Source organism: Homarus americanus, unplaced genomic scaffold (assembly GCF_018991925.1).
Source record: "Homarus americanus isolate GMGI-L3 unplaced genomic scaffold, GMGI_Hamer_2.0 scaffold54347, whole genome shotgun sequence".
In the NCBI taxonomy this organism is placed as follows: domain Eukaryota; kingdom Metazoa; phylum Arthropoda; class Malacostraca; order Decapoda; family Nephropidae; genus Homarus; species Homarus americanus.
In genome coordinates this window covers 15,879-87,967 of record NW_024715291.1, presented here as the reverse complement: position 1 = coordinate 87,967, position 72,089 = coordinate 15,879, and the positions used below count along the sequence as shown (strand labels likewise).

The window sequence follows — 72,089 nt, the reverse complement described above, 5'->3', positions numbered from 1 at the left end:
GTGCGTGTGCAATTGTGTGCAAGTGAGCCCTGAGTTCTCCGAAATATATCACAAGTGGACGTGAGGCAACTACAGCCACCACACGCTGACGATAGAAACAAGTGGTGATAAGAAGGTTACATGATATATCTGCAGAGTCTATAAACACATGAAATGATAAATACGTAAAAAACAAAAATACGATTGAAAACTGGCATCTAACTTTAGCTGGGAGGTGTCTGTCTACAAGCTCTTACTATTTTCCTTCCCTTCAGTTATTATCTCATCGTATCAAAACATTGCACAAAGTTTAATGACATAAAAACACGCACCCGAGATTTACTTGTGATTTAAAGCGAAAATTCACCGGAAAAATACAACTATTTGATGACAAACTCCCACCAAATGGCAACAATTCTTGCTTTATGTCTGGGAAAAAAATCTCAATTACTTTTTGTTTCATTCATTCGTTCCTTTCACGATACATTACAGCCGGAAATATTTTTTAATGGGGATATTTGATATACGTTGGTGATAGTTATCCATTATGCCGGGTTTATATTTTTGTTTTCTGTTATCCTTGTGTGTTCTCTGGCACGCACGAAACAACACACACACACACACACACACACACAGACACACAGACAGACACACACACACACACATCACACACACACACACACACACACACAGACACACAGACAGACACACACACACACACATCACACAGTCGATTGGTAGCAAAGGCCTCGAGAAATATAAAAAAAAAAACAGTTTAAAATACAACCATCCGGCCATTACAGTGAACACGTAAACGAGGGCGTGCAACAAGACGTGACCTGACCACCTTCTATAGACTAAATGGCCGCCGTACCTCCATGACCTGTGCTGTACCTCCATGACCTGTGCTGTACTTCCATGAATCTGTGCCACCTCCATGATCCGTGCTGTACCTTCATGGATCCGTGCTGTACCTTCATGACCGTGCTGTACCTCCATGACCTGTGTGCTGTACCTTCATGACCCGTGCTGTACCTCCATGACCTGTGCTGTACCTCCATGACCTGTGCTGTACCCTCCGACCGTGCTGTAAATTCTTCACACCTGTGCTGTACCTCCATGATCCGTGCTGTACCTTCATGACCTGTGCTGTACCCTCCATGACCTGGTGCTGTACCCTCCATGACCCGCCAGTACCCTCCATGATCCGTGCTGTACCTTCATGACCCGTAAAGGTACCTCCATGATCCGTGCTGTACCTTCATGACCTGTGCTGTACCTCCATGACCTGTGCTGTACCTTCATGACCTGTGCTGTACCCCCTCCATGACCTGTGCTGTACCTTCATGACCCTGTGCTGTACCCTCCATGATCCGTGCTGTACCTTCATGATCCAGTTGCACCTTCATGACCCGTGCTGTACCTCCATGACCTGTGCTGTACCTCCATGATCCGTGCTGTACCTTCATGACCTGTGCTGGTACCTCCATGACCTGTGCTGTACCTCCATGACTGTGCTGTACCTTTCACACCTGTGCTGTACCTCCATGATCTGTGCCGTACCCTCCATGACCTGTGCTGTACCTTCTGCTGATCCGTGCTGTACCTTCATGACCCGTGCTGCACCCTCCATGACTCCGTGCTGTACCTCCATGACCTGTGCTGTACCTTCATGACCCGTGCTGTACTCTTCATGATCCGTGCTGTACCTTCACATGACCTGTGCTGTACCTCCATGACCTGTGCTGTACCCTCCATGACCTGTGCTGTACCTCCATGACCTGTGCTGTACCTCCATGACCTGTGCTGTACCCTCCATGACCTGTGCTGTACCTTCATGACCTGTGCTGCACTCTCCATGACCTGTGCTGTACCTCCATGACCCAAAGGTACCTCCATGACCTGTGCTGTACCTCCATGACCTGTGCTGTACCCTCCATGACCTGTGCTGTACCTTTCATGACCTGTGCTGTACCTTCCATGACCTGTGCTGTACCTCCATGATCCGTGCTGTACCCTCCATGACCTGTGCTGTACCTCCATGACCTGTGCTGTACCCTCCATGATCCGTGCTGTACCTCCATGACCCGTGCTGTAAATTCCTCCATGACCTGTGCTGTACCCTCCATGACCCGTGCTGTACCTTCATGACCTGTGCTGTACCTCCATGATCCGTGCTGTACCTTCATGATCCGTGCTGTACCTCCATGATCCAGTTGTACCTTCATGATCCGTGCTGTACCTCCATGACCTGTGCTGTACCTTCCATGATCCGTGCTGTACCTCCATGACCCAAAGGTAATTCTCCATGACCTCAAAAGGTACCTCCATGATCCGTGCTGTACCTTCATGACCCGTGCTGTACCTTCATGACCTGTGCTGTACCTCCATGACCTGTGCTGTACCTCCATGATCCGTGCTGTACCTCCATGACCTGTGCTGTACCTCCATGACCTGTGCCGTACCTCCATGACCCGTGCTGTACCTCCATGACCCGTGCTGTACCTTCATGATCCGTGCTGTACCTTCATGGTCTGTGCTGTACCTCCATGACCTGTGCTGTACCTCCATGACCTGTGCTGTACCTCCATGACCTGTGCTGTACCTCCATGACCTGTGCTGTACCTCCATGACCTGTGCTGTACTTCCATGACGCTGTTTTGGGGGGTTAGGTTAAATTAAATTAGATTTGAATAGGTAAGCGTTAGGTTAGTTGATCGTATGGTGAAAATAAGCTGGGGGGCTAATCTTCAGGTGATCCATTACGTCGAAATCGTTATTTTGGACACGGGCTGCCTAGTGAAGTGGCTCTAGTCTTGTTTCTATTAAAAGATACAGTAAATATATATCCACCTGTGATAAGAAATTTACGAACGAGAAGTATTTTTTTTTTTTTTTAGCTTTAAATCTATTTGCAATGATTTAATTTTCCGAATTCAAATCAAAATCAAGATTGAATTTAAGGTAAAGGTATTTTGTTTTTCTTATAATGAGCCATCAGGCCTATCTGACCCATTTTCACTTGTTAGGTTAGGTTAGGTTTAATTAGTTCAAATCAAATGTCAAGAGACTGAGAGAGAGAGAGAGAGAGAGAGAGAGAGAGAGAGAGAGAGAGAGAGAGGCCCCTCAGAGTGACTTAACGTTATAATCCCGGTTTCTAAAAAAAAAATTCACCGTTCTTTAAACACCAACTTAAAGCTTCTTAATACCAGATTATGTCATTAACTCCGGATCACACACTAGGAGGAGTCAGCTCACGCGAGGCTCGTCGATCAACACGAACGTGACTGGCGCGTGCAGGTGTGACCTCAGGGAATGGCTGTAGCCTGCGGATGTAGCCCCAGGATGATGATTGACACGTCCTAATGAAACTTTGATGTGATATCTAGGTGACTGACATGTGTAGGTGTGGCCCACGGGTGATGACTAGATGACAACTTGTTACACAGACGTTCAATAGATATTTCTCTTCACAAGAAAGAGGTCAAACTGAAGTACAAACCTGTCGATGGGTGTTTTTTTGAGCTGTCCGTACACTCGTTTGTCAGTTCCTCCATCAATCCATCACGTTAACTTTACAGCCATTAATCAGCTACAGCCGCTGGAACCGCTCTAGAGGTCGTGCACAAAAGTTGCAAAATATAATAATCTGTTTTGTCTTTGATATTTACGGGTCCGAGACATGAATTTCACCTTGAACCGAGTCACTCATAAGTAAAGAAGTTAGGTTAGGTTAGGTTAGGTTTACCGAGACGTCTCCACACCTGTTGTTTTCTGTGTGTCATCTCAGGGGTCACACGTATGCCATCTCCTGTCTCTCCTACCTAAACAGTTACCTACAGTCACCTCCAGTTCTTCATACGTACATACAACTACCTCCAGTCCTTCTTACGTACACACAGTCACCTTCAGTCTTTCCTACGTACACATAGTTACCTCCAGTCCTCCCAACGTACACACAGTCACCTTCAGTCTTTCCTACATACACACAGTCACCTTCAGTCTTTCCTACATACACACAGTCACCTTCAGTCTTACCTACATACACACAGTCACCTTCAGTCTTTCCTACATACACACAGTCACCTTCAGTCTTTCCTACGTACACACAGTCACCTTCAGTCTTTCCTACATACACACAGTCACCTTCAGTCTTTCCTACATACACACAGTCACCTCTCTTAAGTCTTCCTACATACACACAGTCACCTTCAGTCTTCTCTTCCTACATACACAGTCACCTCTGTCTTTCCCACACACACACAGCTACAGTCTTTCCTACATACACACAGTCACCTTCAGTCTTTCCTACATACACACAGTCACCTTCAGTCTTTCCTACGTACACACAGTCACCTTCAGTCTTTCCTACATACACACAGTCACCTTCAGTCTTTCCTACATACACACAGTCACCTTCAGTCTTTCCTACGTACACACAGTCACCTTCAGTCTTTCCTACATACACACAGTCACCTTCAGTCTTTCCTACATACACACAGTCACCTTCAGTCTTTCCTACATACACACAGTCACCTTCAGTCTTACCTACGTACACACAGTCACCTTCAGTCTTTCCTACGTACACATAGTTACCTCCAGTCCTCCCAACGTACACACAGTCACCTTCAGTCTTTCCTACATACACACAGTCACCTTCAGTCTTTCCTACATACACACAGTCATCTCCAGCTTAGTAGTTAGTGCACCATACTCGTCCATCAACCACACAGACAAACAAACACTTCTTAATACCTGATAGCTTGGTGGTGATCGTTGTGACTTTCTCAGAGTGGGATAATAACGGGTGCTGTGGTTGTGGTGGTTGTTGTGGCGTTGTGGAGTTCTCGTGGTCTTATTGTGGTGGTGGTTGTTGTGGTGTTGGTACGGTGGTATTGTGGTGGTTGGAGTACGGGTGTTGTGGTGGTTGTTGTTGTTGTCGTTGTTGTGTGGTAATGTTGTGTTGGTGGTTGTTGTTGTAGTTGTTGTGTGGTAATGTTGTGGTGGTGGTGGTTAATATGGGTAGGGCTTCTTGACACCTCTTGATCAGGTTGATATAGGTGGGCCAGCTGACGCCTCCTCGTCCTGGGTGACGCTGGAGGTTAAAGGGAAGTATTGAATTTCTCACATGGGTCAGGATCCCGGGGAAAACAGCGATAATCCTCATCCTTCTAGACAGGCACCAAAGACAGTGACAGGATGGAGGGTGCTCGTACAATGGTATATATATAAAGAAAATAAAATAAGCAACAAGAGTATTTATTTTTTTTTAAGTCCTGTAGAAGCTTGAGATAATAGAACGTTGGAAATATATTATACATCATAGGTCTACCCAAAGACTATTAATCCTTTGGGTCTACCTCCGTTTTGTTTTGGTCGCTTCTGGTGGTGGGAGTATTGAGGTCGCCCGGGGTGACAAACGACGATCATGCTTCAGTAACGATCGGGTGTCCCTTTGAACAGGTAGTCATATTCTTCTACACATAAGATCTGTTTATACTAAGCCACGTTGTTCACCAGAGGATTTTTTCGTAGTAGTGTAATTTATTATATAATTTGCTGTTCAAGAATTGTTACATACGAGTACAAAATATATTGATTTGTCAAATTTTCTATAGTCCCTGAACGAGAGAATAATTTCTACAAAGTAAATTTCAATGTTGTGTATTGTGGAGTAAATAGCGGAGGGCAAGGATAAAGACAAGAGTGTGTAGAGGGAGCAGGGAGAGGAACAGGATGGCGGCAGTTGTGGTCAGTGACGACTACACACAACCGTCACGCCCGACCTTGGTGCTACACTGCCGGAGCTGGGGCGTGAGGTGGTGCTCCTCACGCCCCAGCACGCGCGACGCTCCTTGACGCCACCTCTGCCGCGCCCTGCCACACCACAGCCTTCGTCTTCACTCTTCATCGTGACCACAGGAAAACTTGTACACTCGTATCCTGCAGAGAGACTATCGAGGGAATGACCGATCAACACTTCCTTTATTTGCAAAGTCAGTTGTTCTTAAAAGCTTTAGGGACAAATTTTTGGTTATGATTAACAACTCATCAAGTAAGTCATCGGTAAAGGGGCACAGCTAAACTAGTAGCTTTCGAAAATTTATTCATAGACATTTGTTACTCGAATGTACTTGTAACTTGTACTTAATAATCTGCTGTCAGAAGTGAAAAAAAGCCTTTGAATTTACTTTAAGTGACTAAAATCAGTTTCAGCGAAGGCGTAGAGGTAACGGCCTACTTGCTGCCACCAAAGTTACACATGCACCAAGACTGCCACCAGTGTTACGCATGCACCAGGACTGCCCACCAGTGTTACACATGCACCAAGACTGCCACCAGTGCGCGCAGGCGCACCATGACCGCACCAGTGCTGGCGCATGCACCAAGATTGCCACCAGTGTTACGTGGCGCACCAGATCGCCCACCAGTGTTACACATGCACCAAGACTGCCACCAGCAGTTACGGCGCACCAGACTGCCTACCGTGTTACGGCGCACCAGGATCACATTGCGTGTTCATGCATGCACCAAGACCGCCACCAGCAGCGCATGCACCAAGACTGCCACCAGTACATGCACAAGATCGTTACCGCGTTACACATGCACCGTGATCGCCATCACCAGTGTTACGCATGCACCAAGACTGCTACCAGTGTTACACATGCACCAAGACTGCCACCAGTGTTACACATGCACCAAGACTGCCACCAGTGTTACGCATGCACCAAGACTGCCACCAGTGTTACACATGCACCAAGACTGCCACCAGTGTTACACATGCACCAAGACTGCCACCAGTGTTACGCATGCACCAAGACTGCCACCAGTGTTACACATGCACCAAGACTGCCACCAGTGTTACACATGCACCAAGACTGCCACCAGTGTTACGCATGCACCAAGACTGCCACCAGTGTTACGCATGCAGAACTGTCTCTGGAGACTATTTTATTCTGCAGGAGCAAACAGCGTCCCTCAACACGAAGACTCAATCATTCCTCAATACTAACCTGTTCTCTTGGCCGTCTGACGAGCATCAATGCACCAGTAAATATATCTCAGTACTGTACAAAAAGTCACTGGGGTCTGTGGGGGTCACGTCTTACTCTATACACCAATAATACCTTAGATTTCCCGAATAAAACACTAACTGCCACTACAAGGTGTACCTCACAGACGAACCATCGACACATAAGCAAACGAAACAAGAAAATCAATAAAAGAATCTCTTCGTTATGACTGACTCGTTAGTCGTATCACAATGCATTTTGAACACCGATAATAAATGTATTACCACGCTTCAGATTGAGGTTTAAATGGTAGAGTAATTTTTAGATAAGAGTAGAGGCAATTGGGGCAAAATAAATTATCGAGAGGTACGAGTTATGTAATTAAAGAACAAATGCATTACAGGCTGAAGTATGAATGAATTTAACTCTTAGAGATGTTTTTTTCCCTTAAGCATTTCCAGACACTGAAGAGGAACTGGGAAAATGGAGTTGTTACCTGAATATTAGTTGATGAAGGAAATGGTACTGGCTTCACCTGGAGACGACGCGCACCGTAATTACCTGTACTGGGGGTGAAGTCAACGAGCCGCGGGGCAGGACCCATACAGACGTCAGGTTAAATTAATAAGCGATGCTGACGGATAAGGACATTTGTATTTTAAAGCTAATTATGGGGAGTAGAGGGGAATTCTGCTGCCACGGGACAGATTCTCTGTATCTCGCCCACTCCAACAGCACTGGATTGGTGTGGTAAGTGGTGGTGGTGGTTGTGGTGGTTGTGGTGGTAGTAAGTAATGGTGGTTGTGTTGGTGGTTATAAATTATATGGTTGTGGTGGTGAGTTTTAAGTCTTCCAATCATCTCACTTTCTTTATGACTCTTACGTGAGTGTGTGTACATGTACGTGCTGGCATCTGCGTCTGTGTTTGCATACATACCTGTGTGTCTATGAAAACACTATGCTCGTGATCACGTATGGAAGTCTTCATGTTAGATTCACTCTCAAAGTCAGATACATAAATAAGTGAGGAATGCTGCTTTTGAATAATTAGGTAACTAGAGAGGTCGCCTCCCTGGAGCCAAGTAGAGTCAACCATCCATACGTAATTGTTCATTACCTTGAGCAGGGGCTACCGCGGGCCACTATCCCCTGAGCCGCCACTATCCTACCTCACAACCCTTCCTGTCCTCACCGAGATGTGAACAAAGTTGGACTAATCATAGAATTGGACGTAAATGAGATGGAGAAAATATTGCTCCATGATACATACTGTATATATCTTAAGATAGAATTTGACTAGACTTATATTAGGTACGGTTAGTTTGACTGGGCTTCGTTAAGGATACGTTAAATTCAAGTTATATATGTTTGGTTAGGTTAGGATGCCTCTAAAATGTACATTATTGTCCCTACTGCAGTATTACTACGTGGGTACCTGACTACATACACCCCATCCTTGTGACGTCTCGGAGGAAATGGGTGGAGGGGGATTTACTATACTTATGATACGAAATGCCATAGGTCTTAAGCTTTGAGAAAAGATTGGACCAGTAGTGAGAGGTCAAGATGTTATTTTTGAGTACTTTAAAGAAGCACTCGTCCGCCCGCTAAGGTGTCGAATACTGCAAGAGAAACAGAAGAGATGGATATACCGGTAGGCCTACAGAACCTTCGTCGAAGATACAAACACGTAAACTAAGACAATAGATGGCATATATTTTTGTTTTTTTAAGCACGAGCCAAGAGCCTTTTGAGACAGCACGCTGGAGGCATCACCATTAAAACCGCTTTAGACTTCCTGTAAGGATGTGGGTTCCTCCCGGGATGTCCTCAAGCCATGGCCATCCTCCACCAACCAGGACGAGGTGACCATAATGGATGTGGCCCCCAGGTTGTACTGTCCGTATTATCCTGGACATCCTGCGACGGAACGGAAATATCCTGCTGCACATCCCGAGATTATGAGAGTACTGTGTGTCAGGGTGCGGTGGCGGGGTGGGGATGACGGTGAAAAGGAGCACCTGCAACAAATTCGGTCTCTTATGAGTTTAAAGTCGAGTCTATACGTATATATGCATACATGTACAGTATACGTGCATTTGTAAGTATATGTTTTCTTGTAAATTATTTATTAAAGAACCTCGTAGATGTGGTTATTTATTTTATTAGACATAACACGAGAATGACTTATTACCCTTGAACAACGTGACATTACTGACAGCTGGGATAGGGTCAAGGTCAAAACGTCTGCACTACAGTAATAACTTTCTAAGCTCAGTTTTGACTTTACAGACTGACAGTAATGGACTAATTCTGACAAAGTAATTGATAATAGTACGTTTCCTAAGGTATTACAAGGCTCACAGTTGACGCTAACTGTGTATGTCAAGCGATGGCGTATAAATTTACAGCGACTCTCTAGTGTGGATATATCAACGTTCTTTGATTTCCTATAAGCAAATTTTTTTTCTATAAATTGTCAATTGGAAAAAATTAAGTATTGCCTATTGTGATATAATCATAACCTTTCCTCTCAACGGGTAGTTATGGTGATTTACCCTGTATATCATTAATAATAATACCTGTAATATATTATTTCCGATTTTTTCCATAACTCATGAATACATTTTAGTAAAGTCAACTTCCATAATGTTAAAAATCACGGAAATAGACAGAACATTCACTTTAGACAGACTTGGTAACACGGGCGAAACTAAACAAACTTGCAAGATCACTTTAATGTCAAATCCGGAGGAAGTGACTTACTGACCTCCACGTGTCCGGCGTGCGGCCACAACACAGCCTTGAAGGGCACAAGCTCACGTGTCGCTATGGGTGAGAATATATACAGACAGTTGGGACTATGAACCCAATGTAACACACCCTGGAAACTAAAGTCTGATACACGAGGCGGGTGGGCGGGGGATGTGGGGAAGAGCCCTGAGGCAGCCCCTAAGGAGGTGGAAGGGGGAGGAAGCACAGGCAGACAACATCCTGTCACTGACCCCTCACCCCCTCCTACCTTCCCCCTTTGGTATTATTGCATTGAGTTGAGACCCGCCGAATATCGAGATTTTTATCTTTGCAATCAATAGTTCAGACAATTCTGACACCTTTCTTCTATGACGTTTCCCTCACAAATGATTTACATGTGCCGATGGGTGGCAACTTTTACCCCCCTTATCTTTCATTTCTGGACACCGATTTTTTATTCTCTTAAAGTAGATTTCTTCTAAAAAGTTTTGTGTCTTATTTTTAAATACTTTTGTTTTTACATTTTAATATCATGTACTGTATACAATTAGGATGAGTTTCTTTTAGTGCAGTATTTGTAAGTTGATGTGATGGGAAGCTAGTATAAGGAAACCTCTCCTCGACCCCTGGGGTAAGGAGTGCACCAATGTCAGCCAGCGAATGAGCGTGAGCCTTAAGTCTCCAAGGACAAGACTAAGTTTACCGCCCCCCCAACAGTCGTCCCTCGTGAATGGAGGCAATAAAAGGAGAAAAATGGGATACACATATGAAATATTAACGATGTAAATGAAGGAAAAACGAAGAGGGAAGTATTTAAAAATTTCTTAGATAGTAGACTAAAGATACCAAATATCGGTCTTGGACATCCATACTCTAGGATTTTTGCTCGAGACCAAATATCTATTAATTTTCAGGTCTGTTGGGAGGCAGTTGTCAAATAGCTAGGTTCGGGTTAGTGTTAACTCACCTCATGGTACCACTACCCAGACCAGGTATCCAACTCCTCATATACTTTATACTACCGAGAACTAATTATCACAATATAGTAAATTTGTGACTGTTTTATTACCATTGTGATAACAAGTACTTCATTATCATTTTTTGCATGCATGCATGCACGCATGCGCGCGCGCGTGCACGCACGCACACACACACCATTGATTTAATCTCTCTTATGACCCAGCGATACAAAACATTAAATCTTGTTATATACACTACTATTATTAGCACTGTTACCCTAATCTAACATAACCTAATTTGACCTTACTCAACCTAGCCTTGCCCAATCGACCTTAACTAACTCATTCCAACATTAAACCAGCTTAATTGAATCTAACCAAACCTAACCTAACCTAAGGAAACACTTCTTGACACAGAGGGTCGTAGATCTATGGAACAGTTTACCAGTTCAAGCTATGGAATGGTCAACAGTACCGGGAGTGAAAATTAGAGACCAAAACAAAACAATGGTGGGATCCTACACAGGGCATTGGTTTCTTCCTTCAGCATGGCCATCTCTACTGGGTGGGCAATAGGTAAATAAAGTAAACTAATGTTAATTTAACTTAACCTAAAGCTAACCTAACCTAATGTTAATCTATTCTAAACCATACCTAATTTGACATAATGCTAACCTATTTAAATTTAACCGAACCTAACCAAATTTAACCTTCAGGTAAATGACCCCACTTTAAACTAACCTAACCTATCCTAACTAAATCTAATCTAAACAAACCAAACCTAAAGATAATTTTCAGATGAACAGATGAATGAATGGATGAATGTTGAACTAATGGATGAATAAACAAACAAGTGGATGAATAGACGAACAAACATATGAACAGATGAGTAAATTCACCAGCAAAAGTGTTCTCAGTGACGGAAATTGAATAGAGGATGATTTGATATAAGTGAAAGTGGGTCCCATAATCCTGACTACCTATTTGGATCAGTGTTGATAAAAAACATTTTGAATAATCTTAATTTTCTGTACATAGGGAGTTAACATGGCTGGCACTGCACTCGACAGCTATCACTTTCCCATTTATAAAGTTAAGGGTTCACCTGAAAATAAGACACCCCAGCTTATTTCACCTATAGATTATCCACCATACTGCTAAACTAACCAAACCAAACGTCACAGATACCATTAAAATGTTCATTCACAAAGTGAAATAAGCTAAAGAGCTAATCTACAGCTAATTCTCAGTTGGGTGTACTGGGGATTGCCCATAATGTGAACCAGCAACTCTGAAGGACAGGAGGCTTGAGCTGTATTCACTTAACCACTGCCCTATCCACGCATAAAGTTACATGGTAGGTAAGGTTAAGTTAAGTTAACATGTGACAGAAATTCCGGAATAATCCCACACATATTATACTGTACAACTGGAAGGTTTGGTGATGGCACCAATAAACTAGGACACCTCATAGTCACTTCTTGACTTGTTCATGGATCTCAGATAGGCCTCCTTCATAACCTTCTTAACAGCAAACAATATATCTATGAAGCTTATTATAAGCAAAATTACTGTAAACCTTTTTTTTCACCACTAGCATTAGTTTCTTTTAAGATATTAATGTTCCACGTAAGAATTGGTTGTGGTAGCAGATTGAAATCACTGGCATATACCTAACATTATGTAACATATAATGTTGATGCAGTGTTGCCAACCATAGGGTAATCACCCTATGCATTGGCAACACTGTGTTGATGCTTCTAATTATACATTGTTGTGAAGTTCAAATTTATATACTGCATTATTAGAGGTAAATTACAAGATATACACGACCAAATTTGAGTCATTGACTCGGCAACTTCTAAAAGTGAATGGAGGAAACTACTGTATCTCAACTATCAATATGATTGTTAGATACTGTTCACGCAATCACATAACACGCCACAGTAATACTCTTTTCATTGGCTAATGTATGACTTACTCCACTCACCTTGCAGTTTCATGAGGAAGGCTGGGGACCCGGTGTTCAGTTCTGCTGGCTCACCCTACCTGCCTGGTACTTGGTCATCTGCACAACTGCCTTCAAAGCCTTTCTTGGGAGTCCATGGAGAGTTGCTCAAATGTGTCATTGATGCTGTGGGGATGACTATAGAGACGAGCCTACAAGTGTGTTATCTGATGGCTCGGTCTACAGAGTGAATGACTTGTGAGATGCACCAGGAGGAATCCAGAGGAGCAATGAAGGTGTGGCTTGTTGGAGCCAGAACATAATTGCAATGATTATGTTAAGTGAACAGTGCACCAGGAGCTGTGAGCTACCTGGGAGATACTCCAGCTGAGTAGTGGTGTGGCAGACAAGTACTCAAGGAGGGTATCAGCAGAAACCCCATTTATATGTAGTGTCAAGTCCTTGCTATAAATAGCTTCTCTTTATATAGCTGCTGTCATGGTTCCTATAACTAGTGAATAAGGGTAAGTTTATTTATTAATTATTTACAATTATAACTTTATACATTATTTGTATAAAATTGACTTTTGTGTATATTTACCCCATTCTTGGTCTGTACTTACTGTGTTGATTATGATGAGACCCTTACTCAACTGGGCAGTAACATTAACTGTGCACCGAATCTGGTCACATTCTGAGAAGGAATCAGCTTTTATACAAATAAAACAAGTAACACAGCTGAATGATCTTAATGATGTCAATCCTCTGATGCAGGGAACCCTTGAAACCTCCATGAAGCAATCACAGACCAAATTCAGGAGTTAAGAAGTCATTTGCTGTACAGTACATTTGTAACCATTTCTGTATAAGATATTGAAAACATTCAATATTTTTTTCCACAGTAAATGACTTCCAACTTGTAATGCCATAACTAAAAATAAACTATGATAATGAGCAATGAGAATTACAAAGATTATTTTCTACTTTATTCAAAGTGGAGTGAATGAGCTTTTGAAATAAAAAAGGGTGATTGGTGTCAGAAAAGTTGTGAAGTACTGATCTACACTACATCAATTACAGCATCACGTACACCCACTAAAAAATTATTCGGCACTCGTGTCATATTGTATCACGCTGTAAGGGTGCCGAATAATATTTTAGTTAGTATACAGTACAGTACAGACTGGCCAAAGAGGCCATCCCAATGTGTGCCAATAAGTTGTACACCCAATAAAAAATTATTCGGCACCCTTACGGCATGTTACAATATGACAAGGGTGCCGAATAATTTTTTAGTGGGTGTACACTATATCAACTGAACCAGGGGTCCATGGACCTCCAGGGTGTACAGTACGTGAAGCCTTATGAGGGGGTACATGAGATACATTTTCAGGTATATTGGGTGTACAGTATACAGTATATACCATATGTGCCATTTTTTATGGTACTCATACAGTTGTTTATAAAAGTAATACAAATAAAAATGATCGAGTCACCATTGAGAAAGGTTACGTTACACCTCACACCGAGACCAAGGGGAACGCCAACCAAAGTAGGTTCAGTTTCACTGTACTGTACTACACTATTATCTATATTACATCAACTATACTGTACTACCATCTACATTACATCAACTACACTATATCTATACTACAACAACTACACTATCATCCCCACTATACATTAACTATACTATCATCCATACTACATCAACTACACTATCAATTTTATGTGGGACTTGACCCCAGCCAGGCAGGTACGGGATGTTGACAGAGAGGGAAATGTTATTGTACATATGGCTCCTGTCACTCTTCCCTGCCACAACCTGCTTTAGCCAAATCTAAAAAGTAACAGCCAAATGCACACCCCTTGGGCCCCTTTAGTACCCAATGCATGCAAAGTTTCATGGTCTTGGAGTTATGGCATGAACTGACACACACACACACACACACACACACGGTCTTTGTTAGAACAGATTGTCTTTATGATGAATAAAACAAATATATATCACTGCTATAATTTTTCATTTCCAAGGCAGCAAATACAAAGAGGGTGTAGCTAAAACAAGCCATGTGGAGAGCTGTTGAGTCATCACTAGCATCACATGCACCTGCTCCCATTGGCACACATTCTCAAATAGCAGATTGTCATTACTGAGATTATATAACCTTCTCCAGGCATAAGTGGTCAAAAATGACATGTTAGATATTGTGTCTCAAAGGATGTTCATCCACCACTGAGACACTCTTTAGAATGCTGTCTCAGAATATGAGCCTATTACTTTGAGAAGCTAACAGCACATGTTTGCAGGTCCCATCATGTAAAGCAATGTTCCCATTTGCAGTGTTATCATAAAGGATAATATTACAGCAAATATTCCTTGATGAAATACCTGGAACTGCCTTACCGCAAGTGATACACTTGGTAAATTTTTTTGTAGCATTAGGGACATGATAATCTTTGTGACATGGTCCTCATCATGAAGATTAGTCAGTTTGACACTAGTAGTGCATTCAAGTAAGATCTTTTAGCATTGTGCCAACAGAGCACATAGTATGAGTCTCTGTTCATTGTATTGTAGTGAATGTGTCCTTCAGTTTTCTATATAAGAGTACCATACATAAGTCTTCTGCAGCAGTGAATGCCTAAAAAGTTCTACTGATATGTTTGCAATATACTGTACATGCTAAAAGGAGTCTCTAGTATCTGCCTCTTCAGTTATCAAATATTGGTGACATTGTTGTACAGAATGCATGAAACCTGAACAAATTTTCAACTTCGCAAAAGCAGTTCCATGCTTTCTGGTGTAAGTCATGTAATATGTTATAAAAATGGAAATAACATAGTCCTTTTTTTTTTAGCTATACAAGGTTATTCATGAAAATTTTATCAGTATGTAAAAGAAAGGTAAAGTTTATTTAATCTACCACAGATGTTCAATTTGCTCACCATCATTAGCAACATATTTCAAAACAGTGAAAGGCGTGTTTCATTCATCACCCTGGATACTGAAAATTGAGTTTGTTAATTTTTCAGAGTCCTTTAACATCCTGTACCTCCTTATAATATGACCACTGGTAGCAGTTTTATGAATAACCCTGTATAATACCCCTTTGCTGCCTGTACTGCTACCCTTCTACAGTAAAAGGGTATGTCTTGTCTGGGAGATTAAACTTTAACAAGCCAGTAACAAGCCCTGTTTACAACACTTCAACAGTATCTAGTATATCCAAACTATCAATAAAACAAGTAATATCCAGACCCAACAATAAATGACCTAAAGAGAACTAGGTCAACGAAATTATGAATATTCACTTTAACAATTCACATGTTAAATACTTTGTTGAAACTGTAGTATTGTACAGTACTACATCAATATCAGAAATCTTACACTTGTTCTCTTGTATCATGAATCATCACAAAGATCATTTCTTAGCAAATATGATATATATCATGCCATATATTCATGTGTCCTGTCAATGAAAGTACACTAGTTACTGTGGCATACTGTCATCCATAAGAATTGTTGATAAAGGTTACCATATACGTTAGTCCACTGGTGATAACCCTACAGTACATCACTTGCCTATTTTTAGCAGCACATATCAAAGAACACAGCATCCACTGCATACATCACCAAGATATTATTATGCTTCATATGAAACCAACATGCAGATTAGAAATGGTACTTCAGTGCACAATTCAAAGATCTTATACACACCAGTTCCTTCTGAAAAGTTCTCTATCAAGCAAAAAGAGCCAGCATGTCGTGCACGATAATATCATATACTGCTCTGGCTGTACAGAGCTAAGGAATTTGGGCAAAGCTATAATTATTATTCTTGAAGAAAAATCTAAAATCCAATAACTGATATCAACCTAACATAAACATCTACAAAACTTAAATTCTTTCTGAAATGTTTAATGTGTTCAATTATAAACACAAATCTACTACAGGCAGACCCACATTTACAAGAGGTTAAATTCCTGAAAACTCTTTAAAATATTTTTTTTTAAATCAATGCAAATTTTAGAAGACTCCCATTATAAAAACCAAGACATTTTTAAGAAAAAACTTCCCCACGACATCTTGAAATGCCACAAAATGTGACCAAACATATTTCAATGAAAATTTTTGGTGTACAAAATTATTAAATGGCAATAATAATCATATGTGAAATACTGTACATTCAGTAGAGTACAGTAAAAATTTTCAACCTGTACTTAAAGAGACTGCATGAGACTTGAAACAAAGTGAACTGCATGAAATGCTAAGTAAACATCTACAGTATAATACAGTAAAACAAAAAACAAAATCCCACATTCAACCCTTCATCTGTCATTGCGTCATTCTAAATTTCCCCTTCGTTTACATGGTACTAACGCTGCTGTCAGATGCCTTGAACGATAACCAACAATGATTCAAGCATCAGGCCGCATGTGCTCTGTATTCTAAGTGTAATACAGTACAGTATTCATTTTATTTTGCTTTCATCTTGCCCTCAAACAAATACCAAAGTCTCAGAACTAAGTTTAACAGCACTATAAGGAATCGTAGGGATATCCTGTACATAAAAAAAAATGGAAATTCTATGAAAACTGTGCCTATGAAGATCTGAAAATTCCATAGCACAGTGATTTCACTGTGGACTGGTTTTAAATATTTAAGAAGTGGTGCCTTAAAGCCACTGGAGAAAAAATTTCAGCACATAAAGAGATGCAACATATTTATGGTACACACCAGCTACCAGCTAGTCCTACTAGCCCCAGCCAGCCAGCATCTCAACTGAGTCACCTGACTCTCCACTCACCCTGCCTCATGTGTTCTTGGCAATAAAAACGCCTCTAAGCATTTCTTCATTTGCAAATCCCACACTTTCTATTACAACTTTACACCTTTATTGTAAATAATTAGCATATGAATTCCAAGAATACAGATTAATTTTCTATTCAAATTTCCACTGTTACTTGAGACTAAGTGAGGAAAACTGGACAATCAGGCAACTGGCACAATGATCATGTGTATGACGAGTCACTTGTCGTCACTTGAGTTTGAAGATTAATTTATATGGCGACTGTCCGAGAATGACAACACACCGAACGCTTATTTATAGACTTAATAAGAGTATTAGTGGTAGAGATTAATTAAATAAATTAAAGAAACAAATTGGGTTTTCTCACATAAATTCGGGTTACGCTCATCAATCAAAACATGGGACCAAATCAAAATTCTCATAAATACAAATTTTCGTGAATGAAATCCTGGTAAATCGTGGTCTGCCCGTGTTTTATATCAACAGGAGATAGAGAGATGACACAGCAAATGGTGAACAACAATAACTATAGCTTTACCACTTATGGTCAGTTGAGCCACCTGTGAGAGGCCAGTGTGCATCACAAGTCTTCACTGTGTTGGATATGTCCTTTATCAATGGGATTGGCCACATTAAGAGCAGTGACCATCTTCATACTTGGTATAACCAGACAAAGAAATGTGCTTTGTAATATCATCAAACTAATTTCAAATTGAGTAACCACATGCAGTATGGACTTCAGACAAACACAAATGAAACTAAAATAAAGCAATGATGCCTACAAAGGACAAAAATTAGCCAAAAGATACAAGCCATTCTACACCTATTAGAGCCCAGTCATATTTGCTGTGATATAAATCTCACAAAATTTAATTAACTAAACTCAAGTTATTTTTCTAAAAAAAAAAAAAGATTTCCTTATTTAAGCCTATTTAAGTTAAAGTACTTTAAATTAGTTATATCCTCAATTGCTAAATATCAATAACTGTTAACTCCTTGAAACTGTAGGTAATCATTAAACCATTAATGATGAAAATTGGTTTAACAGATGGAAAAAAATTGCAGCATAATGGAACAACAAATATTTTTTTTTTGGCAAATATCTCTGTGTTCCAAATCCAAGCCATGAGTCTTTAATGTTAGTCACAAGATACAAGAAATGCATTCAAAGAATATTTCACAAGGATTTGAAGTTACTAATTTGGCCAATTGATTAAGAAAAAAAAAGAAAAAAAAAGAAGGTACTTGGACACGTAGAGTTTTAACACTCGTTTGCTATTCCAAAACCAATATATATTACAGTAAGCCACCAAATGATCATATTTCTTTTGTTCAGTTTTGTTCAATTAATTTTCATATTATGCCAAGCTTCTGTACTGGCTGTCAATATGCATTGAGGTTGTTATCTCTAGTCCTATCCTTATGATTGTGTAGTTCATCTCAATAAGTTTTCACAATGGGGAGGTCCACTTCAATGTCCTTTTAAAACAGAACAAGAAAGGCAACAATTTATATATCAGTTTGTCATTATCAATATGAGTGGTGGATTACTTCAGGAAGGACCTTATTCTTCTTCACCAGCAGTGGTTCAGCCTCATTATACTGTATAAATACAATCGGAGTGCCAGGCGTGGAACTGCCTAGTCTGCCTAATTGTAAATATCACAAGATGGGGAGGGAGGCCATCCCTTCAGCTCTGAAATTACCCCATATCCTAGTTGCCATTTACAGCTGATGGTGGAGGTTTACGGGGCTGTGGTGGAGGGCGTCTTCCTGGAGACTGCCGAGCTGGAGTACCCTCATGACGTGGGGGGCGCCTGCGAGATAGTGTTCCCTCCCTACTTGGAGGCCCATCTGGCATACCTCGTCCTCTACCTCGACGCCCACCTTGTTCAAATCCTGGAGTACGTTCCTTGGAAGCCCTTCCAGGTGCTGACAGTGCATCCCAACTTTCACCTGCAGCAAGCCAATTATCATCACCAGCCCAGCCCTCGTTAGCAGAGGTGGTCCAGCCATCTTCAGCCGAAGTTCCCCAACTCTCCAAGTCACCTGCTTCACTACCGCCCCCGCGGCGGCGGTATTTGCGATGTCGACGTCTACGTCTCTTTCCTTCACTGGTAACTGATTCTGTAAAAAATTAAGTAAGTTAATTTCAGTTCTAACTTTCAATGTATAGTAAAGAAATTACATAAAATGGATATGAAGTAGAAATAGAAAAACAATATACAATAAATGAAAGTAAAAATTAAGTCATCAGGTAAATAAAATACAGTGCAGTACTGTAAATTTCAAGTTTAACCCCGTTCGTATCGGCGGGCGCTCTTAAGTCAGGGACGTCCTGTACGGTATATGATATTGAATATTTATGTACATATGCACATATTCGAATAATATTTATTGACCCATATGTGTGTACATGAAATTACGAAATGTAATAAAGTAACACATGCCAACACTGCAGGCGAAGAATGAAGCATCATAGTAGGTGACACAGATGCATGGTAGGTGACACAAAGGTATGGTGGGTGACGATGGAGGCACTTATGTACTGTACTACTGTACAGTAATTTGTTCACTTATATAAAATAAAGAATTTTACATGTACAAAGTATTTTCATTAAAACACTAGTATTGTACTGTACTGTAATGTCCACGCCATATACGTTGACACCTGTGGCAAGTTCCTGCTTGTACCACTTGTACACAGGTTGATCTAAATCAATAAATTTTGCTGGTTCAATTCTTTTCTGCACTTTTTTTGAGTCCTCTAGACTTAGAAAGTGCTTTTGAATCTTGTCCCGATTCTTTTTTATATCGTAACATGTGCTGGACTTGATCCCTAACTCCTCACATACCATACGCATGTATGCACCAGCATCCACTTGGTCCAACCCTTTATTTTTCTCCTGAAGACTCAGGGGCTTGAGCTTCATGCCCTTCCTATAGCTCCTTGAGGGTGTAGATGCCATATCAGTGATATTTGAAGAGGAAGAACACAAGCAGAGAACAAAGTGTGAAGAGACAAGCCGCACACACCCGACTGCAACAATAACAAGCACCAGACTGACCCACGCTTGGAGCACGGCCCGGCGTCCCGAATGGCGTTACTCTTACCCTCGCGGCCAGATATGCCGAGATTTTCCCAGATAATTTTATATATCTCAGCATTTCCCGAGTTACCCTATAATACATTCCGAGACCACGTGATAGTGCTGACTCTAGTGCTGTAGTGATAAGGGTGTCTGTTCGCTTCCTTCGAGAGGAATATGGTGTTGGAAATACGTGAGGAAATCTTGTCTTTTATATTGAGAGTGAAACTAATAAGGGAATGGCAAAGTGAAAGTCACTTTATCCCCAACAATAAATTAATTGGAAAAACTGGCTAGAGTTTGCCCAGTGACTGCTGCCTCCATCGTGTTTATTGGCTCCCTCCACACTTGTGTGTGGATATGAAAGATCATGTAAATAAACAATGAGCAGTAAATGCTTATATTCGAACACATTACATACCTGTATACAGTACAATGTTTTTCTTCTATTCAAGCATTACTATTCATAGTTCTTTTTCTTATCAAGCATTACCATTCATAAAATCAGTTACACCAAGCATATCATTTGCCTGGCAGTGCAGGAACTTATTCTATAACTCCTTCATCCCAGTTTTTATTTCATAGCACTGATTGTAGTAATGAATGTTTGTGCATTTTAATAAAATTTTATTCAACAATATGTTAATACAACATTATTTTTTTTTTCAAGTACGTATATGCCGATACCTGAATAAACATAGAGTTTGTGTATAAACAGTACAACAGTAACTGCTGCTTGCCATGGGTCAGTGATGTGAGCGATCAGCTGAGTGCTGATGAGTGAACGTTTCCCTCTTAGTCTCACAAGATGGCGTCACAGGCATCACTCATGATTATTTTTAGATTGTTTCAATGTGATGTCCTGCTGTTTTTGTAAATATTTTATGATTTTTTAATGTACTGTACAGTACTGCTACTGTATTGCTGCTTTTGTAAATACATATTACATATACAGTGATCCCTCGGTTAACGAGCACAATCCGTTCTAGAAGGTTGCTCGTTAACCAAAAAACTCATTAACCGAAACCATTGTTTCAATGGGTTTTTGGGTAATTGGTTCCAGCTCACCGAAAATTGCCTAAATTCAACAAAAAAGGTAGAAAAGTACACTTACTTTGAGGTGTGTATGTAGAAGGCTCCTGGATGATGATGATGGGAATTAGAATGGGGGTGTGGAGAAGGGAGAAGAGAAGGCATTGGGGTGGAAGAGAAGTCACCCCATGGCGCCATTTCACCCATAAAATTTTAGTTCTCTTGGTGCAATTCAAGATTATTTTCTTTAAATCAACACTGCACTGCATTATATATTGTCAATATGTAAAATAAATTTCAAAATGACCAATAATTTGCTTGCAAAAACAGAAAAAAAGCATTTAGTTGAAGAGAGTCTCAAGCAAGATGTTACCTCCACTGAAAAGATACAAAGACTGACGCCTGTATGGTGTGTTGAGAGGCTGGATGGCACGCATAAAACTAGTTTCATTACCTTCAATTATGTTCAATAATTGTTAAAATGAGTAAAAAATTTAATATTAAACTTTTAAAATTATTGAATAGTATAAACTTCTTGATATTTGCTAAAATGGTAAGGAATTTAAGCCCTAGAACCGATTACTGTATTGGCGGACAAATACTACAGCTGGTGGACCGCCAAATGCAAGCGAAATCATGTTCAGGTTGGCTCGTAAGAAACTCGTTAATCGAGGGATTGCTCGTTAACCGAAGTTAAGAATCTTATGGAAGGTAACTAGTTAACCGAAATCTCGTTAACCGTTAGCTGTAATCCCTCAAATCCGGAACTCTCCGATAGCTGGAATTGAAATTTTCTCGTAAAATCGCTCCCAAAACCGGAATTTTCCAGAAAATTACAGTTTTTGGAGCGATTTTACGAGAAAATTTAAATTCCGGAAAATTATGGCCTTGGGAACGATTTTTCGAGTGGCATATTTTTCAAAAAATTCTGACCTTGGAAACGATTTTCCGAGGGGCACATTTTCCGAACAATTCCGAGAATATTTTCCCAATACCCGTAAAATTCCGGGATGAGCGGAGTTTTTTCCGGGTTTGAGAGATGAAAATCAGGTGCATTTTCTGGAAATTCGGAAAAAAAATTTCCATTACCCGGAAAATTCCGAGGATAAGGGATATTTTTCCGGGTTCAAGAGGTGATGTAATGGGCAATTTCTGGAACTTCCGAGAACATTTTTCCATTACCCGGAAAATTCTGGAGATGAGGGACTTTTTCCAGATTTGAGAGAGTCGTCTCGTTACCCAGAAATCTCTCATTCCCAGAAATGCTCTGCACCAATTGTTCCGGCTAATGGGATATCACTGCTATGAAGTTTTAAAAGCAAACAATGACTTACTTTCCACAGTATTTAAGGATTAAGAAAATATTATGATTTGGGGCAATTTGTGCATAATTATTACACTTAAATTGTGAATAAAAAAAAAGATGTTAGGTATCCAAAGTTCAAATTTTTCCAGAATTTGAACAGGGCTTGGTCCCAAACAATTTGGATTAAGGAAGTTTGACTATACTGTACAGTACTAAAATTTGTAACTGATAGTAAGCCACATCCTCCACTTTTATTTTTTATCTAGAAACAAAACAAAAGTTTGGCTATTATTTGTCAAAATACAGTACAGTACCTGCTATTCTATACATATATTACAATGGAGCCTTTGTTCACTTTTTTAATTCATTCCTCAAAAAATCTTATTAGAAATGTGTGTTTGTGAAACACTCATGCTTGCCTCCTGGTTGCATGTGAAATTGTGTACAGTACATCAAAGAAATAATTTCTGTGCATGTAAAGAATTAATATAGGTAAGCATTTTGTTGGGTGTTGATGATATTGACCTTTTCAGAAATTATGATAAGACAAAGTTTGATCAAGAATTACTTGTACAAGAATGAATTATTGTGCAAGAACTTGTGTGAAGGAATGATGGAAAGATAGGGCAAACATATAATGCCCTCAATTTTTTTCATCACTGAGTAAAAATCAATAGAAGTACAGTAATGTTATATGATGGAACTAACCTCGATCAAGACTGCCAACACTACCAGTTTCAGCAGCATCTAAAACAGTTTCTTCTTCATCAGCTACACGACGTCGGTCATCATTGTGGCGACGTGATGTTCTTGGTGGTAAAGATGCATCCCCTTCATCCCACTCTGGAGTTCCCTGTCGTGACCAGTGACCTGAAATTATTCACAATTTAGTATTTTACAAACAAACTGTTGGTTGAATGATCAAAGAATCTTTCAAAATATAACAACGGCTCATCAGCTTCATCATTGTTTTATGGCCATTGTCCATGCTTGTGTGGGTTAACTGTGGATAACTACAGTAATGGCAGCTCTCCATACTACACAGTCTCTTGCAGTCTCTCTTGTCAGGTTCCTAACTCTAATGTCAATTCTTACAACCTCTTCTTGTGTCATTCTTGGCCTAGCCCTGGTTCTCCTCCCCTCCAAATTTAGACACATACACCTCTTGACCCAATTGTCTCACTTATTCTCTCCACATCCCCAAACCATCTCAGCCTGTCTCTATGCAGACCTTCAAGAATACTGTATACTCTCAATAACCAGCCACCCTCTTAACTCTGAAAAATGTGTCTAATTTAAGGGACAGCAACACCTATGAACAAACACCATTACATTATCACCCTTAAATGTTTACTTAATATTACACCACCACCCACATTAAGGCATCACTTCCTATGACTTAAAAGACACTGCACTTCCCATAACTTTACTAGTGCCAACCTCCACCCATGTCTTCAGGATCCTCATAACTTCACAACACTACTTCCCACAGTACACCCTAAATACAGAAAATCAACAACCATGCTTGAATTACTCTCATGTATTTACTACTGTCCTCCCCATGACTTTTGTTACTTTAACCTGCCTGACCCTATGACTTATTGGTTCATCTCCACAACCCCATGATGCCACTACAACCACTGAATTTATTGCCTCATTGACTGAACCCACCACGACACTACTTCTTGCAACTATATTGCCTTATTCACAGGCCCCCACAGTGCCACTACAGTATTCCCCATGACTTCACCATCTGTAAAATGAGAAGCAAGAAAATTCCACCATGATATCTGCTAATATACAAAGGTACCAAAGGCCAGAGTCAAACCAATTTATCCTAAATGAAATTGATTAAGTGGTAAGTATACGTAAAAATAGGAAATTTGAATACGCTGTATAATAAAAATATGATAAACAAAGATGTTAAGAATAGTATGTATAAAACACAATGAGATGAATGAGAATATGTTTGGAGACTGTTCAGTGTATAGTTGAAGAGTACCAAGTGTCAGATAGAACAATAAACAAGATGGTTTTGTAAAAAAAAAAAGTGTTGCTAATAGTTCAGTACTTTCAGCACAATTGTACAAAATGTGAGAAGAAAAAACAGAGGTTAACAGTTCATTTGTCTTTGGCAATTCTGAGCCATGACAAGTGACTAAATAGGTACCATATTAGATCAATGTAAGCTTGAGTGGTGGTCTCTCAAATCATATGACAACAATATGTATATTAATAGAATAACTGTACTCAAGAAGTACACAGAATAAGAATAGGTGAGAAAAAGTACAAAGCTTAAATGCTGATAAATAAAGGAATGAAAGTACAAGGTATAGCATTTGTACGGTAAGAATTAAACCGCAAATATAAGCTGGCACAAGTAACTGTTACAAGGTTCATTCACTGACAAGAAACAAAGAAGCATCCCCTTTTACATCTATCCAACACAAGACAAATGGCCACTGAAATGTCATCTTGTATCTGATCATATATCTGTGATAGGTACAAGTGGTATGGTATTTCAACCAAAACTAAACATGAATGAAATATGTACAGTGGTTTACATGCCGACTCCAAGAAAATAAAGTGCTAAAAATAATACAGAAATCTAAATTGTAAAACCCTGAGGTATACCCAATAAGGGAATGTCTAATAAAAACCATGAAAATGAGTAAATACAATGGGATACTATGCCGATTAATACATATATGAATAGTTGACATATTCAACTTTAGAAGGCAGCTCAAACTCCTCAGTACTGTACCTGTAAATGGTCAGCAACTATTATACCCTGTAATTGTATATTAGTAGGAAATTCTGTATAAAACTTTCTTCTAAAAGCAAAAACAGATTTACCTTATGTAGACAAGGAGATAAAACAGTACTTCAGTGTTTAAAATCCAAATTATTACCAATACCCTATATAAAAAAATACTTAAAAAACAGACTATTCTGCTCTGAGAGTGATAAAAGGTCCACATTTTTAACATCATCTCCCATATGCTTTCATTCTTCCTCACTCAATCTAAACAGATATATACTTGCATTTCACAGACAAATAACATGGTATTCAATCAGCTAAAATTTTGTAACAAACAGAAATCATATTAAAATATCCACACTTCTCACTAAATTCTCAAGTTGCCCAGGTGTCCAGCTTAAAAAGTCAGGGTCCATCACAAAGCATGACACATAATAAGAACACTACAATAAATCAGGTCAACTGGTAATCTGTAGTCCACCTCCCCACCACATACGATCTGTTCCCTTTGTGCTCCCCAACTTGTTAGTATTCCAGACTTGAAATATCACCCACCTACTGTATGTAGTAATGGGGAATTTACAAAATTGAATGAATTTGCCTTCTCCTCAGCTGCAAGGTCCACCAAGACATTTACAAACTTCCCTCAGCAAAATTTTCACATGCCCCATCAAATACAGTAGGTCTTAGTGTCACGCATTTCAATTTAATACAGTACGCTGTAGTATAGTGGATCAAGGACAGAGGGTTCTAATTTAAATCATGTACACTTAACACACTACACTTGTGTACATTTTTAAGAGAACTATAAACCAAAAAGAAAACAGAAATGCATGTTACACTGAGGACACTACCTTGGGGAACACCTTCCAAACATTCTATTGGTGTAGAAAAGATTTCACCTTCCCGAACATGAAATGTACTTGAGATTATAAATTTTGGATTAACTATAGGCGAGATCCACAAAGTCCAAGCATATATATATATATATTTTTAAGCATGTCATATCTCGTCTGTATCATATGTTTTTTCAAGGTCAAAGAAAATACAGGAAGACCTCTTATAATAGACAAGCTGTTTCTGAGGCACCTCTGCTAAGTAAGGTCATTATAGTGGCTTTAGAGAAGTGTTCCTAACAGTGTAATTCTTATCCAGTAAATGCTACAAGATGGCTTCCTTGGGTAAAGGTAATGGCTCTTCAGATGTTATTATGATTTTTCGTAGATAAAATGAAGACAATGTTAACACTCACCAGTTAATTTTGTCAGAGTATTATTTTAATGGCAGAGTAAGCTCAGCCAAGTGATCAAGCCACGTCTGCCTGGCACCCACCTGCCTCAACCCTTTGTATAGCTTGCATTTTCACATTCATACTAATGATTTTCCAAGTCACTTTGGCTGCTTTACCAACACACTCACTCGCAGGCAGTTTTCCAGACATAATGGATGTAAAATATTCACTCAAAACTCACAGAAGGTTGTGAAATAGAAAAGAGCCACAGAAACAGAATTGGCACAAGTTTTGGCGAGCTTTACACATTGACGACCGCCGACTGACAGAGGCTCTAAACAAAGATGGGAACAGACACGTTCATTCCTTCTTTTACCGTTGATGCAATTTTTTTTTAATGCTATGTATTATATTTACTACTGTATATAGATATTTCTATCGTGTCCATTAAGCAAAAATACGTTTGACGAGGGTGTTATAAAAGATCTGCCTGTACCGTATATTGATAATTCACGTTAATGGCAGATTTCACTTCCAAAAAAGGGAGAAACATATGTACTGTAACTTCATATCAAAGAACCAAAATTGTCTGAAAGTATGGCCAGGCAAATACAGTACAATAATAATATAGAGCTGGAAAGAATGCTGTACTTTGAATTTGTAGAGTTTGAAAAGGCATTTGACAAGCACCACTTGAGGTTATACAATGGGCAATGAGAAACTAAGGAGTTGAGGAGTGTTTTATATGAGTGGTTATAGCATTACAAAAGGACTAAAGAAAACACTAAGTAAATGGCTTGGAAAGTGACATATTTGAGGTGAAGGTAGGGGGGTTCATCAAGGGTCTGTCTTGAGCCCTCTTCTGTTTGTCATAAAGCTGGAGGCACTATCATGGGACTTCATGACTGGTATGCCCTAGTTGTTGTATGCTGATGACTTAAAGCTGATAGCAGTTAGTATTGAAGAGGCACTGGAGAAATTAAAAAAAAAAAAAATAGAAGGATGGAATGGAGTCGAACGGCTTGAGAGTGAATGTGGCCAAAACAAAAGTAATGGCTATTGGTGTGGGTGAGAAACCCATGGTGGAAAGTGGGAAAATGGCCTTGTGCAGTCTGCTAGAATGGTGTTGCTGGTAGCAACTCAATATGTGCAGGGAGTGTGGAAGGTGGATACAAAATAGGTGCAGTTGTGTAAATGGTACGGTGAGATGGTTTAGACATGTGGAGAGAATAAAGGAAAGCAACTGGTGGAATGAGTCAAGTGTAGAGGGGAGGAGAGTCAGGGGATGGGCAAGAATGACTTAGGAAAGGTTCTAAGAAATAACATCACATTACAAACCTGACTAGAGGCTGCAAGCAACCACACAGCATAGAGAGCTGCCATCAGTTAATCATGGCAAGCTCAAGTAAGATTGGAAAATGGCTATAAAATGTCGATGATGATTATGATTGTGCATGTGCAAATTGCCTCTTCTCAAAACCCAAATTTTTCAGGGTAATATTTTCTTGATTTTTCAAATCTCTTATAAGTGTAAAGGTATTTCCACTCTAAATATTGTGAAACATACATGAAGGGTACTTGAGGCTTGGACTGGTTGTTGAGCATGTTGCCCTTATCTGAACCCTATCGTGCACACAAGAAGTTTCTAAGTTTCCGCTACCACAACAAAAGTCATATGGGACCATTTATGCGAAGTCGGTCATCTTCATTCTATAGTTTTGGCTTTAAACATAAGCTTTCCCACAAACCTATCGAGTGTATCATAGAAATAGAAGCAGAATTTTATGATCTTTCCAACAGTGGCTTTGGAATTTTTATATGACTAAGAATGGGGAGGGTGGAAGGGGAGACAAATGGAAAAAATGCGACCTACCAGCATGGCTGATGGGAGGAAACTGATGGACAAGGGAGCTCCATCCACACTTGGGTAACTTCTGGAAGCTTTCCTTACAAGAACATGCAGTCATCTATGACAAAAATTTTAATCAAATATCTTGAAAACTTTTTTGGGGTGAATCTTCAAAGTTTAATGACAAGATTTGCGCGTCCATTGCAAATAGTGCTACCCAATTATTTGACACATTTTGCATCATGATGTGCAAGAGGGTTACTGAGAGGAATGAATATGGTGCAGTTTTTATTAAGTAACAACTTAGATAATTCTGTCCAAACAGAACTGATATTACCAGTGGAAAAAAAAGCTATTTACTATATTGTACTAACTTTTTCCAAATGTTTACCTTTACTGAGAAAAAGCTTGTGCAGACTACTACCGTATATATTTTATCCACAGGACCTATTAAAGTTCCATTTAGATGCGAGACATAATTCTCTACCATTAGCAATCTAAGTCTCCACTGTATTCCATTAGAAGATAAAGTGGTGTGTAACCTCCTGTTAATTTAGCAAAAGAGGCACCCATGCACTTACAATTCCACTGATGTGGAAGACATCATTTCAAGGGTTGAGTCATCTTTGTTGATTGGACTTTCTCAGAAAAGAAAGGATATTAGCAGTACATTAGTTAGTAAAGTCTGTCCTTTATTGCACTGAGGTTAGGAATTCCTTAACCTCTGTTTAAAGGGAATTTCCTTCTTTTAACAGGATGAGTGCCACCCCTGAGGTGAAATGCCCATTGACAGTTATCTGTAACAGATATCATTTTGGGATATGATGGGATAGAGATAAAGAATTTGAAGTATTAGGAGTGAGAGATGTGTTTGTAGAAAAGGTGGGGGTGAGAAGTGAAATTGAAGATGTAGTAGTATCAAGACTGGTAACTGAAGATGATTAAGAGATACTAATATCTGCAAGCCTCTTTCCCAAAAGACTGTACATTATACAATTCTGGTAATTGTTCAAGTACAGCTCTGGTAATCCAGGATTAAGGACGTGGATTTATGAGACCTTATTTCTGTTGGGTGAATTACACTTCTTGATAGTTTACAGGATTTTAGTTACTCCCCAAAGACCTTTCTCATTTATAAAAATATTTAACATTAATACAGTACCTGTACTGTATTGACCTCATATTTATATCAATGCTGTAAACTTGTTTGATATAAGAACTGTAGTGAAACTGATATTATTTGATGTGCCTCAAGCTAGTTTGAAAGATGATCTGTTTAATTGTACCTTAACATTAAAAAATACCTACTACTATACTGTAGTTATTGTAAAGTGATATTATTTACTGATGATTTCAAATTCAAAGACGAATCTGTTGGTTTTGAGACAGTAAACTTCTAGGTGTTATGTTACCAGTGAAGTACAATAAATTACTTCTCCACTACTGTTTGGTCGACAAACAAATTTGGGGAGTCCCCAATATTTGCATTGGCCTTCAACTAATAATTGAGGCAGCGTCAATTGTTTTTCTGACTCACTGAACCTGGCATTTGGCTTTTTTTAAAGACACCAGAAAACAGAATACTGTACTTGTTTTTGGTGGAAAAAGTTTGGAAATAAAGGAATTGATGCTGGATGCTGGGAATAGAACCATGACATATACTGTACTGTATTGTTCATTTTTTTTTTTTTTTTACATTTGTTAACAGTGTGTCTGAAATCTTTAAGTTATCATCATCATCATCTTTACCATTTTACATAGCTGCATAGGTTAGCCATCATTACCAGGTGGCATGATGTTCCAGTTGCCATCATGGAAATTTACAGCAAATCTTACAGCTTTATTCTAAGCTACATTTTCACAGCAGCAACTGGGCTTTATATGTAGGATTTTCAAGAGTCCACTTAGCTGGTCGAGTACGATCACTACTCCGAGGTAACCAAAGTTCATACTTGATGAGATACAAAGTAAATTCTAACCTTATCTGATGACTCAGTGGGTAAAAGTAATGATCTTGTTAGGATGGTACCACAGGGAGCTTTTGCTAATTACTTTCATGAGCTTTGTTTAGGTAAATGATATCTTGTACTACAGTATAGTACTGTTTCCAGAAAACCTGCCATATGTTGTAGTGCCATAATGCAGCCATGATGTTCATGGATGGTAGTATGAATACAAAATGTACCAAACAAGACTGTATGGAATTAGGCGAGTTTGCTCAGCTCTCTCTCTCGGCACATCAGAGAAAATTTCCTTCATAGGAAGTATGGAAAGTTATACTGTATAAAGGTGTTCTGGTTATATTTCCAGGTCAATCTTGAAAGGGAAACAAGAGCCTATAGAAATAGGCTCCAGGCTCTCTCTCATGCTCCAATCACCTACATATCCTCTTTCCACCTTCTACTATCACGGACATAATTATGTGTGGCAAAATTAGTATCAAAGGAGTCCGTAGAAAAACAATCAAAGTGAATGAGTTAGTGAGAAAAACATCTTTGTGGGAATTAAAACTTTGCCCAGTTATCCAAGTAGAAAAGGTTACAGCCGAGTAGGAAATTTGTTCCTCTAATTATATATCATACAAAAATGAGATTTACTACTGTTGGTATCAGGTAACCCCACCCCCACAAAGTTTAACAAGGAGAGATTTGTAGGTAATTGCCAGTTACCCTAACAATCCCTGATGTAATCAATAAATATGAGTGTGATCACTAGTGGGACATGTGGCAGATACAGGACAGGATAAGGTGCCAGCTATACTAGTGTCCTCATGATCCTAGCCAGACATATCCTGTTAGTTGATCCATCTGAGGCCACACTTGACCACCATATTACCTGTATCTTCACACCAGTTATATGATGTCTCTCTAACAGTTTTAGCTACCAAAATTAACACCTTCAAATGTAAGGATAGAGGCAGCACATGGTGGGCTGACACAGACAATCTTCACTCCCACCTCTAAGGATTAAGGATGAGGCCACTTATTAGTCAGACCTTTCAACAGCTCCAAGGATTAAGGATGAGTCCACTTTTTAGTCAGACCTTTCAATCATTACTTCACTGGAGAGACAGACCAGTCCAGTTGGGTCTATGATATCATTAAGGCACGTAATCCCCAACAATATAAAGGAGGCTACTAAGCGTTTGATCTCAATCTTCTAATGCAGAGGGACTACATAAGCCAGAAGAGTATTGAAAAGCAATCAAGTCATATGAACAAGACCACATCACTCAATCTTTTCTATCACAAGATTTTGCTGAAAACTTTCTTCTGGGAAGTTCATTTTAATCAAAACATTCACTGACATAAGACTGAAGGACTGACTGAAAGACAAAAGAAGAGACTGGCAGATGGACAAACTGATTGGCTGTAAGATGCTGGGCAGATGGATAAACACATATAAATATCCTCTGATTACTAAACACCCCAGCCACTGGAGAAAAACTAACAACACAGCAGTCTTTATGGTGGTAATAAAAAAATAATAATGAAAAAATAAATAAAATAATAAATAAAGAAAACACAAGAAGTAAAGGAAACAATGGAGTCCTGTGCATCTGAGCTCCCATATACTGTTCTCAGAGGGAAAAAAAATGTAGTTGGTGTGTTATGGAGGAAAATTTCATCAACTTTCCAGCATATAGTGAAGGTCAGCAGAAAGAAACTACTCCATAAAATACACTGGTCAGATAGTTCTTTTTATACTACTCGTATACTTAATACTGTACTGGACTTAAAAAGAATACGTACCTGAGCAAAAGACCCTTATACCTATGGAGAAAGTCATGCAACGTAAAACAGAAATGATATCCTCTTGGGATGAGTTTACAGCTCTTCATAATGTATAATGTTGGAATTTTATAGTTAAAAAGTTCTAAAAGACAATACAAGAACACTGAGACTACAACCATTGTATTTTACAAAAAGACCTGATACAAATTTAGTCAAAGATCAATGAAAAAACTAGATTTAAACAAGAAATAGTTTTGCTTCTTTTCCCCAAGACTGTTTTCAAAGTACATTATGAAGAGCTTTAAGATTATGATAAAAATACTATACCATAACTAATACTTACCTTTCAATATGTTCTTCCTTGTTTGTACATCACCTAATATGCTTGCATCCGTCAATTCTATCTTTTAACATAGTAATAACTTCTTAAACTAATACAATGGACTTTTCCTAAACACGTAAACATCTCTCCTAATTCAGACCGTTAACCCAACAAAGCTACTCTGCCTTGACTAAATTCTCGATTTCGTTGTCATGTAAAATATTTTCAGGGGCATTTTCCAAGTTCAGTTGGAATATAGGTAAATTACTTTAGTTCACATTGAGAGACGACTACGTACTGTCTCCATGGAGTTAAACATTATAAAAAATCTACTCCACTTATTGATGACAATAATTTTAACCACATGTATATACTGTAATAAATTTATCCTTGTATTAAGGAGAATGAACCCAACAGAAAGCTTAGAAAACTGAAGAGGAGAAGAAAATAAGAGAAGGAAATTCGAGAAAAGGAGAAGCTGACAGGAGATGAGAAGATATAAAGAGAAAAGGAGAGAAAAGGGGAGAGGAGAAAAGTGAGGTAAGGAAAGAGACAGTGTATAGCTATACTTTTTTTTTTTACGGGGATTAGATCACCCGGGCATAGGTCACTGACCCACATCGGGGCCTGGGGGGCAAAAATATAATAATAATAACAACAGTAATAATAATAATAATTCATAGAAAGTAAAATTTAAAAAAATACAAAATTAAAAATTAAATAATAATTCATAGTAAATAAAATTTATAATAAAAATAAAATAATAACAATAATAATAAGGAACTATAAAGAAATACAAAAAAAAATAAAATCGGTAGTGAGAAAATATACAGTATAGTGTGTATGTTGTGTTGTCAAAGTAAGAGAAACAATTGAGACACTTCAATTGTGTGTAAATGAGGCAGAAAGACAGATCAGCAACCTGGGACTTGATCACAATTTTTGTGATGCCATATGGCAGCAGGGTCTACCATTAGACAACACATTATGCTTCCAATATCTTCCCAGGCGGTAGCACCTCCCTGTTTGATAGCTGCCTACTACCTACTGTACAGTATAAGTGTCCAAATGTATATCTGGGTTCCTTTTATGTAATTTTTCTTTACTCCTGAATCCTTCTCTTAAAATACCAAAAAATCTCCATACAGTTAAACATGAAAAAGTTTTCGATCCTTTGGTAGGAAAACTAATTCATAAACATTACACAAAATATGAATTCTCAGTTACCCAAGTACTGTACTCATGTCGACAAAGAAGAAAGAGATGAGAGCCTTTTCTTTAACTGATAGTGCTTTCCTGTGATTAAATTTGTAATTCATCACCAATTATAAGCCAATCATTATCTCAAATTTAATTGTTGTCAGCTCTATGATTACCAATCCTAACTCACTGCCTGACTCATAATAACCAAAGCTTACAACCACAGTATTTCCTAAAGTTATTCATCTATCTATGACCATGCGTGTGATTCCTTTCCCACGACTTCCTTGTTCTTTTTCACACATGCAAGGAAACCCTCAACATGTTTTCTATGCATCTACAATTCTTGAACAAATATTACAGTGGTTACTACAGTCTTCAAAACAATCATGTAGATATGGTCAATGACTGAAATGTTTGAGATTATTCTTGCATGCCTGGCCTTCAAGAACTTAGGGAATTGAGCTTCAAAAATCAATATTGTAGAGAATTTCAACATTAGTGTCATTTAAACAAAGCATGATGCAGGTTGGACAAAATAATGTAAGATAGCTTCTACAAATGAATTCTAAATATTGAAGAATACTCTAAAACATGAAACTTGCAATGCAATTTTCAAACATATTTCACTCTTGTAATATTCTCATTATTAAGAATTTCCCTATCCATTGTATCTTTGAAGAAAATATGAACAAAAGTAGTACCGTATAGATGTATCTTAACGCTTTTGGGTGCCATTCCCTCTACAAACTGTCCTCCCTTGTGGAAATGCTTGTAAGTGGACTCATCTGTCCTTGAATCTTTCAGCCAGAGACCATCTTCACATCCTAAAACAACTGTTAATGATTTGTACAAGGTGACTTAGCTGTAACAGAAGTGAAGCAGCTGCATTCAGAAAATTAGAAAACATGGAGGAAGCAAAAAATATGAGGAAACAATATGAGAAGGGATGTTCAAAAAAGGAAGGAAGAAAAGGAATAGAACAGATATGGTAAAACAAACACCAACTAAAATAACTATAATGATGGAAAAAAAAATGTGGCTGATCCCCAAATGGTGATGAAGTGCAAACATGCTCAAAGAAAACTACCAATAATAGCACACATGATCCCTTATTGACATCTCCTGTAGTAGTGCTTTCATAGGCAAGTAAAGCAAACTGATTCACTGCCTACATTTAAATATCATTAGTTTCAACATCTCTTGGAAAAGTTGGAGGTCACTACACCTTTTGAAGGGTTATAAGAGAATCATACGAGAGAGAATCATTTAGCTGGACACTTCAGGGCCATATTATACTTGCCACAACTATCCAAATACAATGTCAACATTAATCTATTATTTTCATATGTACTGTACTGAACTGTACTGTTTACAGTACGTGTATATCCTTATGTTGAGATACTTAATGCTCATCACACTAATATAAGCCTTTAACTTCAAATAAAATAAAATTTGGATCTGCAGGAAGCCAAGCAAAGCATAAGCATTGGTCCAAGAAGCTGCCAAATCTCCCCAGGAATGGACAACATTCAGACTAATTTTTGTAGTACATGTACTTGAAAGGTCATAACAATTTCAATTAATAATTTGTCAAACAATATCCTAAAATAACTCTGTATACTAGCTATAGGTGTTGTAGTCACCTGATGAAAATAAATTGCCACCAAGGGCTGTCCTGAGCAAACACCTTAACACTTCATACAGTACATCTAAAAGTTATCTGATCGAGAGCAAAGCCTCACTTACAGAACACATATAACTCTTTAAAACTTATAATCCATTACCATTATTACCATGTATCTGTATAACAGTCATTGAGATCATCCTTTACACATGAAAATAAAACCAATGTTTACAATTTACTAAGAAAATATAATAAGTGAACCAATAAGGTGTCGCGGTAACTTTCTCTCCAAGACCAGTTTCACTCCCAAATCTGAGCTCTTGATATGACCTAAAACATAATTTATTAGCAAGTTGGACCAAAGACATATCGATCTTATTAAATTTCTAACTCAACAATAATATAATCGAACAAACCGGACCTTCTGAAGACTAGCCCCCTAGTTTATTTCCCCTGATGATTAAACACCCTAATGCTATCAAGGGAGGGTTAAGTTATGTTACATTAGGTAAGTGTGGTTAATATCGAGGTGAAATAAGCTAGGGCTAATCGTGCAATTCAATAAATGTGCAAATCTCACAGGAAAACTTAATCAATTTCCTCTTAATTCCGATTTTTCAAAGGTTTTCAGCTGTAGAAATGGACCAAGTGAACTGTGCTTAATAATCCTGACATTTTAAGTACCTATAACAAAAACAACAACAACTCGATTCCAAGTAAAGTGAAAAACAATGAACCAAGATATCAACATTGGCAACATTCTTCATACCTATTCACTCCTTACTCTTCCGCTTCTAGATACATTTCATACACATTCACTTGAATATTTTGTTGTTCCCCAGATATCATCAGTGATTTACTCGTACACCCAAACACAAAGTCACCCACATGATTCTGACCTATATATACGTACTGCTAATTAATATGATACATTTCTTTGTGTACGAACCTCTGTCCTGCATGGCAGTGAACGGTGACCTCACCCACATGAATCTGACCTACATATACTGTTAATGAATATGATGTATTTCTTTGCATATGAATCTCTGTCCTGCAAGGCAGTGAGTGATACCACCCTCAGTGTCAAGACCTGACTAAATTACTCAGAATAGGCAAACTGTACTCCAAGCTTTGTCAATAAATTTGTTAAACTAAAAACTCTCAAAAAAATTACTAAAAAATATTATCTAACTTTAGTACATGACTTCAGACAATTTAGTCAATGAAAAACAAATATTACAAGCTAAATCATGTGAACTTTTTTCTTTCCGTATTCAGAGGAAATGTACGATCACAGGAAGTTTTTGTTACAGACCATCCACACATCCTTTTATGTCGAAGTAAAACAGCAATGACTTTTTGCAAGTCCTATTAGGGGACCTACAATTAATTGGTTATCATTACAATTTAAGGATTTTAATGAAGATTCGCCAAAGCCAACCCCCTTTTATAGCACTACTGTATACACAAGATGGAGGACGTGTGGACACAATGGAACAAAACCTGCTGATATGTGCACATCCACCATTCTTATACACCAATAAAATCCTATAAGAACTGGCAGACAATTTTATTTTACAAACTAGTAGATGGATATACACACCTACACTATTCATTCACCAGAGAGGTATTATCCCTCCTTATAAACTACTGTATTTGTACAATGTAGGGTAAAACTCCTCTGAAAACTGGCAGATGAGTATATTTTAGATTTTTCATTACTGTGCAAACACACACACACACACACACACATTGCTATACTCAAGCCTTACTGCAACTACATAAACCATGTTTTCAAAATATATAACATACCCCTATAAGCCACAAAATGATGGTGACCTAAAACCAAGAAGAATTATGAACAACTTCCCAGTCTTACATGTGTGGTGAATGACTGTGTGTACTCATATATACATATCATCCATCTTATACACTAATTTGTACCCAATAATCTGAAATTATATAAAAAAATGGTACAAGTATATGAATTGTCGTCACAAATTTACGCACGCACACACACACACACACTGGAATGGCACCATCTTGGCATACGCACATCACCCAGCCATTTAACCTTGTTGTACCGAGTGCCGTGAAGTTTTATCATTGAAAACTGATGGATAAATAAATTTCTCAAGGTTCTGATCACAAACAGATAGACACACACTGTTGGCCTTATCACCCATCAGCCAGGAAATAAAATTGCAAAGATCCATCAATCAGCTAGGAAACCAAATCAGGTCACCTAAGGATGCTTGTAAAAATGCCGACAATATTTCACAACTCCATACTGCATATTTTTTTCAAAATCCAATTTACAAGGTTCAGGGAGTTGAAAGTTGTCATTTTACAAATTTGGATACAGTACTTCAAAAGATAAAATCTCTATCATCATTCACAAATTAAGTTTTACACTAAACAAAAAACAGCGAAAAATTCAGAACTGAAATTAAACATAAGTAAATAAGAACGATGGACAGACGTGCAAATCAATACACCCCATGCAAAGCCAGTAGGGGTCTAAAAAATATTTGGGGTAACTTAGAATTGTTCATAAGCCACTTCAACACAGGATGGTCAGTGTTGGCCTTGTAAATCCTTTCTCACTAAAGACCATAGTTTTAATCACCTTCTTTCAGTGACGGGGGTTGTCGTGATTCAACACGAGTCTAAAAAAATGAGTCACGAAGGATACCGCTCTACAGTGCTTGATGGGGAGGTGTGGGGATAAAACTAACTAACTCTAATAAAATTATTTTATAATATTGAAATTAAATTAATTTACCACAACACCTCCCCATCAAGAACTATAATGCAGTGTCCTTCGCGACTTATTTTTTTAAAACTCGTGTTGAAATACAACGACCCCCATCACTGAAAGAGGATGATTAAACCTCTGGGCGTTAGTTATATATTTAGGAACTTCAAGGAATTGTACTGGATGATAAATACTTGCTACCTGTAGCTATAACAGTACCCTACATCATGAAAATACTATATAATTTTATGAAATTCATAATTCGTTGTGACATAGTTTAAGTTGTAACCAAAGTGGGTATACCACAGCAGTGATAATAAAAAACATGGCAGTAAACTGAGCCACGGTGCTTCAACACTGCCACTCAACATGTTTCTTTTTCTATGAGTCAGGTTCAGTCACTAACTCTTTGTCAGACAGGATTGGTATTCATAGACCTAGCTGACAGCAATACTGTATATAGTATGATAAAATTAGTTAAAATGAGTAGTGACCCTAAATACATAGTAATGGTACATCAAATTGTGATTTGTAACAATATTCCTTTATGCGTCAAGCTGATACCATAGTTGTGATCTGTATAATGCGTCTACAAAGAATAATGGATCCTGTATTACATTAATAAATTAAGAAAACTGACGTTAGGACTTGGAAAAACAAGAGAAAAGAATGCGGGTAGAAAAATACAGATAAAGGACAAATTTTTAAAGATGGAATAAAGGTGAGCAAAATGAGGGCTACAGAGCTATCATAGCCAACAGGTATTTTATTAATTTTATAAAAAGATTTGTTCTCCCCAATTGAGCCTTAATAAGTCCAAGATCTGGAAGCAGTTTGTTTTCAGAAAAATATTTGTTTACAATCAATATTACGATCAACATTCATGATTACATAATTATACATACTTGACCTTTGCTCTCTTGTTTTCAGCCTAAAATACTGAAGCTTCAAACATCTAGAAAAACCTAAAAGAAAACAATGATTACCACTAAAATTAAAATATTACATAAAATTGCAATGAAACCCAATCAAAATGGTAGTGGTAGTACTATAAAAAAAAAAAGGGGGGGGCATATACTGTACATCATCAGCAAGGATGGAAAGGGTGACACACTACCAAAAGACCGGGGCAACTTACCTTTGATGGTACAAGTGAGAAAAATATGACCCTTAGTACTGGAAAAATTTTAAAATTTCAAAGACAAAAAATAAATAAAACAATAAAAAATGAAGTGAGGGGATGGTAAATTAATTAAGTAGGTGAGGTAGAGATTAAATACTGTGTAAAACACAGGTGAGATAACAAACAAAGCAATAAATGGTGAAAGAGAGGAGTTGCAACAAGTATGTTAAGACACCTCAATTTGAACAGTAACGGAGTACTGTACACAGTTGGTGTTCATGTATGGATATCAGTGATGATATATTGAGTAAAATCAAATACGTATTGTGCAAATAAAGAATGCACTTTAGCTCAAGTTGATAAATGTCAATACATGCTGAATACTTCTGAAAATCCTATTTCTTAAACAAGATATATGATTAACAAATAACATCCACATACGACTCAAACATTAAACATTCCTCCTCCAAGTTTTGTTTGTCGCACAGACTGCCTGACCAATAATAACTTTCTTGCAGATATTATCCTGTAAATAAAAATAAACAATAATATCTTTAGAGTGCGACAGTGTACTGTACTATTCTTTTAAGAAATAATAGCCATCCTTTCAGACATCTTGAAATAATTAAATCACCTTATGCAAAGCACAAAAATTTGATAAAGGTGTTTGTGATTTCAATTAATTCTGAACAGCTTGCCTCTGGCCACAGACCACATACAGTACAGTACATCAGTTCAGATTACCTGCCATTCAATTATCAATAGATTAAAAAAAATCCTCAATTAATAATTTATCTCATATATATACAGGTATATATATATATATATATATATGATATTCTGATATTCCACTCACATTCTGCTGTTTGTAATTCAACTTCCTGTCCTCTGCACAAATGCCCACTGCATTTAGCATTTTAATTATCTATATAAATATAACAGTACATGGTTAGTTCATTAAAGGCCAATTAAAAACACAAATGATCAGATACTGAGAGTTAATACCTGTAACCAATTCAGTAATTCAAAACTTTCCTTTTTCTACTTGAAAATTTTTTCTTTAGGACACGATACATCTAATGGGAAATTTTATAAACAATATGTTAAGTAGAAAACAACTACATGTAATTATTAATCAGTTGAGTGAGTACTCAATTTTGATGCAGGAAATGATAAACTCCAAGACTCATGAACCCCATGTAAGCAGTGTTAATTCTACACTAGCTCAAGGCACACAGCATGCTAGAACCACAGACTTGAGTTAGTGTGAGGGCACCAACATGATGGGGAATGTGGGCTTGGGATGTACAACTCGCCACCACCACCACTCAACCATACACAATTCTCCCAACAACCTTCCACTGGGATTAACAAATATAGATCTTAAATCATCACTACTAGGGAAGATGGATCACCTTCACATTTATTTAAAAAGCATAAAAAAGGTTCTCTTGTAAAACAAAAGTTAACTTGATTCTTTTTATTAAGAAAACACTATCTGCAAACAAGTAGTACAGAAAGGTTTTACTATTCCAGTAGCTAGTTTTTCACTGAGCTGGAAAAGTGTCGGGTGATTACAAGCGTCATAATCAATGAATATCTGTATCATCTTTGACAGCTGCAAGCGTCCTTAAGTAATTCCATATTTCTGCACAGCATGCCAAGCCTGGATAACCGCTACCAAAAATGCAGTTCTAATTAACTGCATAGCTGTATCATGACTCTACCTTGGTCAGTCAACAATTATCCACTTTCTAGCTTCCATTAACTCTCAAAAATCTTAATACTGCATTGCTTTGGTAAAAATCAAATATATTACAAGCTTAATTGAAAAAAAATATATACGCTGTCTTGAGACTGTTGCGGGGTACAAAACTACTGAGTGTTCAAAAGCTTAATACAGTACAATGTTTTAAGACGTAAAAATAATGTTTCAATTTTGAACAGTGACTAGATGCAAATGGAATGTAAAAGATTGAGAGTCCAATGCAATATACCCCAACTGTTCTGTGCCCAGCAACCGCTATACTCATTCTTACACTCTGACCAACCTAACAACACACCAATGCAATACTCTGGGCATCCAGAAGTGGCATCTGCAAATTTTAGTCTTTGACAAACAAGTCTACACTTCAGTCACATTAGGAAATCCTTAACCGTACAAGTGTCATGTTCCTGCTCATCTTGACCTTACAAATGTCGTGTATGCTATTCTTTCTTTTCCTTAGTGGCTGTCTCACCATGCGATGGACTTAAAATGTTGACTATATCTCTTACTATCGATCCAGCGATGTCATTAATTAACAAATAACAATAAAGCGGTCAGCTTTATATTGCTCATTGGTTACTTGTATAAAGAACAGAGGTCATATTGTAAATCCTTCACTTTTCTAAATTAACATTGTCTATAAATTCTAGTTCACACAATTCTTTTAGAACTGCAGACATACACCTCCAAAAATTAATTGTAACAATGTCTGGGGACTGATGTGTTGTCAGTGAAATACTGTACAACAATTCAGTTTAAATAAGGAAAAGTATATTTTTTTTTAACATAATACATCCAGATTCTCATGTAAAATTGACTTATAAACACTGTACATGAAGACATTCCAAAATATTAAAAAAGTGAGAAAGGAGGTGCACTCTGGTAAGTAATATTCACTGGATGATGAAAATAACCAATAGGAACCTGCATCCTATCAAAAACTTTAGTGGTACAGTTCTCATGCAGGACATGATCTTGTTTCTTTAAATGAATTGGGAAACATAAGGCATCTGTATATTACGTTCAAATGCAAGTTCTACTGTACTTGAGAAAGACAACGTGCATAGTGTGTCTTCTCACAACTCTTCTGATTTGGTGGTAATGCCTTATTTTGGGAAGGCTCAAGAGAAGCGATTTCTTAAGACAAGCTACCAAACGTACGTCATCTTGGATTGAATCGTCTTTCCATTATTCAATATCAAGTACTCAACATTAGAATGTCTAAGCCAAAATTGGTGATAACACGACATACAAGTTGTCTAACATACAAGTATTCTAAACCTCCCATAATTTTTCAACATATAAAAGAACATGTGAGAAATATGCAAGTATACCTGGTTGCCTACCAATCACAAGAATGCACAGGTGATACAACTTGCACAAGGGCAATATTATACAGAAGGTTCTAAAATTCACTGAAGAAACAAATGCAATTACAATCATAAATAATGCTTTATAACAAACCAAACAAATGCATGTCTATTCTATAAGTTTTTGATTTAAAATACGTACGCTTGACATACGTACTAAATCCACAGAACGACTTGCCTATTATTTTCATGAACAGAAAAACAATTCTACCAAATAAATGCTTGCATGTTTAAAACATATAAAGGCATATTAATGAAGTAACTAGAATTTCATCAACATATTCAAGCTGATTACCGAAGGTGTTGGGAGGTGGAGAATCTACATGGTGGTGGTGTCCAGCTACCAACACTGCCCTTGCACACATATCCAGTGACATGTAGTAACCCAAGTGGATCAATTCAATCCTGGCAAACCTTTATTACACCCTACCCATGACCTACCAAGCAAGATCTACATGGTGCTCAGTTAAGAGGAGTCAAAAATCACACTAAATTAATCCATACAAGACCAGTCAGGTGGATTGTACAAGATGGTATCCAATTCATGTCCATAAACACTTAGCTGCCAACCTACTTGTTGGCACACTAAGTTCAAGACCCAAATGGGTCAAGACCTACATCCTCACAAACTACTTACAGAACCAGCACTAGAATGGTCTAGTTTGGGTTCTACTACACAAGCTGCATTTTTATCTCTTCAAAACACAAATTAACACACAAACCCACATTTGAGTGAGTGAGGTACCCTAGTGTGAACGTAGTTTTTATTGCAGCATTCGTGTGGCAACATACTTGGCGTCTTATATATTAATCAGCCTCTGCTGTACATGCTCAAGAAACCGTGTTCTGCTAATCCTGATGTAATGTATAAAAAGCAGAGGAGATATACAAGGGTGACTATTATTTCAAACAAGAATTTTGCAATGAAAAAAATATCAAACCCAGTGGGGGTCTTAACTTCACACTGCACACACAAATTGAGTTAGGGAAGTGATATGTGAGACCAATGCTAAAATTACCCAGGTTCTGGAAAACATAATGTGTACTGGAAACCAATTTTATCAACAATGAAAGATACAAGAAACATGACTACAAAACTTAATGCTCCAGAAAATAAAGGTTTGGGTAAGTATGCAGTGGTAGTTAAGAAATTAGTGGGCAAGCTTTGGTTCCATTAGTTCCCACATTCAAGGGAGAAAAGAACTGCACAGTCAAGGTTAAGTTGCAGTCACATTATTGTGGTTCACTGCAATGTTCATAAAACTTAAGGGTAAGATTTTAATACTCACATGTTGGTATTCCAAACAAAATGTGTGAAAGTGAAACTAATTAATTGAATTTTCTTTGACTATACCCTGCATATATATAAAAAAAATTCTTATGAATCCCTAGTTGGCTTGGTTTTTCTTTTCTTTTTTTGTTGTTGAGGAAATAAACCTGCCCCCAAAGAAAGGTGAATATAAGTTCGTAAAATGAAATGGTTGTGTACTATGCAGGAACCACAATCATGTGGGTACCCAAAATGACTATCAAGGCAAGCTGCACCGTTTCCTATATGGAGTTATTGGATGCAATCTTTAATTCTGATTAATTCATACCATTACATGTTCAGCAAAGGGTCAAGCTTGAAGCTAAACAACCACAATTGTTGTTATTATGAGGATCAAATGAACAAAAATCCATTCAGAAATATGGTCAAGTTTCCAGTCCCACTCTATATTGTGACAGCAGGCTACCGTTTCAATAAAATACCGTAATATCTGAACGCAGCACAAAAAAGAAATAAATCTTGAAAAATCTTGAATCTTTTTTGAACATCTGAATAATAATAATAATAATAGATAAATCAAATAAAAAAGCAAAGAAAAGAAAGGTCCAAACAATTAATTCATAGTGGGGGGCCAAAAATGTAGACAGTGCATTATAAAAAGCTACAATCATGGCAAAATGTGTAAGTACTGTACTTGACTTAAAAGATGAAGAACTAGCGAGTACTGAACAACCTTACGTTGGTGTGGGAAATACTGGTTACGTAGTATAATGTATGGGATATATCCATGGAGACACCATCAAGAAATTTAAAAGTTAGATATAACAACAGGTTGAAGATTTTTCATAAAGTATAACAGGTAAAAGATATTAAATATTAAGAAAAGGGTGAACAAGTGTCTAAATGACACAGTAATGTCATTCTTACAGCCTCTCCATCATACTGAATATTATGTATGGGCTACACAGCTGTGAATATGTTCCAGAAGTAATAGGTATTTATACGAGGGACAATTCAGCTCTGAGTGCAAACTCCTACGTAAAACTGAACACACAACAACACCTCATAGGACTGAGGACTACCCAATTCATTTAGTCTGCTTTTAAACTGATGGCTTCCTTACATGAGATGGATGACTATTTACCATTTTCTTTTAGCTGGAGAAATGCCAAATATTTTATACTGGATAGTGCTCAAGATATCAAATTCAAAATCCAAAGCAAAAACTTGTTACTGGTAATGATGTCAGACTCCAAAAAGAGGAATATCAAAATATTAACGACTCAACTCATCGGTAATTAATTTAACAGTATCAAAATGATTTTTTTAATGCGAGAATATAGTCCTGTAACGTCCTATGATAATAATAGAAAAAAATTAATTACACAAAGTATCTCCACAAGGAAGTGTATTTTGCCTCAAAGTCCCACTTAAAACATCCATCTCATATTGGAAATATGCCATGAAAAATTGTGTCGTCTTATTCTGACTTTCTAAGATTACCTTCATTTTGAAATCATAAAAAATTACTCGGATAGTACGTACTGAAAAGCCAGTACTTCAGTTTTATCAAAGAAAACAAATAAAATATGATGTAAGTAAATACACATTTAGTGCATATTTAAAAATAATGCTACTTTACTTTAGATTATGCTCTAGCTTATTAATTTTCATAGCAGAAGTAAGGAAGAGCATTGGTAAAAATTTATAAGCAGTATGGAAATTAACAAAAACCTTACACCAATACAGGTACCTCCAATTATATATATAAATGGAATGTACACAACTCACTTTCTGAAGATTATATGGATTAAATTTTATTCTAAAATTTATTTACAATTAATAATCCAAGCAAACAAGAATTATATAATTAAGGTATTTACGTAACAAAATTGATGTAACCAAAGAAATCAACAGTTACATGACTTATTAACTGTATGTCGATGACATACTATCCAAACATCTTAGGGTATAATAGGTTATAGTTAAGTCAGGATAAGAATGCAGTTCTTAATATATCATACAATGTAGGCAAGAGATTCATTGCAGAACTCCAGCACTACTGCAGTCACTTTGCTTGAAAGGATCTTCTGATTGCTGCATTGAAGTGAATGCAAAACATGCCAAAAGCAGAATTAAAAAATTTTGATGATTAATTGAAACAAAATATGCACCTATTGGCAATTTTTTTACCACTTCTGTTTAAATAATAGCCAAATTAGATAATCATAATTGGTGGTTAGCTTTTGTCCACTAGTAACACATGCATTCTGCAGAAGGACCAAAATTAACACAAGAGAAAATACTGCAGCATGCATACAGCAAGTTGACTACAAACAGCAGATGTGGCAAGTAACTCATGTGTCCAATAATGTCCACAGCATCAAGGATTACCAATACCTTTGGTAATATTGGTGTGTCTAATATTTATATATGGGGCTTTCATGGACCCCATAACCTAAGAAACACAGAGAGCTATTCAAGCTGTGTTGAGGCTATGGACTTAGCTCCACACAGCCTGCAAGAGCTTCTATGATAAGTGGTGTGACTTAAATTTTCCTTCTCTATTATTTTTTTGATGTTCATTAGGTACTGCACAGTTATCTTTTTGACAAAGGGACTTGAAACCACATTTGAAACAACTTTAGTCAGTAAATTCTTCAATAGAGGATTTTCAGTTGCATACTGGTATTTGACTTTTGCAAGCTAATCATTTAGCAGTTTTATGCTGTTAAACTGCATTAATATTACGTAAGCCTTTTCATTGAAATCTTATGCCAATTCAATTTTGACAAGTATCTCTCACATAGCTTCAATGCAAATACCAATGAAGGTCACATTATAATTAAATTCGATGCTGTCTTCCTTTCTCTTAAGTCTGGCTTTGACATACTGTACTGTATAATAGATTTCTCAGCATTATAGACTTCTTTTTTTTTGTATTTTATTGTTTTTTAAACAGCCACAGTAAGTTAAATTCCAGCCACAGTAAGTTAAATTCCAAGTCTTTTATGACCATGATCATGGAAAAAATTCCCAATACCAAGTGTTCATGGTTTATAAAACCACTAATTCCTTCAAGAGTGGTCGTCAAGTATGGGCAAAGTCACATATAAAAGGGTGAAGTACCGTGATGAGGGCTATTTCTTCTCTCGCCGTCCACCCCTATCAGCACTGCCACCTCTATGATTCCTGTGATCGGGTGGAGGTCGAGAGTAATCCCCTCGGCCCTCTTGGCCTCCTCTACTGTCATGACCTCCCCTACTGTCATGACCTCCCCTACTATCATGACCTCCCCTACCCTCATGACCCCCTCTGCCATCATGACCCCCTCTGCCATCATGACCCCCTCTGCCATCATGACCTCCTCTGCCATCATGACCTCCCCTGCCATCATGACCTCCCCTGCCGTCATGACCTCCCCTGCCGTCATGACCTCCCCTGCCGTCATGACCTCCCCTGCCGTCATGACCTCCCCTGCCGTCATGACCTCCTCTGCCGTCATGACCTCCTCTGCCGTCATGACCTCCTCTACCTTCATGACCTCCTCTACCTTCATGACCTCCTCTGCCTTCATGACCTCCTCTACCTTCATGACCTCGACCTGGCCCCCCTCCTCTCCCAGGTCCACCCCGTTTCTCAGCATTTGATATATAATCACTGAGCGTATTACCAGTTCCAGAACGGTCGTTATTGTAGCGGTCTCCACCTCTGCCGCCACCTCTACCACGACCACCCCGTGGGCCACCTCGTCCCCGTCCACGGCCTCCCATCTCCATATCACTGTTGTAACCTCTGCAAATGAAAATATATACATGTAGTCATAGTAATAAAAATATATTAATAAAAAATATCAGAGCTGTGTTTGTGAAACCCTCATGACTCCTCTGGTTGAAAAGATCTATCAAAAAGCTTGTAAATCTAACCATATAATAGTGTATATGGATTCCTATAAATTTTCACGGCTCTAAGCTGGACACTTTTGACATAAAACTTTGGAATGAAAACAAGTACATACAGGGACAATCAAATCATTCTGACCCAATATGTAATGAAACCATAAAAATAAACCAGGACACTGCCACTATCTGGCAGGCCAAAAAAATAAATAATAAGGAACACAGGTACTGTACAGTGCAATTCCTTTTATCCAAACTCATTGGGACCAATGATGGTTCAGATACCTGGATGTGCCTACAAAAACATGCAATAATTAACAATAGGTTCAAAATTCAGTTCAATGATAACTTGACTCACCGGGAAAAGGAAAAAACTGAGGATGAGGTGGCCTGTGAGATGGCATGTTGCCATTTTTACATGTAATGAAACTAATGTATAAAAGTTGTGGAATAATCATTAAAATACTCTAATGTGGCTTAGAAATGAAGAAAATATAATATAAAATTATAAAATAAGAAAAATGAAGAGCACGGGTGTGTATATGTGAGAAGTGAACGTATTTGTGGAGGCACTGGGCTGCAACTGTGTCGCCGACTCACCAGCCACCCACCTGGCCATCGTTCCCTCCCCCGATGTGATATCACAGCATACACACACACCTCAGAGTCAGCTGGTTTGAGTGTGGAAGGAGCTATTTTTTGTACATACACTATGTGCTATTATATTTTATGATATCCTCCGAATCAATTTTATTGTTTATCATGCCATGAAATTAGAGCCTTCCATCAAACACAAAGTCCGACGCGCTTGCAAACAAAGCGGTTACAGCGCCAGTGGTGGCAGACATGCAAACGAATGACTTCTGTTGCATCCATGATTTTGGCAACAACACATCACTATTCTGCCATAATTTTTGCTTCTATTATCTTTAGATATTGTCTTTCATTGTGGAAATGCCCTTTTTTCGGTTTTTAGTATGTGATGGTGTTGTTTTCGGTGCTCAGATGAAGAGGATTCATAAACTCAAAAGAGATTCTTAACATCTTTACAAGTTAGGAAAGGTTAGGTAAGGTTACTCTACGACGAACAATGGAAGGAGAATGGTGTAGCGCGTGGCTGGTCTGAATCGCATTACCATGCTGTATAATACCTAAAGATAATAGAAGCAAAAGTTATGGCAGAATATTGATGTTTGTTGCCAAAACCGTGGATGATACTTTTGGAAAGAAAACATTCAAACACCCTCAACCTAAAGCTCCATGCAAATCATACAGTGGGAAAGTAATGTTCTGAAGCAGCTTATTGATTTTCCTCATTTGAGAATTAATGGAAGTGTGAGTGATTTCTTAAATCTGAAGAAGTGACTTGGATGTGTAATATAACATTGATTACTCAAAATCTTTATGGATAGAGCAATATGAGAAATGAGAGCAACAATGGGCGACTGTGGAATGAAACAGAGACATGATAAGAGCAGAAATTGTCATATTTATTGTATGCAGAAGATAATGGGCTGAATGTGAGGGAGAGTTAGAGAATATAGTTTGATCTAGTGTGCCTGAACAAAATGTTGAATGTAAATCTTGGAAAGAGAAGGACAGTCTCGGTGAAATATCAAAATGAGCAACAAGCTGGAGGTTGCAAAAGACATTTTGTACTTGAGAGCAATGTTCAACTAGGGAAGAAAGAGTAAACTTTAGAGAGTAATCGAGTCATGAATTGAAATAATGAGGCCCTAAGAGCACAAAAACTTAACTGCAATGTCCCACATGAATTTTTTGAATGCCAATTTTAACACTCATAAGGCACACGTGTCCTAGTACACCTTTTCACACTACCAACACCTCAATAAAGCTCTCAGCTGACTTTGTCATCATAAAAGATACATGTTCATTGCTTTTAGTAAGTCTGTCCCACTCCCCTTCACAATCCCCCTTCCTTCCTCCCTCCCAGCAGCTAAGCCCCCACACACTCACTGCATCATGACTGAATAAATGTAAATTATTTTTTTTTCATTTTCATTCTTCTGAATGCACATCTTTAATATTATAAGATTATAACACGTTTTTAATGGTTTTATTTTTATTTATTTATCAATAGCCAAGGGCTAACGGTTACTAGCCTGAGAGTAGTGTGTGCAAGAAGCCTGCAAAAAGAAAATTCAGACCACAATGTTATGTGGCCCATTAGAAATTTTGAAATTCTAATGAAATCATAAAGTCCAAAGGTCCCAAAGTATCAAAACAATTAGGAACTCAAGAAGCATTTATAAAAATATCTAATTTTAGTTTTGTCAGACATAAAACTGACTTAAACTACAAGAAAATTACAAATATCACTTCTGCCAAATCAATGAATTCTTGGGTGTTGTGGATCTAGAAGTACAATGGACAGTTTAAAATAAGAGAGATTCACTTAAGATTCGAAACTGCATAAATATCACTTTAAAAATGGACATTTTGATTCTGAAATCCTGTTTTCTATGTGTGCTGGGACTGGGTATATCAAGCATAATCAGTAATTCTAAAGGGTTACAAACCTAGGCTCACCTAGGATTAAATTTTTTTGGCTGGAAACTAAACATTTAATAAAAATAAAAAATTAGGCAGACCTTCCCAACTGTACCAGATTTCTTGAAATGGGACACTTGGTAAAATGGCATCTTCTTTGAAGAGAAAATGTTATGAATCTTCACCACCATGTAACACTCTTACTCCTTGAACCTCTTGGTGACTAGGCCACAAAACAACAAAAGCAGGACCAATCACCTCAGACCTCAGTTCCAGTCAACTCAGCAAACCCAATGCATGGAGGGACCTGGATGACAGGTCTGAGACTTCATCCCAGATATGAAAACCTAAACTAAAAGGAAATCATATAAAAAGTAACTGATTATCTCATAAGAACACAACATCACTATTTTGTGACCCCTATAGGTAAGTAAATCAACCTAGACATCTCCCTGTGTCCGACAGAAAGCAGGTTCAAGTAGCCTTAAGAAGTTCACCATGAGCCAAGGAAGACTTTAAGATGGGTACAATGCTTCAGCATGGCTTTACCTAGAGTGATTCAATGAGACTTCTAAGAAAATGAACATTATACAGTATACCAATTAGTGAGAAATAAAGACTCATTCCACTAAACATGTGGGCTGGCTGGTGAAGGAGACTTGTCTATTAATATGCATTATCTTCAACTTTCACAGTATTTGTTGTGAGTGAAGTCACATAAAGGGGATGCAAAGTAATGATGACAGGGTATTCTAGGCAAAGCGCATCAAATATAAGCATTAATTTTTGGCATGAAACCGTTATTATCATCATTTGAATCATAAAATTTGACCATCAGCCTGTTCAAAATGAAAACCCTTACAATGATATTTTTTCAAGTCCTACCATATCGCTTAGTACTTACCGACTCTACCACTTGCTCATGTTCTATTTTCTGCTACTTCCAAAATCTACTTGTGTATCTTCTCAAAGCCTTTCTTTTGCTACATTCAACAAGTACTATTTTCAAGTCATTCTTTTACTATCATAAGTGTACCTTTCTGTTTTCCTTGTTTTCACCCCTTTACTTTCCCCTTGTCTATGCCTCCAGAGCCAAATATTCATTCTTTCAAGACATGTTCTCAGTATAATAATGGTTGTTCCTCGTGTTCGAGGTTGGCTAGCCCTAAGCAACCTAGGCATCAATATGTTTAAGGTATGGAAGCTGTCACCAACACAACAACCACACCCTAACTTAACGAGCTCTCCAGGCAACCTGCCAACTGCACAGGCTATCCATTACCCTGGAACACGATCCACAAATCAATTAACATCCAGGTCCCCAATTACTGCTGGGAAGACAAATGGCCTAAAGAAACATGCCCATAGTTTACCCTGCCCTGGGATCAAAACTAGGTCCACTCGCTTGCAAGGTGAGCCTGTTGACTATTACATCATACTTGTGGAATAACCTAAAAAGCATCTACAATTCCGAAGCAGTGTCTTTTGATGTGCAGCAGTCTTTAGGGTCTTGTAAGAATAGAGACGATCACTTAACTGAAATGCCCGAAAAGATTCTATGTTTTTATTACCCTCATTCCTTCCTCATTTGTGTAGAGTTGACTATAGACCAAGTGACACAGAAGCCTTAAGAAAGGAGAGAAATGGTACAGGAGAGGAAAAACAAGAGTATAAGCCACAGAAAAAGACTCAAAAATCAGAAACAAATACTCTGCATCGTCAAATCCTCACAGGAGTTAAAGGAAGGGACAAAATGGGAAGACTTACAGCCTGATCTTTTTATTTCCTGTTTATAAATGAAAAACAAAATTAAAACAAGTAATCCTTTAGTCCATTTGAAATCCTCACACAAATTAAAACATACAAAGCAAGAACTAGTAACTCACCTATCATTTCTCCTTGTTGGATAACCCTGACTATTTCCTAAGCTGTTTGTTGTGTGCATATTTCTTAATTTCTGATCAATTTCAAGTTTTTCTTGTCTTAGTTGTTCAACTTCCTGCAGAAAAAAAAAGTCAAATTAGAGAAATACAGTTCCACATCTATCATTCAAATGTTGATAGTGTGTGATAATAAAATGATTCAACCATACAAATTTACTGGTGGATAACTATGGTCTGCTCCTTAAATGTGTATATACTGTATGTTGGAATAAGAACACAATAATCACTAACATCACCATGAGACCAGTAGCCAACACTATAACCTCCAGGAGAAAAAACTTCTCAAATGACTAACAGCTCAGCCAAGTAAACCTCACATATGACATAGGAAGTGATGGCTATTGTAACAACACTCACATACATCAGCTTATCTACTGTAGGTGTAATACTTATGCAACCTCCTTTAAATTCCTTTACTGTGACACGTTAACTTGATGTACAGGCAGTTCTCATTATACGAAAGGGATAGGTTCTACGAGTCAAGAAGTGAAAGTGATTTTCTCATATTGTTATAAATGGAGAATGCATTCCTGGAGGCTAATTTTCAGACACTATACACAACCCAAACTATCCCAACTAAATTCAAGACATAATAAGTCAATAAATCAAGACAGAATATCACAGTGGGAAGGATAGTGGCATAAAACACACACACATTTTCTTTGTGCTGCCAAGACCTTTCCTGAAGACAGTACACGACCATTTTTCACTTTCCACCCTGGATCCCTCCCCCACACCACTAAGCAATATGTATGCTTTTTGCCACATTAAATCTCAGGTCCTAATCTCGGTTTAACCCTGTCACTTCATACCATACAACATCTCCTACCATCTCCTCCAAAAATAAATCAATTCCGTACTCTCCCCTCACATTCAGACACATTGCTGTTTCCTGTTGTCCATCCGCTCAATTCTAATATACATTTCACTTCATCCTTCCAGTTACTCTGTCTATGCCTCTCCCTCTTACTGTTCACCCATAAACTATCGATTCTTGTTACCAACCTTTAACTTCCCCTTTTCTCAGCATGTTCATAACACCTATGTAGGTCCTGATCCAAAATATACCCAACACTTTCTTTAACCGTCATGTATTTCTCAATCCACTGACTTATTTATTTATTTGTTACTTTGTTATTCTTATCATTCCTTCTGAAGAAATACCCTCTCCCATAAAGATGAAACAAACAACTACATTCCATCTCCATATAACAATATTACTAAAAACATTAAAGAAAACCTTTTAGCACAGTACAAAGAATCACTTACTTTTAAATGTGCTAAATGATATTCAAGTAGAATGGAAGCATTTGCAATGGCCTCAACTGTGCCAACAAAGACAAAAGGGACCTGTCCTTCTGTCCGGGGTGTCGTGGGCTCTGGTTCATTGTCTCCTTCAATCTTCACCCGCACCACCCCAGACTTATCTACCATTTCTTGTATGACACGGCCATTCTTGCCAATTACTTTCCCTACTAAGATCCGTGGCACTTGCACAGACTCTTCACTATATTCTAACATACACCTTGCTTTTTTTACTGCTTCTTCAGTCTGGAAAACAAAAGAAGGTGAAACTGTTAAACTGGTTCAAAAGGAACAATTTAAATACTTACTGACCTATCAACGAACAACAATAATTCTGCAATGTCATTAGTAACCTGTGAGCACTGAAATCTAAAATATCATGGGAGTATTACTGTAATACTGTAAAAGTCCCTGCTTCTAATATTAAGGTTTTTGCAGTAACAATCATTTAGATTTGTGCATCACCATAAAATTCTTGATTTCTGAAGCACATCTACTTTTACAATACTGTATCCAGTCCATTATCAAGACACCTTAGATCAAATAATCCACTTTACCTCTCAATATAAAACTGATATGTAATACTGAGTTGCTGTTCTAAGAAAAATAGTTCAACATGGAGTTAATATAAGCAGTCAGTTTCACATTAACTATACCCTCCAGTAAGTGAATGCAATACTGTAATAGCAGAAGCTGGCAAAATCTTCCACTGAGGAAGAAATCATAAACGAGCAGGTAACTATGAAACAAGAATGAAGTCGTCTAGTGTTTCTAGAGACCTGGGGTTTACTATGGACAAAGATACAGAATATGACACTGTTGACTGAACAAGGAAATGAACTGCATTGATACTAGTGTATCTGAACAAGTTAAATACAAAGACAGCTACTTCAGAGAGGATGAAAATCTGTGAAAGGATGGTCAAGGCAAGCACACAACTTTCAAGGTGTTATCAAGGTTTGCTATGTTCTGGGCATTTACCATGCATTAATATATTTCTTAGAATGCACCATGTGCATAGAGATATTGTCTTTAACACAAGAAAGACTGACAATATGGTATGTCACCCCTTGCATCTAGATGGCTAATACCATGTAGGGCATTAATATAAAAACAGTTAGTTTTTCTTCAAATAAGCATTTTTTTCAGATGTAACTTCTATGTAGTTTCCTACTAACTAACCAGTAACCTCCACTTCATTTGTCTAACCTTTGACAGGGTTTTGTATTAATTACTATAGTTCAATGTGTCACATGGTTTTTTGTTGTCACGGATGTTTTTTTCTTTTACAAAAAACGTATCAATTCACTGAAAATAATACGTATATAAATAAACAATCCCCATAAAACAATACTGGCTTGATAACAATCCTTTACAGGTTATATTTAGAAGAAAAAAAATTGGAGTAACTGAAATTAAAATTATATACGATAGTTGAATTTATTGTAAGCACCGAAGTGAAATAATTTAAAAACATTCATAAAACCAAAACCACAGTACGCACCTCACCATAAATCTTAAAAACACAGGTATTTTCTTCTAATTCAATATTCGTTACTCCTTCCACCTTACGAGCCTGTTGTATATTTGCCCCATGTGCACCAATGGCAAGACCCATGAGGTCTTCCCGTACACTGAACTCTTCAACATACCTGAAATAAATTAACAGTCATATAGTGCATACAAACAAGGATGTATATACTTGATGTGCAGTGCATGAAAAATGACTATGGTAATGTGGTTCTTGATAATGAGAAAAACAAGGATGCCTGGAGAAAATACCAAGATTGACCGCTGAATGAGGAAAAAAAAAGGCTGTTGGTAGTCCTTATCTCAAATTCACTACCTTTGCTCAGATCAAATTGACAACTTGAATGATGAGGTCTAACACTTCTTTTCTATGAGCAGGAAGAATGCAGTGACCAGATACCACATTTTGATGCAAGCAGTGATGCCTGAAAGCTTCCCCAAAATAGCTGGGGCACCATCGGTACAAATGGACCTCTATAGGATCCCAAGAAAGGCCATCAGATTTGAAAAAATCATTCATGATAGCCAAAATGCCTTCAATGATTCTTTCAGAAATTCACAAAATGGGAATTTTTGTTTGATGTCATTCTCATGTGTATGTCCTCTGATGTGTCCTTGATTCAGTCATGAATTACATTATTTGACAAGGGAATTTGTGAAATGCTTTGCTTTGCTCTTTTCCCACACACACCAGCTTGACCAATTCCATATGCATGGTACAGGTATCACCAAGGTCTCTGCATTGGTATATGGCTTCTTCTCTTTGGCTTTCCTTAATGCCACAGCAACAACTCGCCTCCAATGATGGCTTCTTCTGAGCAACAAATTTACAATTGGAGATTGTGCCCCTTGCTTCAAAACTTGCTTTCTTAGGTATGAATGAAGTTGGTGTCTTTAGCATTATAAGGGTAGACAGTTTGGATGGCTTTATACCTTCATTGCTAAAAATCTTTTGAACTCAGGAAGATTTGAGGCTTTTGAGTACCATCTTTGTCACTCATGAACATATAGCCATACTGCATATACAAAACTTGATAACACTGCTTTTTCAACATGACAAAATTGTAATTAGAGTAGGCAGCAGATCTGAAAAAAAATGTAAATTATATTATTTGGAAACAAGCAAGCAAAAACATTGTCTGAAAAAGCTTTTCATTCTTTTAATACAATACCACTACTTGTTACTACAGGAGCTCTTCGGTTTACATAACATCGATTTACAAAAATTCAATTACGTATACAAAAAAATATATATTTCCAGCGCTTTGGGATACAAACGAAAATCCTGATTTACAAAAAAAAATTTAGAGCATTTTTTCATAGCGCAGGAAGATGCCGAGTTGATGACACAGGCATTTGAGAGTATTCCATGCTAAACACAAAGTAAGCAGTGTACTGTACAGTAGTGCAGGCTAGTGTGTTAACGTTTCTGTGCTTATACAGTGTATATTAAGGAAAATTATAAACTAACTTTTAATTATATCTATTTACATTGTTCATGGCATGTTGCCACATTAGATTCGTCACTGTAGCCATATCTCCCTATTAGGCAGAGCTGTGAACTATGTTATGGTTATTTTTCAACTCGTAATTTCAAGTAGATATAAGTACGTATTCTATTTTTACTCTTTCATACAGAATGTGCAAAAAAAAAAAAAAATTAAATAAAATGTATAATTAACATAAAATTAAAAACAAAGGGAATAAATATTTCTTCATGCACAGGAGTTGGCACAGAGATGGGGGAGGTGGGAGTGGTGTGGGGTATCTCAGCTGTTAGCCATCTCCTGTGTCCTGTGTGTAGTGAAACGAGTGCCAAATGGCAATGCAGTATTTTTTTTATCTATTAGCATTACTTATATTTCTTCTTCAAAACTCAGGTAACGTTCCTCAACATTCTTAATTTTCACAGATGCTTGGAACCAAGTGCACGCCAGCCACAACAGTGTGCTTGAAGTGACTGGATTAAAAAATCTTCCCAAAATATCCCTGAGTGGGGGATTTGACAGGTCTTACGTTGCTCAGGGCATGAGGATTAAGTGTTAACATATCAAGCAACTCTGTTATGTTATGTAAGAGTTTTGTATATATTTTCTACACAAGTAATTCTTACTTAATCATTAGCACTTCATTTTCAACTACTGTACAATACAAGCAACAAACAATTGCAGATTGCAACAAAATGAAAATTGTGGTTCGTGGAGCTATTTTATTGTTCCAAAAATCAGATCTCATAACTGGTCCATCAGACCAACCTGAGTGATAATCAGTAATCACTCTCAAGATGGAGCAGCTTTTCCCCAAGACGGGTACTCTGAGAAAACAGTTTCAGTGAATCTGTAAGTGCTCAAGCCAAATATACTGTTTATTCCTCAAATTGTATCCCTGATGAAACTTCCTGTACCTTATGCCCCCCCCCCCCCCAGATTGGGAACCACTAAAACTGTAAAAGGTCACCACTGAAAAATCCTCCTCATGCCTGATTTTTTAGATCTATATGATGGGTTACATGGGTTCCCCAATTCACACAAAATATATCCAATACAGTAATTGTTTATCATCTTTTATCTATTTTGGGGGAAGAATTAAAACCTTCACATCTTGACAAATGTAACACAGTTCAGATTGAACATGCAGTCAACATGACTAAACCAAAATACTGTATAAGCCATTGGTAAGTACTGAGACATGTTCAATAGCCAACAAAATAAAATCACTGGAAAACTCACCCTGCTGTGGACTGAAGTTTGGTTGATTCTAGTTGTTTTGCTGCCTCTTCTGTTCGATAAAGAAGTACTACTTTCTGTTTGAGGTTTCGGAAATGCATGTCAGATAACATATGGGCCAACTTGAGACACTGATCATTCCGAGACTATGAAAAACAAAAAAGCTAATGTTAGTCTGATAAAGGTAATGCAATTGAAGCATAAGAGATAATTAGAGAATACCTAATTAGTATAAATGTCAAATACTGTACATTAGGCCATCAAATGCAGTAGTTGACCCCTTGCTAATATAAGTTGATCAAGCCCAGTTTATGTTTCATAGCAATGAAGACAACAGAAACTTACTATTAAGGTCAAGCAGTGTTTGTCTGGGTTGTATACACAACTGGTTGCTCCACACGCTTTCTTGAAGGGCTTGTGAACACTTTCCATCCGAGCACTATAAAAGGAAACCAACCAATTGTATTTATCTTCAGTCAGTACAGGAAGGGGGGGTATATGTACAGTATCAAAATGTGCCCCATAATGTAAATACATAATAGTGGTTTAAAATTATCATTCCCAACTTCCATAGAATAGAATTGTTTTTTGTCAGTAAGGACTCCACTTTCAGATGAAAACAAACCTATAGCTACAGTAAATGTGAAATTAGAATAAGGTGTCAAAAGCAAGTAAAAGAAAATTAATAATTCAGGTACGGTACAGCAGTGTGTGATTTTTTTTTAGTACAAATTATAGAAAAAATTCCATACAATACTACCACCCTTGCCTAGAATGGTATAATTTATTATGGTAAAATGAATATTTATTTGAAATTTTTTACATAATATAAATAAATGTTTTAAATTTCTAGAGAGTTCCTGGTGGTTAAATACTGGATATCTGAGGTTATATTGTAAAATAATTAAATAAAAAGGAGCTCATCCATAATAAAAACTTTATAAAAGTGAAATGTAATTTTTTTCTAGTACACATCCAAATTTGAAGAGCATTATGTCAATTTATTCTGTTATAACCTGAACCTTTCCTAATTATTCCTCTATTATCTACACACTACTGAACTTTCCCATCTTTGTGTGTGGTAGAACATGGGAAACAATAACTTCAAAGAAATGGGGAAATAGAAGAAGCAGTTCAAGACAAACACAAAAAGCATCAGGGGGCCAAGACACTGTCCCATTTCAAAATCGGTATAAATTTACAGTACAAAAACCTATAAACTACTTTAACCAATAATTAAGACTTACTTTTATCAACAAATTCACTTACTATTCTCTGATGTCTTCTGGAACTTCTATTTCAACCTTTGTAAAGGTTTTTGGAGTAATTGGAGGATTTACATTTCTCGGCCGTACTTTCTCTGAAGGAAAGATGTTTTCGCCACTTGTGATGGACACCCCAGTAAACTCTACTACATGGAAATCTCCTTTAGACATCTGCAATATGAGGACAATGATAACATTATAAATATCTAAGCATGAAATGCAATATGCAGACTGTGCATTTTATTTGCCATAAAAAAGTCAATTTGCAGCACAAAGCACCAAATCTAAAATAAAAAACAAAAATAATTTTAGCAAAACTAGCTTAGACATCATTTTGGTAAGAAATTTTCAAAGCAAAACAAAATAATGAAAAAAATTTACGACGGGGTTCCATTCTGACTACAAGGTCGTAAGTTGATCGGGTCGTAAGTCGAACCGACGAAAATAATACATAGTACAGGTATTAATTATAAAACTTTTACCTTTTTAATACACAAACTGAGCGGGATACGACGTGGATGCTGTACACACGCGGCAGCGTGCCAGCCGAAGTTGTCGTAAGACATTATGACCAAACGTCTGGACTCAAAAATAATGTAAAATATTTTCATAAAATATAACGACAATGAGTCTTTTTCCAGGTTGTCGTAAGCCGAGGAGAGACTGTACTGTACATGGTACACTATGAATATATACTGTACTGTATAGATGTCTATATCCTCCTAGATGAAGCATGAAATCCCATTTTATTGCAAAGGGTCCTGTAAAACCTATCATCCATATAGACAAGGAATGGAAGGAACTACAAGATTTTTTGGTTCGAGGAATGCATCCTATTTTCCACGTGGCTCTCACTTGGCTTAGCCGTCAAGATTGTTATTGTAACTCTGGATCTGTATTTTTCTAGTTAAATAAACTGTTTCAATATCAAGTTTATTAGAGATTAATCAATATGTGATCAAGTACCAATGGAACTTACTCGCTCAGCCTTTCAATGTTGCAATTTGAAAGAAAATTTTAATTGGGAAATAGAAACATCTACTCGACCTGAATCAAGCCTTGTTCTTAATGGTTTAAGCCAAGTCACTGTGAAGGTGCAAAAGCTTTGATTGTAAGGGATTTACAGGCAATTTTCAACACCTCAAATAAAAGATAAGATGCAAAAATTTAGCTACAGTACATGGTAAGTAAATTTTTGTGGTAGACACTCCAAAAACAGATAACCGGAAGGTTTAAAGAATGACATACCTTTATAGTTGCTTTCCAATAGGCAGAATGAGGTGCGGTCATAAGCTTGTCAAAAACTTCAACTTCAGCACCTTCAGGATATTCTACGGGTGGAGGGCCCGGAGTAGGTGGTATTCTCACACCTGTCATGGCCACCCGAGTTTCCGCACACCAATCCCCTTCATATCGAACCAACACTTCATCTCCCACCATATCCAAAACAGAAGCCTGGGAAAAATTTATTACCATTTTATCTCAGGTTATTTAAATTAGAATAGTGTATAAATAAATAATTTTACCATTATAAAACAAATAAAATCCACATTTATGGTGTCATGTACTGTATAATCACAATGAAACCCACAAATAAATGTTTGCAGAACTGAACCTATCACCTATTCAAAGCACAACATAGCTAAGGTACCATATACATAGTGTAGATACCGGTACATTTTACTTGTCCGAGTGCAAGTCAAAATATAAACATATCAACCTTGTGGGCCTCCTTATACAGTACTGTACTGTATATGCATAAGGACTACCTGCCTTTAAGATTGTCCACAACAACAGTTTTTGTTGCAGCCATTCTACTGCACATTTGGTAACTCTCCCACTAATCAATTAACACTATCAACTATTCTTTCCTTGTTTCCTTTGACATTTCTAAAAGTTTTGATAAGGCATCCAATTCTCCTTAATAAAATTCCATCTTTTGGTCACCCAAAATAATTAGTCCTTGCTCACTCTCTCTACTTGTTCCACATTATTTACCTTCTCTTCCCTCCACCAGCATACAATCATTTGATTCAAAAGTCAATCTTATTCTAATGTCCAAGTTCAGTTAGGTCTCCCAATAGATTGCTTATACAGTATACGACAATACGTACTGTACTACATATGCATTGAACAGATTTTGAGTCTATGCTCAATGGGGACAAACAGCCTGGCTGTATTTAATATCACCGGTATTATCAATAATGTCCATTAACTCCCCTATTGTACCGTATCTGCCACCATTCGCAATATCCTTGGTCTTACTAAAACTAATAACCTCTCTTGGAAACACTACATTCTTAACATTGCAAAATATTCATCCAGAAGAACTAAGTGACCTTTTTTAGCTCATTCGTACTTCCACACAACTTCTTACTCCTTTACAACTGCAGTGTCTGTCCCCATGAGGATTACTAATCTCACATACGAAGTGGCAAACAATGTCCTTTTTATCACTATTAGGCCACTCACTCACACAGTCTACAGACACTCTCTCTCTCTGCCTGGCTTGGCTAATCATAAGTAAGAGCCTACTACAGAAGTTCTTATTAAAGTTTTTATTCGCTTCTCTTATCATACATAGAATTCCATGGGTTAATTTTTTATACAGTAGCAACCTATTTTATGAGTAACTACAGTATATTCTTCCTGTATATCATTCAAAATAGCTAGAGAACATTTTGGTGGAAATTCCTATTCCAGGATGGTACAGTATTACATTTTACAAACATAACTCATAGCACCATCTACATATAATTAAGTAGGCAACACAGAAATGGAAATTTTTGTCTAATCTGATTCATGTAGTAACTTACCGGTAAAGCAAATATCAGACATATTATTCAATCCAGGCCGTGCAGATTAGCAGGGCCTGGAAGCCCGGCATGCCCAAATTATGAAGCCAGGAAAGCAATTTTCCATGTCCATGTGCCCAGGACTTGCCCAGTGAAGAAGCTAATATTTTGAGGTAAATACCTAGACGGAAACTTATCAGGTGCTGCATGACCCCCACCTCACTATAAATGTTTAATCTGGGAGGTCATTAGTGCACCAGGATTAGTGACCTACAGTAGTAGGTATTAGGCAGCTACCAAAGAGGGAGGTACTACCACCTGGGAAGATATTGGAAGCATAATGTGTTGTCTGTGGTAGATCTTGCTGCCACATGGCATCACGAAAATTGTGACCAAGTCCCAGGTTGCTGATCTGACTTTCTGCCTCATTTACACACAATTGCAGGTCTCAATTGTTTCTCTTACTATTGACAACACAACATACATATATTGTTCGTCACATTTTTTTTTTTTCATTCTGTATTTCTCTGTGGTTCTTTATTATTATTATTATTAATATTATTATTACATTTTCGCCCCCCAGGCCCCGATGTGAGTCAGTGACCTGTGCCTGGGTGGGCTAATTCCCGTAAAAAAAATAAAATAAAATATCAGGTGTAGGTAATTTATCTCTACATTAAGCCACCAACCTGCCTCTAGTCAGTCGGTCAACATTTCTAAGGAAACATCAAGCAGAGAGGTTGCAGACATGAGGTGAATGGAGTTATGACCTAACATGACAAGTATTACTGACATTGGTTTATAAGTGAGGGAAGGGAGTGATTGTTAGGGGAGGTATTCATAGATGCTGCCTCTCTACACACGCTGCATGTGTAAGGTGAGGTAACAGGAGTTATGACGTCACATGACAAGGTAACAAGGATTACCACCACAGACACCATTTAGATGGACACAAGTAATCTGTGAGTTAATACTTCCAAAAATTTGTCAGGAAAGGTAAAAAGATATACAGGCAAGTAATTTTTAAAAGATACTTGCCTAGGACAAATAAATGGTTCAGATAATCTACAAAGCCTAAATCAATCCCTGTGGTAGCATGTTGTCTCTCACCACTGTGGTCTTGGGTTCATATCAGTGTGACCCTACCAAACATTGCAGTTTTTCCAACTACTACTCCAATTTCCACCTGTACTAACATTGGACGATGGAGGTCATAACAAAGAACAAACCAATTTAACGGCTAGAAAGCTGCAAAGTGGTGGATGTGATGCAGGTTGCATTACTAAAATCCTGACACCTCAGTGCACTGCCATGAACAGCTGTTTATGCAAGCACTAAAAGACAACTTTTCATTGACATGACAATGCCTCTATTCCACACACAAAAAACTAGCAGCAACTTTGTCTGGGACTAATGTTCACTTCCCTACCACTGCTGATTTAGAAATGGTGGAGGAAATGGTTAGCGCCAGAAGGACTTTATGGAATTGAACCAAATTTTCAGATGCTGTTTGGATGATAATAAATAAAAAAATCGAAAATACAATGCACAAAACCTATTATAACCATACCTAACCTGTGCATTGTTGTTTTGATTTTCTTAATTTAGTATCATCCAAACATCTTTTGAAAAATTAACCAATTCATTCCAATATAAATTGTAATAAAACACACCCAATGAGATCGTTATCAATTGCTTGACATGTAAACAAAGACAGCGGACACTCCTGTATAGCAGATGACGTGAACCGAAACATGGTCATCATGGGAGGTCCGATGGTGCCATAATTACGATATACAAATTATTTCTTCCCTTATATAGCACACAGAGATGTGGAATTACTGCCATGTGATCAGTGTTCACAATGTTTTTACCCCATTATTTCCCTCTTCTTTCTTGCCCTGCCCACTAACAAGTAACTTATGATTGGAAGATAGGCTAAAAAGAAAAAAATACTACAATGCTGTCATTTCGATTTTATTACTCAGTTTTATCCAAACAACATCTCCTGAAAATTTGGTTCAACTCGATAAAGTCCTTCTGGCGGTAAACCGTCTCCTCCGCCATTACCGGAAATTTTGCTGAAAAGGTTACTCAGTTAAGATTCTTACACTGATCAGTGCAACCACAGTTTGACCCTAAACACAGTAGTGAAGATGTCTGCACCAAATATTTCACAAGATAAACCATAGATAAACAAAATTAAGAAAGTTGATATTCCTTAAAAATTATATTGATATTTGTAGGATAAACAAATTTTCTTCTAAATACAGTAATAACATGCACTGTTGTATACTGTACTCGAGAATTTAACAGGAAATGACCACTGAAGGACATACACTCTAATTTCTCCATAGGTGGTACTTTGTTCCTACTAAAACAAGATATATATACATCATTCAGACTTGTTTTAACCCAAAGGTTATCTGACTGCTATCTTAACACCCTCCTGCGCCGGTCTGTCCCCATTACCTTTCCCTCCCCCTGTCAACACTGGCCGGTCCACACTGCTGCTGACATCCTACGTTATCACCTCTACACCCCCTCGATCTCTCTCCCTCCCGAGTACACTCATCCGCCCCTACTGCAGTGGACTTCCCCAAGTGTTGATGTCGTCCACACCTTCCCTGGTCGTAAATCAACCCAAGTGCGGTAAATACTGTACTCAAACTTAACTGCCTTGAGCAGATTAATGATGTCGCCTCCTCCCTTCCTCTCCTTGTCTACTGTGTTGGGTCTGTTACCATGCTGAGCAGCGCTGGGGCAGCTGTGTGGATTCTTGAGCGCCAGGCCCGCAGGAAAATTTGGGTCCACGATTAGGCTTCTTCCACTGACACTGAGATCATAGCCATCCTCGCGGGCATTCATGAGGGGGCGGCCTATGCTCGCACTGAATGCCGGAACCTCCTCGTAATCAGTGACAGCATTTCTGTGCTAGCGAGGCTCAAATTACCCTCCTCCCCTGCCGCCCAACACACCCTAGCCGCTATCGCCAAGCTAGAACAAACTGACGACATCCGTGTCAAGTTTATTTGTATCCAATCACAAATAGGAATAACTGCCTGTGACACTGTTGATCATCTTGCCAAAGAAGCGACAAAAGAAGAAGACAATGCACCCTTGCCCTCTCCCGAAATCATCTCAAATCTCACATACATGCCGCATGACAAGAAGCATTGGACACACCTGAAACAATGGGGTAGCGCCACACTATGCCACTACGACGCTGTTACTGGTGATTACAACCGCCACTACAATGAGTATCAATCCCTGACTCGATCCCAACAGATTGTGTACATGAGACTGCGCCTAAGGTACAGGTACCTATGGGAATACATTGGCAACCTGAGCCTGGCCGCACTATTTGTAAACTTTGTGGCTAACCCGACTCTCACACCCTCTCTCACTTCATCCTCACTTGTTCTATGACCTCCTCCTACAGGTGCCTAGCCATTACCGGTACCTCTTCCCTCCCTGACCAAATATCCCTCCTCCTAGAGACAATCCTGACACTTAGTAGGAACCTGCCACGCTTTGCCATAAACAGATGAATTGTACTGGCAATTTTTCCCCACACACTCATTACCCTGTCACTTTATGTAACTTGCTGACAAAACCCATGACCCTTCAGGCTTTTATGCCTTTAATGCATGAGTCATGAAGGCAAGCATGAACTAGGCATGCTTCCTAGCTGGACGCTGTAAACGCTTAACCTTGCACAGGATGCAAGGGGGTGCCCAATAAACTAGCCCCTTCACGGGGCAAATTCAAATTAACCACTGGTTATTTGACTGGGATCTAAAATAAAACTACCCTTTTACTTCTGCCCACATGAAATTCTATATATTTTTTTACTGATAATTTCAAACTATTAGAATAAATCAGGTATTATTGTATTTCTGCACCCGACATTCCTACCTCTAATCTATTATCTATTCGAATATGACGTCTAATTATAAGATAATTTTCTTCTATTACATTATCGTTGCAAATGTATAATAACGGAGATAGCGTATCCAAAATTTTCTCTATTTTCTTCCATTAAACTTCCGCCATTATCACCTACCTCACCTCCCACACTGCGTGTCTCCTTCATAAATCATCACACGCATGTGTTCCCGTACACGTCATACGGCCAATCAAAAGCGTTTTTTGGGGGGCAACCAATTAAATGATTTGTGGTTTAATTGGCGGTATTTTTGGCCCAATCAAATTCGACTTTAATTTTGGGTCTCATATTTCGAAATTCAAATAATTTCCGACCAATTAAGTCTGTGATGGGTGTCACTTCAATTATATGGAGCCGATTGTGAGTTTTAGGGGGAAAAAACGAAGAAACTATAACATTTTTTTATCTCATGGCGTTCTCCCGACCTCAGTAAAGTGTCCTAAGTGCAAGAACGAATGCAAATATCGTCAAGACCAACATATGTGGCCTTGTGGTAACTCCAACGGCGAAGGAGAACCAGGCCAATAAGGTATGAAATAAGTGATTCCACCATATGGTGAGTGAGTTAGGTTAGGTCAGGTTTATGTTTTTGTAGTGTTTTTTGTGTATTTTGTATTCACTTAGCCATTATTTTTTACAGAAAACGCCCCACCAAAAAAATTTTGATTAAAAAAAAAATGCCAATTTCTGACTTAAATGAAGGTCATAACCATCACCACGACCTCATCTGCAAATTTGGTAAGAAGCTTCTACACCATCCCCGACACCGGCTCCTACTACCACCTGAGATCCCTAGTCCGAGAATTGCTGTTCGACACCACAACCGCATCCAGCCCATACGTGCACGAACTGATCGCTATAAGAACAGCCCAGTCCCAACCATTGTAAAAATTATCAATAACTTGTAATAAATCAGTGTATTCACTCCCAGTAAACACTACTTCTTGCACTGTCACTATGTTGAAATGAACTGTAGTTTGAGCTTTTCCCCATCTAGTTATTATATGTCTTATTTGTGTCACTTATGTTACTTGTATATTATTTGTAATTCGTAACCCATTCCCCAAATATGTAACTGTATATTTTCAGCCTTCTGGCTGCCAAGCTCTTTCAATAAACCGTTAATTATTATTTATTATTATTAAATACACTAAAAAAATATATAATTGTGATTTTCTAACAGAGTTGGGTGCGCTTATACAAATTTACCAAAAATCATTCAAATAGAAATGAGGTAAATTTTTAGTTTCAACCAACCACAGCTCTCGAGTTGAACAATGTGTTTTTCTGGTGGTTTAGATAATTTTAAGACTTCTTCTTTGACGTTTCCCTTGCAATTGACCTAAAATAACCTAACCTTACCTCCTAAATGAAGGGTTGGCCCCCACTGAATCCCCCATTATATTAAAGTCATTTGCGAGAGAAACATCATAGAAGAAATCTCTTAAAATTGTCTAAACCATCAGAAAAACACATTGCTCAACTCGAGCCGTGGTTGGGTGAAACTACAAATTTACCAGAAATAATACAAGTAAAATTAAGAAAACAAGGAAGCTAAAATCAGATTAAACTCTAAATCAATTTGTTAAGAAAACCAACACCTCAATTTTCAATAGTTATGATACTGTAGTATTGAGGTATCAGTAATAGCCCTCAAAAATGTTTAATCTGATCTGTCCATGAGAGAAGTGAGATGATTAAAGATAGTGACAAAGCATTCAACATTTAAATAATAGTGTAATGCCCACAGCCAATCCTGACCAGAATCCCATTAAAATCATACACAATCTCCGCTGCTCCCAGACAAATAGCCGAGTTATTCGGCCCGGAATCATGACATGGTTTCTTTTTAATTTACTAATAAGATGACAAACTTCAATGAAATTTTATTAATTGTATTTCCCTTGAGTGCACCTGTCACCTATTACTACATTAAATTAAAACATTTTATAAACTCAACCATGGGCTTTACAGTTGATGCCTATCCAGCACTTGTGGGATCACGTGCTACAACATCTAGAAAGATCATCTTTACACTAAGCACCATTCATTAAAGAAACAGAACATATAACTCCATTATAACTCGATCACTTGACAATAAAGCTCCACCTCCTCTCAAGTACGAGTGACAAGTGCAGCATGGTAAACCTCCACCATGTCTATACTCAACCTTATACTGGGGGTAATAAAACACCTTACCTCTACCTACCACTATCACAGAGACAACCTCAGATACAACTACTTACAAGATAATATTAATTATATCAAGCATGTCAGTATTTTGTTTACATTATCTACCTATCAGCTGGATATTTGTCAACAACGTTACACCACCACTAAGACCATCTACACCACCTCACATCTCATTTACGGAAAACATTAATAACCACAAGTTCTAGAATTAGTTAATAAATACATATAGGTTCATGAGTGTTAAATAAATACCTTATAATAGGCCCCATGAGGACCCAGGACCTCAACTAAGAGCTCGTCCATCTTGATATACCGGCTGGGAATGCTGGGGGACGACCACACAAACTTGTCTCAACTTACTACCAATGGACACTACTAACTCTATAGTCTTAATGGAGACACTACCTCCTTCTTATACATATATTTGTTTATAAATATTTTGCTTTAAGTCATATTTATCTTGGACTAAGGATGATATAAGCATTTTAACAGTGAAATGTTTCGTGTTTGCTCACACCAGAATACACCTCACCAGCAGTAGTGGTAAGATCAGCCAATCACAAGTCAGTTTACGCTTCACGTTAACCAATCACAATGCTTCTTAAAATCTTACAGGGAGAATAACTATAAATATTCTTTTGAGTATTTAAAAAAAAAGAGTAAATATCTTTAATATTATATGAAGATAATAGTGAGAAAATTTAAAGGAACAGTTTGTGATTTATAGAGAAATATTCCCGTTAATACAGTAAAACAACCGCGGCAACAAACTACGTTACTCATGCCGATTAAACTTGTACAGATCACGTCTAATACATTAAACCATATGACAGAATAACTTTTGATGAGTGAGATCAGTCTACTAACTCTACTAGGAAAATATAGAAGCTGTACATTAAAAGTTAATCCTGAATTCTGCTAACACTGGACTCTTGAAGATTAAGATAAAAATTAAGATGTGTATAATTTCTTGACACCCATGCCCAGTTAAGTAAATTAAATAAACTTAGATAAAATTAAGTGTGTTATTATATTGACCTTCTCAATTTCCCAGCGAATAGCAATTGGTTGCCCTGTTGAAATTCAAGTTGGATATTCACCTATTTAGCATCCCTTCATAATAACGCCATCTCTTCTCCACAGTTATACTCGAGTTCACTGGCTGGTAATAATCAAACTTCTGTTCACTGATCCTTCCAAGTTGAAAACGTATCACCGTGTTAAGCCAAGCTACTGTAGAAACAATGAGACACTATATTGTGTATCCCTCTCATAGGTAGACTTTTTATTCCAGTAAAACCACTGTTGATGTACACCACAAGACGATGATGGAGAGAGATTCCTTCAGTCAAGGACATGCACCGGTCAGGATAACATCATCCTTCCATGAGCCCAACACTGCACAACGCAGTTGTACAAAGACCGCGGGAGGCAGGGGGAGGATATGAGTGGAGGACGGTTGACCCAGGGACTAAAAACAGTTCATTGGGCACCCCCTTGTCATCCTGTGCAAGGTGAAGCGTTTACAGCGACCAGCTGGGAAGCTATGCGTAGTTCATGGTTGCTTTCATGACTCATGCATTAAAGGCGTAAAAGCCTGAAGGGTCATGGGGTTTGTCAGCAAGTTACATAAAGTGACAAGATAATGAGTGGGGGGTAAAATTCCCGGTACAATTTATTTGTTTATGGCAAAGCGTGGCAGGTCCCTAGTGCCAGGCCACCTGTGGTCATATCCTGCCCATACACCGACCCGGGTCGCCCTGACCCCAGATATTGATATTATTGATACTGAAACAGTTTATTTGGCCAGAAAAATACAATAACAATATTGACATGGGCGAGCCTGAACCCTCTTAATAGCACCTGATATATACTGTACTGTACATTTATCTCAAGGAATTATTATATAACATTTAGTTTCATCTGGTGTTAGTAAATACATACGTGAATGCTACTACGGTTTTTCCTTTTTATTTATTTATTTAATTAATTTATTTATTTATTTTCTTCGTCCCTTTGGGACATGTGATACGCCTCCTTACTGTTGGTGGTGCACCTTGTACACACTTCGTTACACTGAATCATAACCATTCCTTTGACCACTCCTGGAGCTGACAGAGATCCTTCTGTAGTTTTTCACAGCCCTTTTGGTCTTAATTTCCCTGAATAACTTGGCATCGTCCGCGAACATTTGTATGGAGGAGTGTATAGCTTCTGGTCGTGAAACAAATAAATAACAACGGGTCCAGTACAGTGGCCTGTGGTACCCAGCTTGTCACGGGCACGCATTACGACTTCGTGCTATTAATCACCACACATTTATACTTGCGGTCACAAAGAAAGTCTCTGGTCTACACTAGGACACTCCCGAATTTTGTACCCTTCCAGTTTAATGTTCAGCCTTTTATGGGGTACGCTGTCTCTCGTTAGCCTTGCCAGAGTCTATATATGCAGTATGTACAGTATTGTCGATATTCTCATCACGCTCCAGGATCTGGGTCCAAACATCCTGCACCTCAAGTAATTGCATCAAACAGGAATGTCCCAGCAACTCTGTTGGCAGTCCTTTAGTAGGTTGTTTCGTAGTAGATGTTCCATAAAGTTATCTTGTATAATGCTGTCTAGTACTTTGCACACTATGCAGGTCAAGCTCACTGGTTTGTGGTGTGAGGATCACCCTGTTTGAATGTAGGACTCACTATACCATTTTCCAATCACGTATTTGATTCTGTATTGGTAGTTAAAGTGATTTGGAAGAAAAACCGTAGTTGATAAACACAATAGGTTAAAAGACAATAATAATAATAATAATCTTGATTTTCAAAAGAATCTGGACGAGAAACAGAATACTGTAGACTGAAGTAGGGATAGAGACACAGTAAAGGAACGAACATTATACAGTGTACTTCAGGCTGCCAATGTGGTACAATACTTGAGAATATAAAGATTAGCTGTGGTAAAGGAAGAACAGCATGACAACATCGAAGAAATTGTGGAGAGAAGGAACATGGCAGAGAATAAATAAAGAGTAACATGTGTTGAATAACTAGATTGGATTTAGATTTAGGTAAGAAGATGAATGAAAACTTTTGGAATGGTGATAAACTGCCCCTTGGAAGAACACAAATGACGTACAGTATGTGAAGGAGAGTTGCTATAAGGGGAGATGTTTTAAATTAAGAGAGAGGCTAATAATAATAATAATAATAATAATAGAGTTCGGTGAGTGGTGATCAAGGGACAAGGGTGACCACCAGGCGATTAGTTTCTGATTTCTCTCGGGTGTGTAATGGTCTCCTCCCCCCTCCCTCCCGGACTTCCAGCTAGGAAGGAGGGATGTTATATGGCTGCTCGACAACGTAACTCCCGCATCATCTGTGTATTATTAGGTATAGGATCGTGGTTGAAGGCATTAGCCGTCGCTCTCATCCGTGTGTTGCCGCGTCCTCTCTCTTGACAAAGGTTTGGTTAGGTTATGATTACAGGAACGCCGTTGGTAATGTTGCTGAGGAAGATTTACTTAGTTCGTGGGGACATGAACACCGTGGGTTCTATTGCTGACTTTGGTTTAGTTAACTCAGGGTCACACAAAGCAGTTACATGATCTCGGGTTATACAGGATCAGTGATGGAGGCGGCGGTCTAATGGTTGGAACTGGTGGAGAAGGCTAGATTAGATGACTGACGTGTAATGGCAGAATAGAAGTGAGCAGAAGGAAAGGTGGCAGAAAGTAATGTGGATGAAGGGAAGGTCGCAGGGAGGGAGGCGGAGCTTGTCCATTCCTGTCAACCCTGGGAGGTCGTGACACACACACACACACACAACATGAGTCTAGTGTCTTGTCCCGGCAAACTCGGCCAATAGACAACCCTGTGTTTGACTCTTGATTATCGTCTCTACTAGCGAATGTAATACCGATTTTCAAGAAGGGGGATAGATCACTATCCTCTAACTACCGCCCAATCAGTCTAACATCAATAGTAGGCAAATTACTGGAAGCAATCATTTCAAATTCTATTCGAAATCACCTGGAGAAGCACCGATTGATCAATGATTCCCAGCATGA

General features: G+C 37.9%; 1 protein-coding gene across 1 annotated transcript; it reads right to left on the bottom strand.

Moving 5' to 3' along the window:
• Positions 1–14,658: 14,658 nt before the first annotated feature.
• On the bottom strand, positions 14,659–68,565 carry LOC121857284 (fragile X mental retardation syndrome-related protein 1-like). The gene is made up of 11 exons (XM_042353277.1): positions 68,276–68,565; positions 60,335–60,541; positions 59,091–59,257; positions 58,167–58,260; positions 57,825–57,967; positions 55,070–55,217; positions 53,530–53,811; positions 52,204–52,316; positions 47,581–47,702; positions 23,603–23,764; positions 14,659–19,594 (listed from the first exon to the last, which is right to left on the bottom strand). The coding sequence occupies exons 1-11, from the start codon at positions 68,324–68,326 to the stop codon at positions 19,182–19,184; spliced, it is 1,902 nt and encodes a 633-aa protein (XP_042209211.1). The 5' UTR covers positions 68,327–68,565; the 3' UTR covers positions 14,659–19,181.
• Positions 68,566–72,089: the final 3,524 nt, after the last annotated feature.

What these genes read in the sequence shown, in the direction of transcription:
- LOC121857284 (XM_042353277.1), bottom strand. Translation starts at nt 68,326, where the DNA reads ATGGACGAGCTCTTAGTTGAGGTCCTGGGTCCTCATGGGGCCTATTAT. An exon ending in AACACTGCTTGACCTTAATA is followed by an intron (nt 57,968 to 58,166) that starts GTAAGTTTCTGT and finishes TGTTTTTCATAG; the next exon opens with TCTCGGAATGATCAGTGTCT. An exon ending in TTTTTAAGATTTATGGTGAG is followed by an intron (nt 53,812 to 55,069) that starts GTGCGTACTGTG and finishes TTTGTTTTCCAG; the next exon opens with ACTGAAGAAGCAGTAAAAAA.